This window comes from Erythrolamprus reginae, chromosome 1 (assembly GCF_031021105.1).
Source record: "Erythrolamprus reginae isolate rEryReg1 chromosome 1, rEryReg1.hap1, whole genome shotgun sequence".
NCBI lineage: Eukaryota > Metazoa > Chordata > Lepidosauria > Squamata > Dipsadidae > Erythrolamprus > Erythrolamprus reginae.
In genome coordinates this window covers 262226423-262298511 of record NC_091950.1, presented here as the reverse complement: position 1 = coordinate 262298511, position 72089 = coordinate 262226423, and the positions used below count along the sequence as shown (strand labels likewise).

The window sequence follows — 72089 nt, the reverse complement described above, 5'->3', positions numbered from 1 at the left end:
AGGAGGAGGGAGAGCAGCCTGAGACCCCTGGGGGGGGGGCTCTTCCCAGCTAGTTGCCTGGATTCATTGGATGAAGACGCATAGGCTATAATAGACATGAGGCAGCGACGTGCAGCTCAAAGACGGGGCCAATTAGAAAGGTATTTCCATCCCTGAATTGGCAACAGCTGGGTTTGGGTGTGGTTCTCCTCAGCAGGGTTGAAAAGGCAGGCTCGCCCTTACACTCTTGTGGAGAGTTATCAATTGGGAGTCATGTGACCTTGCTTCGATCCTCGGCGTCTCTGATCTTGGCTTGTGGCCTAGAAGTCTAGAAGACTTGGGGGAGGCGTGGGTTTTATTATCTCCAGCATTGTTTTTGCCAGCAAGAATCCTGTTTTATTGCCTGGCCTTCGTGAAACCTCTGTGAAGCTTCATAGTGTTCCTGTCTGTAAGAACAGTTTTTGTTACCTGTGTTTTGCTTTGAATTATATAAACTGCCTTTGCTTTTTACCAGTGTGTTTGGCTACTCTTTTTGGTTGGTGTTGGCATCTGGGGGGACCCAGACAGAACAGTTTATATACTGCTCAAAAAAATAGAATGATTTGAATGTATATGAATTGGACTGTACTATTTCCTGAAGTAAACCTGCATGCACTCTATGTGATTGAATGTTTATTCCTACCTACTCCAATCCAACGTTTCTATGTGCATATCCTTGCTACTCAAGTGTTACTCTGCACATACCTTAACACAATGTTTGGTCTTGTTTGGCTACTGGAGCTTTGGCAATACACTTCATTTGCAACGGATGCCGGAATAAACACACGGACCATAGAGCTGGGATTTATGGGTCACTTTATTAATTTAAATCTGGACCTGTAGAGGTGAATAAAATGGAGCAGAACGTACGTTCAATCATTCCTGGGCAACTATGGGCAAAGCTCCTTGCTGAGCTAAGGAATGATGACCTTGATCTTGGCCTTGAATTGGGCCTTGACCTTTCTTGCTCTTAGCCATGCCAAAGACATGTGGGAAGGCTCCACCTGGCTTATTGCCTGTAGGCTTGTGGCAGGTGAGCCCCAAGGGCATCTCCTCCCCAATCACCTAAGCGGGGGCAGCCCATCACCTTCCAAAAGGTGCCCTAAAGAAGATCACACAGTTGCTGTTAGCCACTTTTTTCCACCTCCAAACTGCCACAGCAGGGGTCAAATCTCTATTTAGGCTCCCTGCTCCCCCCCAAAAAAACGTGCACTAGCCCATGCAGACACCTGTGCAGGTCCCATTAAGCCTGACAAAGTCATCCCTGTGTGATTCTTATTGATAAGCTTCAATTCCGCTGGCGCCATGACCTGCAGTTCCGCTGCTGCTTCTCCCCATCGAGGTCAAGCCCTCCTCTTGCCTAGTGGGCCAATGACCGTACATATCATCAACAACCCCCCCCCATGAGGGTCTCCCCTTTGGTCTGGGAGGGGGATGACAGCAGCTTGTTTCATTGAGCCAAGCCACACCACAATCATTGGGGCCAAACATTGAGTCTGCCCATTTATACTGTGGCTCACTGCCCCACCCTCAGGAACACATCATGCCCTGCGTTGCACGCTGGGTGTGCCAGGCGATCACACTCGTTAGCGCACTCATTTCTCGTTGGCAGTGGCCGTATTGTCTGGCCCCACCGCAAGTGTCAGCCTGCCCTAAGCAGCCAGCTTTCAATATGTGATGGAAACTACAGGCCATTTGGAATGCATTCAGCTGGGTAAGACTTGGTTACATGCACACCCAACTCATTACATTTTTGAACTGGAATTGATGGTTCAAACTTATACTAGATCCATTTCTAATTAGAGTTTAGGGAAGTGCAGTCTAGAAGTCATTTCAATAGGAAGAATCCTGGAAATGTGCTACAGCGGCTGCTTTTGATAGGATGTTTGAATCAAGTGGGATGACAAATTTTGGCAGCAACTGAATATAATTTGTGAAATGAATAGTAGCAGAAGACATATTCCCTATTATTTCTGCCAACATTTCTAATTAAAAATTGTGAGTCATGTTTGATGTACATGTGCTCCTTAGTACATAATTTTAATGACACTCGAGATGATGAAAAGGGGAAGAAGTCTATTAAATGAAAAAGTTAAATTTATAATTATCCTACCTGCTGTCTAAATTCCAAATGAATTATCATAGCAAATATAAGCCTTCTGAGCCATGAGTTCTCAAAACATCCATAGTGGGGGGGAAAAAAACCTAAGATGAAAATTATTGAATTGGATGGATATTATTTAATAACTTTGCTTCCTGCAGCGGGCAACATCTCATATTTGCATGAATAGCTATTTCATGAAACTAAGGTATCAATAAGACCAAACAATTTGTACAGAAGTTTCATACAGCTATGTTTTACACAGCTTTTATTACCAGTAATTTAGGAAAAGCACCATTTGTTTATTTCAATGGCAATATGCATACCTCATGATATTTTTTTCTGTGGTACAAGCCATGGCAACTCTAATTCCCCTATAGACATATCAACTTAAATATTTAGATAATGAGGTAAAATTTGCAAGAGTTCTGCCAGTTTCCTCCTATAATAGAAGTGATCTCATATTACATAACACATGTAAAATCCTACTCTAGCTATTTCTGAACACAGGTTGTGAAATTGTATCACTAACATGGCTGGGATATTGGTTTGAATGGCTACTCTAGAAAGTTGTCCGGCTCACCATATTCTTAGGTTTTAATACTATGTTTGGATAAAGTATCGACTTTAGTTCAAGCTGCTTAATTTCAGTGAAGCCAAAATAATGTAACATGGAAATACAATTTGCCGCTATTTTTCCTCTTTAGCATTCAGCTTAAGAGAAAATGTTTCTAAACATAAACAACTATTCAGAAATAGTTAGACATGTTGGCAGCAAATTGTTTATATTAGATATTATTAGCTGAAAATTGGAATAGGAAATTCTTTTTGGTGTTTTTTCTTTTTTTGCAGCTGTCACTGAATCATCCTGTTTTTATTTTTACTAGAAAAGATTTATAATTTCAAATTGATGCAAAACACTACCCGCCTATCTGTGCCAAGCCACCAAATTCATGAAAAGTCATACTTCCGTTTATTCTCCAGTGCAACATTCAGTTCATGTCTCCATTTTATCACACATTTGAATGGGTTTTTTTCCAGCTAATTCTCCCACAATCTGCAGCTTGTTTTCTCTTATGAGAAATCAACAACTACAAGGACATTGTTAAAGAGAAGAGAAAAAAAGCAATCTAGCAGAAAGATATGTAAACATAAATAAGGCCAAGGGCTGCAAATCCACCTAGGGTGGCTTTAATAACTTGAGTTCAAATAACATCAACTTCCCATAGAACACCAGATGAGAGAAGTTAAAAAAAAAATTGAATCCCACCACTGGCACATGTGTGACATCACCACACAAGTTAAACAATTTTGGTATTTTGGATAGATGAAGAACTGTATTGCAGGCCACAGCCAGTAGTTTGATCCTGAGTGACTCAAGGCTGACTCAGCCTTTCATCCTTCTCCGGTCAATAAAATGAGGACCCAGATTGTTGGGGAAGTATGTTGACATTGTAAACAGCTCAGGAAGTATTGTAAAATACTACAGATCGGTATCTAAGTGTCCACTTTACCCAGTTAAATGTTATAGGAATGAGAATTTTAGCACACTGGTATATTATCCAAAGAGAGCTTCTCCAAGTCTTTGGAGAGGGGTGGCATACAAATCTAATTAATAATAATAATAATAATAATAATAATAATAATAATAATAATAATAATAATAATTGTTTCTGATGTGCTCTAAAGTTCTCCTTATCTCCTTATCTCTATTCTGGATAAAGCAGGGAACCAGGGCATCTAGTAATAAGGAAGGGAATATTAATTTTGATTCTGACCTTCCTTCCTCATGGTGGATGATAGAAAGTTAGGAATCAGCATCTTCCATTGGATAAGTTGAGAAGGAGAAGACTGTGCCAAACAAGAGATTTCCAATATAATGGGAGGTTCTGCACAGTTGAAATGAACTATGATTCAGCTCCGTTTGCTGAATAGCAACTTTGTTAAGATATTCATGAACGAGGAGAGCCATGTTAATAAGGTTTGCCAATGAATACACATAGCAACTGTCACCCAATGGGAGCTAACCACTTCTGAGTCTGTGCAGAGAATCAAAACTGAAAACTTAAATTTAAGGGTGGGTGTGGCTCAGCCCACTCTCTGCTCTCTGTCCACTCTGCTCCCAATCCACTCTGAACTCTGCTGAAATGAAACTAACTGTTCTCTGCTGCCTGAAACTGCTTGAAGAAGAATCTACGTTGGCTGATGAAGTTCATGAATCCAGCTGAATCAGTTATCTGTGTCTGCTTCTGGTTTTGATGTATGCAACAAACTCTAATAAACTTTACATAATTAGCTTAACCAAACTCCTAGCAGGCAGTGTATCAGAAGATGATTTTTAAAGGTTTGGCTATATTTGAAATGTCATAATTAGCAGCGCAACTTGAATACTGCTTTGTATTCAGTGGAATCTACTTCCATAATATTGCGACAAGAGATTTGAGGTTAAAACTTACATACAATTACATTTATCCAATTTACTAGGGATGGATATTGTGTTAATGCAAAGCTAATTAAAAATGAGGCATCATTTCGGTCTGTCTCTGATACACAGACACACGCAGTCTCATTAAAAGTTCTTCTGAAAAATCTTCTTGACATTTCTGTGATCGGGGATGGTAAGCCAAAGCAACACAATGTCACCACCCATTATTTATTTATTTGTTTGTTTGTTTGTTTATTTGGATTTGTATGGCACCCCTCTCCGAGGACTCATTCATAGACAGCTTCAGATATAAATGTATATATTTGGGTACACACATATTAATATTATTATTATTATTACTACTACTACTACTACTACTATTATTATTATTTAGATTTGTATGCCGCCCTTCTCCGAAAACTCAGGGCGGCTCACAGAATAAATATAGAAACAAAGCGTACAAAACAAATCTAATACATTAAAAAACTATAGCCAAACCCCCTATATATTAATCAATCAGACAATCCAATCACACTATGCATCACATTTATGGGTCAGGGGGGCAGATCTAACAGCCTCAGCCCTGGCGACTCTTGAGGAAGATGAGGAGGGTGGAGGCAGTATGAATCTCTGGGGGGAGCTGATTCCAGAGGGCCGCCCCCCCCACAGAGAAAGCTCTTCCCCTAGGCCTCGCCAGACACCATTGTCTGGTTGATGGGACCTGGAGAAGACCAACTCTGTGGGACCTAACTGGCCGCTGAAATATATGCGGCAGAAGGTGGTCCCATAAGTAATCTGGTCCGATGCTATGTAGGCATATTTTTAATTTTGTATACAAGTAGTGCTTGACTTATAATTCATTTAGTGACTGTTTGAAGTTACAATAGCACTAAAAAAAATGACTTATAACTTACACATTTTTCATGCTTACCATTCTTGAGGCATTCCCACGATCACGTGATCAAAATTTGGATGCTCGGCAACTGGCTCATATTTATGATGATTGCAGCATCCCAGGGTCACGTGATCATCTTTTGACAAGCAAAGTCAATGAGGAAACTGACTTCATTTAACAACCATGTTATAGAAACATAGAAACATAGAAGACTGACGGCAGAAAAAGACCTCATAGTCCATCTAGTCTGCCCTTATACTATTTCCTGTATTTTATCTTAGGATGCATATATGTTTATCCCAGGTATGTTTATATTCAGTTACTGTGGATTTACCAACCATGTCTGCTGGAAGTTTGTTCCAAGGACTACTACTCTTTCAGTAAAATAATATTTTCTCATGTTGCTTTTGATCTTTCCCCCAACTAACTTCAGATTGTGTCCCCTTGTTCTTGTATTCACTTTCCTATTAAAAAAACTTCCCTCCTGAACCTTTAACATATTTAAATGTTTTGATCATGTCCCCCCTTTTTCTTCTGTCCTCCAGACCAGTGTTTCCCAACCTTTTTTGAGCCGCGGCACATTATTTATATTTTCAAAATCCTGGGGAACACTGAACTGGTGGGGGGAGGGGGGGAGGGGCAGCTAAAGAAAAGTTTTGACAAAAAAATCTTCCTCCATTTCGCTCTATTTCTCCCTCACTCTTTCTCTCTCTTCCTTCCTTCCCTTCTTTCTCTCTCCATCCCTCTTTCTTTCTTCCTCTCTTTTTTGCTCTCTTTCTCTCTCCCTCCTTCCCTCCCTATATGTCTTTCTCTCTCCCTTGCTCTCTCTGCCTCTCTTGCTATCTCTCTTTCATTCTCTCTCTTTCATTCTCTCTTTCTTTCTCTCTTTCTCTTTCTTTCTCTGTCTCTCTTGCTATCTCTTTCTCTCTCTGTGTCTCTCTTTCTCTGTCTCTCTTTCTCTCTCTCTTGCTAGCTCTCTTTCTTTCTCTCTCTTTCTCTTTCTCTGTCTCTCTTTCTCTCTCTCTCTCTGTCTCTCTTTCTCTGTCTCTCTTTCTTTCTCTCTCTCTCTCTGCCTCTCTTTCTCTGTCTCTCTTTCTCTCCCTTCCTTTCTTCTCTGCGGAGGCCGGCGAAGGTTTTTCTTATTTTAAAAGTTCCGGGTGGCAGGGGGATGCGGAGCCCGCACGCACACACACACGACATTCCAAATCCTGCCTCAGCTGTGAGAAGAACGCCTGCCCCGCCTGTCCTGTAGCCCTTTCGCTGACAGCCTGGGACAAAAGCGCTCGGTGAAGGGACTGCAAGAGGGGCCGGGCGGGCGTTAGCAGCCGTATGAGGAGGACGAGAAGCCGCTGCAGCCACCCCCAATCCCCCCCTTCCCTGGGTACCTTCCAAAGGCCCCTGGAAAAAGGCAGGAGGTAGCAACGAGGCGCGAGGACAAGCAGGCAGCTTGGCGGAGGGGAAGCGCTGAGGGGCTCTCCTCCTTCCCCACCCCCGTGCTTCTCTCCCGCCCTGGCTTTTGCTTTGCCCGCAGATTTTCCTGCAGTTCAAAAGGAGGCAAGAGGTGGCCTGGATGAAATTGCGGGGAAATCATGGGGCGAAGCGAAAGCCAGGGCGGACTCGCAAAGGCGGGCTCAGGCTGCATGAGGAGAAAGAGGCGGAGGGAAAGAAGGCGACGGCAGCGGGACCTGCAGCTCGGTGGGCGTCTCCTCATGGGATGGAATCCTCTCTTTCTCACGCTACTCCCACCATGGCTGCGCGCAGTCCCGGCGCCCCTGGCTGAAGGTCGTCCTGTGGCTGGTCTTGGGCTTTACGGTTGCTTCCTGGTTCCCTCTCCTCCCACCGCCTGTGTCTACCGCCAGCGCCTCATTCCTTGGGCCGGAGCTGCCGCTTCCTTCCAGGCAGCCCAGCCACGCTGCCGTAGAAAGTGCAGAAGTTATTGCCGCCGCTTCTGCCTCCACTCAGGGAGCCATCGTGGTTGAGCTGAGCGAGAGGAAAAGGCGCGGTGACCACGCTGGCTCCCTGAGTGGAGGCAGAAGCAGTGGCAATAACCTCTGTGCTTTCTACGGCAGCATGGCTGGGCTGGCCGGAGGGAAGCATCAGCTCCCACTCGAGGAACCCATGGCAACGGCCGCCGGCTTGATGGGAGGCGACGGCGGGAGACACAGGCGGTGGGAGGAGAGGGAACCAGGAAGCGACTGTGAAGCCCAAGACCATCCACAGGATGACACTCAGGCAGGGGCGCCAGCAGCGCCCCGCCCAGCTGGAGCTTCCCTAGGAGCTTCGCGGTACACCTGGCCGTGCACACCGGTTGGGAAACGCTGCTCCAGACTATACAGATTGAGTTCATTAAGTCTTTCCTGATACGTTTTATGCTTAAGACCTTCCACCATTCTTGTAGCCCGTGTTTGGACCCGTTCAATTTTGTCAATATCTTTTTGTAGGTGAGGTCTCCAGAACTGAACACAGTATTCCAAACGTGGTCTCACCAGCGCTCTATATATTATTAACTGCAGTGATTCACTTAACCACAATGGCAACGAGGGTTGTGAAATTTGGCAAATTCCCTTAACCACTGTCTCAGTTGGGCTAAATTGTGATCATAAATCAAAGACTACTTTTAAAATCCTTATTTTTCACCTGAAAAAAGGCATATGAATATATTGCACCAAAAGCAGTATTGGGCTGTAGCATGGATGGTCTATTATTATTATTATTATTATTATTATTATTATTATTATTATTATTATTATTTATTAGACTTGTACGCCGACCCTCTCCGAAGACTCGGAGTGGCTCACAACAAGTAATACATGAGATACAAATCCAATATTAAAAACAATTTTAAAAATCCTTTTTAAAAAAGTCATACAATCCAAACAAACTATACATAAAATGGAACAGCTGGGAGAATGTCAGTATGGTATGACATCTCAATAGGAAAAATGGAATACACAAGTATCTCCGTGTCCCCAATGCATGCACATGCATGCCCGTACAAGATTCAACTTCTGCGCATGTGCAGAAAGCGAACTCTCGCATGAGGATGCTCGCACATACACAATTTCACCCATTTTCAGAGTTCTTTTGCTTCTGCGCATCAGATGACTGATTCAGCTGGATTCAATAACTTCTTTATCAACATAAAACAGATGAATTTACAATATCATTAGCAGAATTCTTCTTCAAGTAAACTCAAGCAGGAGTTAGTTTCATTTCAGCAGAGCAGTACAGAAAGGAGAGAGAACAGAGTTGAAGAATGGGCTGAGCCAAACCCAGCCTTAAGCTTAAGTTCCAGTTTCGATTCTCTGCACAGATTCAGAAGTGGCTAGCTCCCATTGGTTGATTTAGTTGCTATGCCTATTCATTGGCTGACCTTGTTAACATGGGTTCTCCCAGTTCATGAATGTCTTAACACCCTCAACTTATAACAATTTATTTAGTGACTGTTCAAAGTTACAGTGGCATTGAAAAAAATGAGTTATGACCATTTTTCACACTTTGCAGCACCCTCATGGACACATTATCAAAATTCAAGTGTTTGGCAAGTGGTTGATATTTTTGATGGTTGCAGTGTCACTCGATCACCTTTTGTGACCTTCTGAGAAGCAAAGTTAATGGGGAATCCAAATTCAGTTAACAACCATGTTACTAAATTAATAAATGCAACGATTCACTTAACAATTTGGCAAGAAAAGTTGTAAAATGGGACAAACCCACTTAACAAATGTTTCACTTAACAACATAAATTTGGAACTCAGTCGTGATTGTAACTCAAGGACTCAAGGATTTTTACTATGGGCATATGTGAGGGATCACTGAAGCACAGCTACTATCTCTCAGAGACAGGAGAATAAAAATGAAAGCAGGTTGCGAGGAATCTGCATTAGCAATTTGGTGGTAGTAACCCCACAAGGCCCGACACAAAAAGCATAATCAGAATCTTGTCAATCCATGTTTTTTAAAAATTTGGAAAAAGAGAGGCTAGGCAAAAAAAATATCCCATTTTTAATCACCTTGGGAATCCACACTCTAGTAATTATTAGAGTGTTTCTAAATGGCACAAACACAGCAGAAAACCTCAAACACAGATGTTCAATCAAATAGGGCTGTCAAGGGCTAGGGAAGAGATGGTCTAAATATACAAGAGGCAATTACAGTATTATTCTGCTTTTTTGTTATGCTGCTGTGAAACGGGTTTACTCAGATGAGGTACTGTTGCTCTCAAAACCAACAGTTTTAAAGGTGAATTTTTGTGAAGTGACTACAGGGAGCCTAATTTTCTGTTTATCCAACAAACCCCAGTTAAAACAAATAAAGGCTCAGGGTGATTTACAAAACCAATAATTAGGCTTGATCCAGGCTTGGGCATCAAATATATAAAGTGATGATGCCTGCAGAGGTGGGTCATTTATGGACTCTTAAGCAAGGTTTACCTGAGGCCAAACATGTCATCATTTGAGATACTTATTTATAATTAGCAAAACACTGTATTTGAAAGCCAGACAATGAAGACAATGCTTAATACAATTTAAGGTGACAGCTATCTGACAGTTTATATTATAGATTAGTCTCCTTTTCACTGTTATCATTATATTGAAACCTCGATGCTAGAACATGAAATTTTATACCAGGTATCTGCAACCCATGGCTGTTGAGCCACATGGGGTTATTTCATCCCTCTGTTGCAGCTCCCTGTCGCTCAAAATATGTGTCACAACTGTCAATGTGTGATACCCAATGGCACACGATTTATTGAAATTTTTGACCCATCCTTTTTTTTTCAAAATTCTAAATTTTTTTGTTGCATGCAGAAATAAAAAAAAATTCTTTGTAACAGTTCACTGATTTTATAAATGCAACACACTATAGTTTTTATACATAGTATAAAGATAAAAAAATAATAATATAAACATTGCTATCTTCATTTTAGATGTCAAAAAGGTTTTGTGGCTCCTGGTATTTTCTTTTCTGTGGGAGACAGGTCCAAATGGCTCTTTGAGTGTTTAAGGTTGCCAATCCCTGATGTATATCCAACCATGACCAAAAGAGATGTCTTTCACTTTTTCACCAACAATCAACACTCAGATAAGCAGAGTTTAATACCAAGATTAACACTAGACCAACAAATAAAGAAGTAAACAATGCCTTAACCAAGGAATTACCAACTCAGAGAAACAAGCTAACAGTAAATAACAGCCTAAGGGATGAACTGTCAACATCCTTCCCACCAACATCGACAGGACAAGTCACTAGTATATAAAAAGAGAGCAAACCCCACTCCTTTCTAGCACTGATGATGTTACCTAGTTAGGTAATGAAATGTCTGCAAGAAAGCAGCCAAGCTCAGAGACCACCAAGGATCTCAAGGATTCAAAGCTGAGCTACTAATATTCTTCTATTGATATCAATTTATATTAGTTATTCAGTAAAGGACTACCAAATTTTTACTAACACGTTGTGGGCGTGGCTTATGCATTTTCTTTCAACATCTTTCAGTGCAAATTGGATGTTCTGAGGTGGAGCTCCATTTTGGCTATCTCACTGTGTCCCCGTCCCCCCGTCCTCCCCCATCTGGGCAGCAGCCCACCCCTGTAGTTACTCTTCAATTTACAATTGATTGGTTAGCAATCATTTGAAGGTACAACAGATCCACTTGGGAATACCTAGAATCCAAATTTGATGCCCATCCCATAGTTACATGATTGCACTTTGGCACTCAGCAATCAATCTACACTCATGGCCATTTGAAGCATCCCATAGTCAAATGGCCACATTTTAAAACAATTTTGAAGAACATGGGCATTAATTTCTCATTTTTGGCAATAACGAACCAAGGATACTTTTAATGATCGCAGTGTTTGCTTATTAACTGCTGCAAAAGGTCATAAAATTGGTTTGGTCAAATGCTTGACTTGCTTTATGACCATCACCACTCTCAACTGTAACGGGCAAGCTCCATTAAATATTGGTAACTCAAAGACTATCTATGTAGCATTACAGTCCACAACATCAAGTATGTATGACTGAAACCAGAGGAGATCCAAGAGAAAATATAATAGCCTATCAGTTTGACTAATTCATTGAATCAGAAAACATAGCAAGACACATAATAAAAGATGGGCCAGTCTGTTCTACAAAATTTGATTTCATGTTCTCACAAAAATGTGCCCTAAGGACTGAAATTTTCTCTTTCGCATACTTCACAAAAGTCAAAAGAATGAACCTTCATTTCCCATGGTTGCCCTCTAGTGGTAAGCCCAAGAAAATTTCACCTTACAATTTATATACTACTGTATTTGCAACCATTCCCACATTTTAAACTTTCACTAAAACAGCAGAAGTATTTTCATGTCATGGGCTCTCTATCATCATTGGAGATTGACAAGTGAAGATGGGATGGTCTACGGAGAGGAGCAGCATACAAATCTAATAGATGATGATGATGATGATGATGATGATGATGATGATAATAATAATAATAACAATAATAATAATAATATGCCTGGAATGGTCTGAGGATTTCTATTTTAGACAAGGGTTAGAAGGGCCCTTCTTGCCCCAATATGCCATGTATACAATACATTCACCAGAAGGAAAGTTCTGAAGGAGACTTCAGATAGAAAGGGCTGTGCCAAGAGAAACCTTCTGAGAGCTGCCATAAAAATCAGACTGATATAAAGGCTGATATATAAGGTAGCAAATTTGGCCAATGGTGCAGAATACGTAACTCCAAAAACAGATGTGGTTTTTTTTTAATTCTTTGGGTGCAATGTTGCCAGAAGTTTCCACCCAACATTATTTTTTTTAAAAAAATAAAAATTATTCCACATTCCATTTTATGGACAATCATCCCACATTCTTTTAGATACATTTCTAGTTTGTTTGTCTCTCTTTTGGTATTCATATCACTAGAACATACTGTTTAGTCTTTACACATATTATACATATTAACACAGAGTACTAAAATTTTAAATTCAATGTTCTGTTGCTATTACTTTGTGATACATTTTCTTGCAAGCTTCTTCTTTTTATACTTATATTTAAGATAGGTCATTCCTAGCATATACTTCTTTTATCAATTGTCTAATCATAATATCTATTGTCCTGACATTAATTTTCATTATGTCAAATACAGGGAGATAAATGAGACAAAACAATTCAACTTAAATCAGATCAACTCTTAACATTTCCCCTGGCCTAAATCACTTCCTTGTTCTAGTCCTACCACATTCTTGAATGGAATCCACACATTTTTCAAAAACCTAGGTCCCCTTCTCACCTCCAGCCTTGCCATGCTTGAACACAGGTGGGTTCCACTCACCTCCCCTGCTGGTTCGCAATGACCCTGTGCACATGCACAGAACTGTTTTGAGGGCTTGGCCAGCTGGCCATCACTGCCGATTTGGTGAGTGGGTGCAAATTTTCACCACTAGTACAGACGAACTGGTCCGAACCGGAAGCAACCCATCCACTGGTTGAACATTCCAAAACTACACTGTCGCTATTTAGATGTTGAATGTGAGAATAATATTTGCATATCTAGAAAATCTATTTGAAGAATGTTCATCTAAATCCATTGAAACAAAAACCAACAGCTTCAACCTGGGAAGTCTTCAACCAGCATCAAGTATATTCGGCCTGAGAAAGCGAGGTTTCTGCAACTTTGGATTGTGAAGATTCCTTCTCTCTTTTTCCAGTTAACTGGTCTCTGAAGCAGCTCAAACTATGGAGCTGCACTGAGAAGGAGGACTTTGTGCAAATCTCATTTTGAAAATATGCATGATTAAAGCCCTTCAGTTTGAAATAAACGATTATGAACTGTATCCATATTTTTAATTGATATTAGGATTTCCCACGCATGTTCCCCACAAAGTAATATCTTCTGGATGTGCAGTGCAACTCAGACTTTTCACCCAGTATAGTCTTTGTAGCTTCAATATAGCGTAGTCCTAATACCATGACCATGAATACCTTCGGAATCGTCTTCTGCTGCACGAATCCCAGCAACCAATTAGGTCCCACAGAGTTGGCCGTCTCTGGGTCCCATCAACTAAACAATGTCGCCTGGAGGGCCCCAGGGGAAGAGCCTTCTCTGTGGCGGCCCCAGCCCTCTGGAATCAACTCCCCCCGGAGATCAAAACCGCCCCCACCCTCCTTGCCTTTCGTAAATTACCGAAGATCCACTTATGCCATCAGGCCTGGGGAAAATGAGCCCCTGTGTTTATATTATTTATGTATGGTATGTGTTGTATGGTTTTATGTATGGTATGTGTTGTATGGCGAGGGGGGCGTTTGCCCAGGTTCGCCTGGTGCACCAGTTGCGGCCCTATTTGGACCGGAAGTCACTGCTCACAGTCACTCATGCCCTCATCACCTCGAGGCTCGACTACTGTAATGCTCTCTACATGGGGCTACCTTTGAAAAGTGTTCGGAAACTTCAGATCGTGCAGAATGCAGCTGCGAGAGCTATCATGGGCTTTCCTAAATTTGCCCATGTCACGCCAACACTCCGCAGTCTGCACTGGTTGCCGATTAGTTTCCGGTCACAATTCAAAGTGTTGGTTATGACCTATAAAGCCCTTCATGGCACTGGACCAGGATATCTCCGGGACCGCCTTCTGCCGCACGAATCCCAGCAACCAGTTAGGTCCCACAGAGTTGGCCTTCTCCGGGTCCCGTCAACTAAACAATGTCCTTTGGCGGGACCCAGGGGAAGAGCCTTCTCTGTAGCGGCCCCGACCCTTTGGAACCAACTCCCCCCAGATATCAGAGTTGCCCCCACCCTCCTAGCCTTTCGTAAGCTCCTTAAAACCCACCTCTGTCGTCAGGCATGGGGGAATTGACATGTTCCTTCCCCCTAGGCTTATAAAATTTATGCATGGTACGCTAGTGTGTATGATTGGTTTTAACTTGTGGGGTTTTTAAAATTAATTTAAATATTGGATTTGTCTTACATTGCATTGCTATTGCTGTGAGCCGCCCCGAGTCTGCGGAGAGGGGCGGCATACAAATCTGATTAAACTTAAAACTTAAACTTAATAATGGGTTTTTAGATGTTTTTTCAATGTATTAATTTGTTTACATTGTTGTTATTGTTTTGAGCTGCTCTGAGTCTCCAGAGAGGGACGGCTTGCAAATCTAATAAATTAAATTAAAATTAATTAAATTAAATGACAACAAATCTATGGCACACGAGCCATCACCCCAGTTCAGCTCTGCCATGTATGTGTGCATGTCTCCCACCAGCCAACTGGTCTTCAGGTCTCTGCACACACATGTGCGTTGGCATGCAGGGGCATGCATGAATGTGGGGGGAGGGTTGTATACAAGGGGCACACATGCATGGGGAAGGGGGCATGCATGCAGGGGGAAGGGGGCATGCATGCAGGGGGAAGGGGGCATGCGCAGGGCCCACACTTACATTGCATTTGTGGGGTTCAGGCTCGGGTGCACATGCATGTACTTTGGGCACTCAGTCTTGAAAAGGTTAGCCATCACTGTCCTAACACATTAAAAGACTATCACTTTGTGTGCTATAGAACCCTTCAGATTTCTCCTAGAATCAATACATTCCAGCACAATTCCAAACAATTGAAACTACGGTATTCCTTTCCACTCCAGGATTAATATCTTTCCCTATTTTAGTGTAGAGTATTTCAGCAGCCACTATTTACAATATGAGGCTGCTCCATGACAAGTGTTGTGATGGCAGGGGAGGAATGAACTGACTATTTTGGTAAACAGAAGCTTGCATACAATTTTCAAGTTAGTCAAAAGCTGGTAGAAGGGTTTGTAATAATTGTTTCCTATGTAAGGAGACATTGTAAACCTTTGCTAATGCAGTTCAGTTTTTCAGTTAACTTTGCCAGCTTGCATGTACATTCCACTCCTTTTAAAGTCATTTCTTTTTCTTTAAGAGGTTGAATTGAATTCAGCCTCTGCAGTTGATAATTTGATCTTACTACTCAGAAATGCCAACACATTGTGGCACGAAAGACCAAGTTTGTAACAGAAAATGACATGTTCAGTTGTCATCAGTCAAATTACCCTTTTCACCTATTGAATTTGACCAGATGACAAACAGAGAGAGCATATTAATTATATAAAAATGTCAACAAAAGAAAATGGAAAAAAAAAACCTTTTCATTCTAGCATTGAAGTACCATTTAGGAAATGCCGCAAATAAATTCTGTATGCATTGCTGTGTGTATAACATGCGTAATCACTCACAAGAATTTCAGAATCTGTGTAGTTTCAAAAGTACTTGTTTTCCTGTTATTAGGAGAGCAACATACAGTAAATAGCCATCTTTCTGCTTTTTGTCACATTTTTAAAAAAGATTTTGAGTTTCCTAACATGGACCATTTCCCCTCTTTTATGGTGAACTCATACTATCTACACTGAAAACATTGTTTGTTTGTTTATTCAATTTATATAGATGCACATTTCACATGTTTGACTCTGGACAGTTCACACAGAATACAAAAAGCAAAACCTAATTCAGAAACTATTGTGAATGACAATTAGTCATGTCATGAGAGAATGCAATCTATAACTTACAAACAATACTACCATTTCACCGGCTCCATATCTTCATGTGATCACAGGTCCAATGTATGAGATGGGGATGTAGACAAAGTTAATGATCAAGTGGAAACATTAACCTGAGTATGGGTAACATCCACAGAAGATAAGGAAGGCAAATAGGGACATGTAAATGATGACAGGTAAGTTCAATAAACTATGGCTTTTCCAATTTTGGTATCAGCAATGTCCAAACAGCCCTACAACAATAACATTTATTAACCAATATAAAACTCATCATTCCCTATCTAAACTCTTAACTGTAAGCAAATCTCCCCCCCCAAAAAAAAATCCGGATGTCATCATGTTGAGAAAGAACTCCCCAAAATAATTTATTCCATTTTAATCTTGACCAAACAAGCAAATGTTATGTTTCTTCCTTTTACATAAAACAATCTTACTCTTTAATCAATTTTGAATAATTGTTATCCCTTGCCTCAAATTTCTTCAGAACTTTAGCAAACTTGTTTGCAGGTCCAGTGGAGGAAAAAATTACTCCAATGAATGTCTTGTATTTCTGAAGGTGGTTAGCAAAGGAAGTGCAAATTGAGTGTCCTTTAACTGCAGCTGGAGGAGCTGCCCCAAGACCTCGGAGAGGGGCAGCATACAAATCTAATAAATAATAATAATAATTAAAGAATAGCAAATTCTCTCATTGCCCAGTTCTCCGATCCTCTGGAAACATCTACTTGCATTCCTCTTGTGAGGACCACAACATGGGCAATCCCACATGCTCTCATTCTCTTCATAGAGGATGAAGGGAGCCAATCTACTCATTGCCTCCTTGTTCTTAGCTGTAATCACTGACTCCACTTTTCATGGAGCTGTCTTCAGACTGCCATTTCTTTCCTGAAGGCCCAGTTGCATAGTTTGGCATGGTTTTCAGATGATGTGAACCCACACAGCCTACTTAGCCTTCCCTGGATGAAGAATCCTGCTCAATGAGCGCAAAGGACCCCAGGACTCAAGGTTGCTTACAGTGAATTCATCCTTACTGGAGGACCAAGGCTTCTCCTTCACCCGATTGCTTCTTTTGTGCTTGGACACAACTGTTCTGTTTAAGCAGAGCTTTGTGGCACTGGCAGACAACAATTTGAAATTATTTTGTTCTGGTCAATAAAAAGAATAGTCAGAAGTCAGGAATAATGTCAGCATGATCTGAGGAATGTGCTGGAATGTGAGCCAAAGTTGCAGGAGGGAGGGGCTCTTTCCAATGAGCAAAAAGACAAAGATATTTAGAATTTTTAGCATGTAGAAAAACAACCGTGAACTTTCCTTTGAACTTCACAGGGTAAATCTGGTAGTTATATAAAGAAATGCATTAGTCTGGCAAGATATCTATCTGTATAATAAACTACTCCGAAGTAACTCATGTCATTCTTGGTTTCTTGGATCTGCAAGAGCTGAAACAGTGAGAAATAGCCTTCTCACTGTAATTCCATATAATTATTTTTATCTCCTGTTTATAAGCATCTAACTTTAGCCAATTCCATCTCTATCTAACTAAAAACATTATGTTAGAGCCTCAACTGATCAAAGACATGATGAGGAAGGGTGAGCAGAGGACAACTTTTAAAGGCCTAACTATTGAACATTATTTTCTTTCCTCTCCAGCTATCTTTTATTTATTTACTTATTAAGCCTTGCTCTTTTTTTACACTTCTCTTAATGTTGCTTAGACTGAAAAGGAACTGCATAATGTTTTGCATGTTTATGTCCATTATTATCAATTGTCCACTTAAGGGGAATATGTGAGGAAATCCATTTTATTAAAGTAATTCTATTTTATTAAACAACTTGTGTTGCTTTTAATGAGTATGGAATCACCTAATAATTCCAAACACTGAATATTACTTTAAGTAAGCTTCCATCTGTGTGTGTGAGAGAGAGATAGAGAGGGGAGAGAGAGAGGGAAAGAAGATACTTCTATTACTGCACCCCTTAAAATAGCCTTGCCCAAGATAACACAAAATTCTCCCATAAAAATGGGGATAAAATATTATTGCCAGATCCAGGCTAGGTCGGTCATTGGGACCAGAGATTTATTCTTCTGAGCTTTCAGATTCGTGCAACATTATCTTGGGACACACATATTTATCTTCATAAAATAATATAATCAAGCAAGCGTATCGCTAAGGATACTTAAGGACAGATGAAATGTCTCATTACTTCTATCACAATCTGCATCTGATTTGGTTTTACTGACTAGCTAGAATGGAAATACTGCATATAATAAACAGCATTAACTTATCTTCCTGGTAAGGGGAAAAAAACCCTCACCACCCAGCTGTCTTGGAAAAAAAGTTTCTCTGATTAAATCAACCCCTTGCGCATTAAAGGATTCCATGCCAATTTCTATTTATATATTTATGTTATAAAAAGTGACAATGTAATTATAATGTAGTTCCAGCTGTTTAGTGCTAAGAACTACCAGCATCCAAAATCCACATACACACACACGTGTGTGTGGGTGTGTGGGTGCGAAAACCACTCACACTAAGAAAGGATTTTTTTCAAATCCTTGAGTATTTCTTGTATTATTAACAAGCTCTGATGCTAAGGAGTTCTACTCCCCCCACCCCACCTGAAAAGAAATCTGATCCAAATGCAAAATAAAAGCAGAGGGGTTTCAGTTTCACTTTTGCTTTCACAGCAGTAAGCAGCTTTACTACAGAACAATTGAGCTAAGCCACGCTAGCAAGATGAATACCAATGGATGCTGGTAGGCAGAGACAGATTTCCCCCCTCTTATTTTCCTCCTCAGTTCAGATGAATCTGTTTCCTCATATCCTGGACATACATTGTTTCAACTCCCACCTTCAAAATGATGCTATAGAGCATTGCACACCAAGACAACAAGACACAAGAACAGTTTTTTCCTGAACACCATCACTCTGCTAAACAAATAATTCCCTCACCACGTCAAACTATTCACTGGCTGCAATACTATTATTATTAATCTTCTCATCATTCCTATCACCCAACTCCTCCCACTTATGACTGTAACCTGTTGCTTCTATCCTTACGATTTATAGTTTCCTGATTGCTTATTTGTACCTGATGATAGTCATTACTTGTTGCACCTCATGGTTCTTGACACATGTATCTTTTATGTACACTGAGAGCATATGCACCAAAGAAAAATTCCTTATATGTCCAATCACACTTGGCCAATGAAGAATTATATTCTATATTCTACACCACCAGTTAAAGGGAAAAGAGGTAAAAAAGCAGGAAAAGATGTACGGATGTGATTAGCAAAATACAAGTAAGTGTAGCTGCCTGTTTCTCCCATGGCTAGTTCTATATCAAACTGTTTCAACTCCTACCCTCAAAACATCGTTACAGAACAGTTTTCCCCCAAACGCCATCACTCTGCAAAGCAAATAAGTCCCTCAACACTGTCAAACTTTTTACTAAGTCTGCACTTCTATTTCTACTAGTTTTTTCTCATCATTCCTATCATCCTTTTCCTCCCACTTAGGACTGTATGACTGTAACTTGTTGCTTGTATCCTAAGATTTTTATTAATATTGTTTCTTCATTGCTTATTTGACCCCTATGACAATCAATAAGTGTTGTACCACATGATTGTTGACAAATCTATATTTTCTTTTATGTACAGTGAGAGCATATGCACCAAGACAAATTCCTTGTGTGTCCAATCACACTTGGCCAATAAAGAATTCTATTCTATTCCATTCTGTATATTCCAGTCAGTTCACCTCCAGCCAGACAGCATAACCAGGAATGTTGTTTATAGGGAGGTCCTGAGCAATTCATCTGAAGGGTGAATTGAAAGTTTATGCTATGCAAATGATGTCTTCAAATGTAACAGAAACTTAGCTTACCATATCTAATGAAATAATACAGTCCCTTTTTAAAATACTCATTAATTTTCAAGCTCTGTCAATTTATCAAGCCCCATCAGTTTCATAGTGAAGCATGGATATCAGCTAGTAATATATATCTCATAATTCTGACTTTGGCAACACTCATCATTATTTAAGTTTGCTTCGTCCAATATTTTTCTCCCCCCCCCCCTTCTCTTTCTACTTCTCTCTCCTGGTGGAATGTATCTAATGTGTCCTAACTGTTGGCCTTATGATCTTCCCTTTTGATTCATTAATGTGCCACCTCCATTTGGGAAAACCTGGGCGCTCAGTTTTTATTATTCAATGCTAACAAAAAACTCAGATGACTGAGGAGCCTTCCTTCCCCTTTTATGAATGAGACTTTTGCTATCCCTATGTTTGCTTCTGTCATTATTCAAAAGCATTCTTGGAATGGTATTTTTATAACGTGACTTCAGCCAGAGCAGAAATATGGTGCCAGGTTCTCCATTGATGGATATATGAATGACTAAAGATTCCTCTTTTGCCCTGATTTTCATCTATCCTCTCTCACCTTAAGAGATTTATAACCAGAGTTGCCACCCAGTTCCTATTTCTGCCAAAGGAATTCACTGCAGTATCCAAAACTTTTTTAAAACTGAGTTTCATCTGTCAATTTGGAAAGAGTGCTAGACTTATGATTAAAAACCAGAACTAGCACTTCCTCGAGTACTTAATGTTATCCCACACAGGAAAAAAAATGAAACTGGGAAGGACAAAAATGGGCATTGCCAGTTCTCCCCATTGGGTGCACTAGAGATTTTTCATGGCTTCTGCTGGAAAGGATTTCACATGGCAGCTGTTTTGTTGTTTGGAGGAGAGAAATTACTCCTTCCCAGCTTAAATGGCGCTAGGTGCTGCCTAATACTGTGAGACCAGATCTGGAATCCTTCCCCATTCACTAGTATCACTGACATTTCCTTTCAAACCATAGTCAAGAATGGAACACATCCATTGTTAGCTGCCATTTTAGACCATTACTCCATTCCTATGGGACTCATCTCTTTCAGAAAATCACTACCATAGTCCCAGAAAGAGTAAAACTGACAGGCGAGAGGCACAGAGGAGGGGTTGTCAGAATAAGAACAGAGAAGACCTTGCCTCCTGCCGCTACTTAGCAAGGCACATCTTGCTGCATTAGCAACCCGTTAAGCAATTTGACATGTTGCTAAAACCTGCTCTCCTAAATTGCCTATTCTTGTTACACTTCACATTGAGGAGAGTGATAGGTGGTAACTTTGCCACCAGCAGGGAGGAAAGGAAATGATCTAATTCTGCAATCTTGTGAGTACAGGTCAGTTCTGATCTACTATTCCTAGCTTCCTATTGAGAAAGGAAAAAAAAATGGAGAGCAAGGGCACTTCTCTCTTGCATTCTTCAGGATGGAAGAGGTCTATCCAAACCCACCTAGGAATGGAATGAGAATGAGAAAATGATGAGTTCTTTTCGCAACTTAGGTAGTGAGCCGTGAAATGAGAAAATGATTGAAGGGAATAAAGACATATAGAGATGCAATGGGTGAAGGTATTGTCACCCTTTTCCCTGTGCTATCAGTCTCCCAAACTCTACTTTGTGCACAAAATCAATGCTTGGAAAGACTTGTAGGTGCTACCATTATGTCTGGCCTGTTCCTTAGCCATCCTGATTCACTGGGGTAAACATATATACAGGATGAACGGTAAAGATATCTATGCATATTTCATTGTTATATTAAAGTAGAAACTTTGGGATAGGGAAATAAGCTCATTTAATTTGTATTATTTCATGAAGGCAACCTTGATTTCTAATTTCAGCTCAAACACAAACTTTCCAGGATACATTTTTTTAAAAAAGAATGTGATGGTCCACATATAATTCTTCCAAAACTAAAATTGAATTTGAAGGGAGAAACTAAGGAGTGATAATGAGTACTTATCATCTGTGGAGTATGCTCCATAAAAAGTGGGAATTTACGTATAAGGCAGAAAGAAAAAAAATTCATTTCATCTCAAGTAAAATGTCTTCTTTCTCAAAGAAATAGCAGTCAATGGAGCATGTATGGCTTTGCAGACACCTTTGCAAGATCAGCCAGAAACATTATGTTGTTTCCAATCAATGTCATAGGAAAAGATACTCTTCTCTTCAAGTCAAGCTATTCTCTAGATCAGAGGTGTCAAACTTGAAGGCCGGATGCATCACACGCTGGCCACGCCAACACCCAGTTTAGCAATGGAAACATAGAAACATAGAAACATAGAAGACTGACGGCAGAAAAAGACCTCATGGTCCATCTAGTCTGCCCTTATACTATTTCCTGTATTTTATCTTACAATGGATATATGTTTATCCCAGGCATGTTTAAATTCAGTTACTATGGATTTATCTACCACGTCTGCTGGAAGTTTGTTCCAAGGATCTACTACTCTTTCAGTAAAATAATATTTTCTCATGTTGCTTTTGATCTTTCCCCCAACTAACTTCAGATTGTGTCCCCTTGTCCTTGTGTTCACTTTCCTATTAAAAACACTTCCCTCCTGGACCTTATTTAACCCTTTAATATATTTAAATGTTTTGATCATGTCCCCCCTTTTCCTTCTGTCCTGCAGACTATACAGATTGAGTTCATTAAGTCTTTCCTGATATGTTTTATGCTTAAGACCTTCCACCATTCTTGTAGCCCGTCTTTGGACCCGTTCAATTTTGTCAATATCTTTTTGTAGGTGAGGTCTCCAGAACTGAACACAGTATTCCAAATGTGGTCTCATCAGCATTCTATAAAGCGGGATCATAATCTCCCTCTTCCTGCTTGTTATACCTCTAGCTATGCAGCCAAGCATCCTACTTGCTTTCCCTACCGCCTGACTGCACTGTTCACCCATTTTGAGACTGTCAGAAATCACTACCCCTAAATCCTTTTCTTCTGAAGTATTTGCTAACACAGAACTGCCGATACAATACTCAGATTGAGGATTCCTTTTCTCCAATGGAAAGGGAAAATCATGATATGTCATGTGATGATGCCATGACAATATGAGTTTGACACTCCTGCTCTAGACTATCAATTCACTAAATGATTTTCTTTGAAAATACAAGTGTACAATAATAAAATAAAAGATCAATTTGCTGCCCTTTTTCAAAGCCCCAAATTATTCAGTTGTCTATAGTGAGTCAAGCCCTATGAGCATCTATCTAGTCTTTTAGGGAAATTGTATGGTTTTAAGTAAACATATTTCGATGTACAGTACTGCTTTAATCAACATGGTTGAAGAGAAGGATATTAAGAATGAAAAGAAATTAACATGGTTTTCCTAAATTAAAAGGTAATGAGGCTTTAAATATTTAACACAATATTTCCAACTTAATCACATCTTTAGTCATTGCAGCTTTAACACAACACTTGATTCTCAAACAGCAGACCTGGAGAAACCATGTTGGAAGAGCATAAGGGAAAGCATGGGACTTGGCCCAGTGTCCCTTCCCAGAATTCCTCCTGTCAACATCATTTCTTTCCCTCCTAGTTGTTAGCTTCAATATGGAATGATTAAAGTTTCTCCATGGAAGAGAGGGGGATCTCTCTCTCTCTCTGATTCCCTCTCTTTCTCTCCATGTGTGTGTGTATAGATATACAGTGATCCCTCGAGTTTAGCGATCTCGATCTTCGTGAAACGCTATATCGCGATTTTAAAAAAAATATTAATTAAAAAAAAACCCCACTTTCGCGTTTGGCTTCAGGACTCAGCTGGGAAGCGGCGCGGCTGTATTAAAAGGTCGCAGCCGGCCTGGGGGGCTTCCCAGCAAGCCCCCCAGGCCGGCTGCGACCTTTTAAAACAGCAGCGCCGCTTCCCAGCTGAGTCCTGAAGCCAAACGCGGAAGTTTGCCTTTGGCGTTTGGCTTCAGGACTCAGCTGGGAAGCGGCGCGGCTGTTTTAAAAGGTCGCAGCCAGCCTGGGGGGCTTCCCAGCACCCCCCCGAACCCCCAACCTGGGTCTTCCCGGCCGCCCACGCAAAGGGGAAACCCCGGCTCCTCGCTGATGCCCGCCGCTCGCCCGCCCGCCAGCAAGAGGGGGAAGACCCAGGGAAGGTTCCTTCGGCCGCGCAGCAGCTGATCTGCTCGGTAGCGCAGCAGCAGCAGCGAGGAGCCGAATCGGGTTTCCCCTTTGCGTGGGCGGCGGGGAACGCAAACTCCACCATCTACGCATGCGCGGCCATAGAAAAAAAAGGGTGCGCATGCGCAGATGGTGTTTTTACTTCCGCAACCCTACATCCCGAAAAATCGATTATCGCGAGGGGTCTTGGAACGGAACCCTCGCGATAATAGAGGGATCACTGTATACATATCAATATACTGTACCTTCCTCCATCTTGAATAGAGATAGAAAGATATAGAAAGATATAGATATAGAGACAGAAATAGAAATGATAAAGACGATAAATATAAAGTAAAATATTTCTTAAACTGTATTCAAATTAAATGTAATCTCAAGTAGAGAAATAGATTAATCTGTCGAAACATTTCAAATAATGAGCTGTATTTTAGGTGGATTCATATATATGAGGCCCAGGACAAATGCCCTCACTCTCAATTGTTTTCTGGGTGCAAAGCTGTAAATTGTTTCAGGTAGAGTATCCAAGAGGCCACCTGTAGCAACTATAGCACAGGTAATCCTCAACTTGCCACCACAATTGAGTCTGAAATTTCTGTTGCTAAGCATGACAATGAGTTTTGCCCCATTTTTTTTTTGCCAGTTGTTAATCACTGCAGTGGATAAATTAGTAACATGGTTAAGTGAATCTAGCTTCCCCATTGACTTTGCTTGTAATTAAAAGTTTACAAGTTGACATCGGGACACTACCACTATCATAAATACATGCCAGTGGCCAAGCATTTGAATTTTTCATCACATGACTATGGAGATGCCGTAGTGTGAAAACTCTCATAAATCACTTTTTTCAGTGCCATTGTAACTTTGAATAGTCACTGAACAAATGGTTGTAAGTCAAGGACTGCTTCTATCAAGAGGTAAAACACTCAGGATCAGACTCATAGAAAAAGATATTTTCCTCCCTTCAGATAATACACCGTTTTGGGAAATACAGTCAACTGCATTTTTTAAAAAAAAATTCCCCAAGGAAATTAAGATTCTTCTCTTCAAGGAAGCCTTTAAAGCTCATGTGAAGGTCAGCAATAATTTTAACAACAAATCTGTTGTTGTAAGGTCTGCCTTTGAGAGCTCCCTAACAACTAAAATGACCTAGATATAACTCATATTTATGTCACGTTTATAATAACTGAGGCCTTTTACCAGAACATGTGAGTTTAATCAGAACATGCCAACAGGGCAGGTACAGGCTTAAGAAATTACACAAGAGAACACAGACTTATATACAGGACGCCTTCTGAGGCAACTACCAATCACATACAAAGGAGGGTTCCCGCTTTAACAGTAACTATGCTTATGCGGCCAATCAGGACCCTGGAGAGGGATACGCGAGCTCGAATCTGACAGCCGGCTTATTGCTATGCAGACACAGCACTCCTGCCCCTTCGGCTGACACAAACATAATCTTTTAAATACCCAGGTCTGCGACAGATTCTCTCGGAGCGCCGGGGCTCTGTGGGATGTTCTGACCTCTCGATCTCGGCCGGATGGATTGGACTGGGAGCCTGGCCCACTTCTTCTTCCCTGTGAAACGCTGAGGGAAAGTTTCCTGAAGTTCCTGCAGCTGTGGGTGGGTCCTGAAGACACACCCCCTGGAACTCATTGGCTTCCCGATCTTCCTGCCGATCCTCCCTATTAAGTCTAATCTGATCCAGGTGTCTTTTCCAAATTCGTCCGTCTCTTAGTTCTACCTCGAACGAACGAGGCCCCAGTTCCCTGCAAACTATACCTTTCTCCCAATTCTTATGTCCTGAAAAGGCACGGGCAAATACCGCGTCTCCTACAGACACCTCACGTCTGGCAGCTTCTGGCCACTGTACTGTTCCCGCATACCCTGGGTGCAACCTGTCAAGTATGATTCGCAATTTGCGACCCATTAAAAGCTCTGCTGGCGTCTTCCCCGTGGTTACACATGGGGTGGTATGTTGAGCCATGAGCACATCAGCCAATCTAGCCTTCCAAGAGTTCTGGGGCAGCCGTTTGAGGGACTCTTTAACTGACCTAACTGCCCGTTCCGCCTGGCCATTACTGGCCGGATGCCAAGGCGAGGTCAAGGCATGTCTAATGCCAGCTGTGGCCAAAAAGGATTCAAAGAGGACTGATGTGAACTGCGGGCCGTTATCCGAGACCAGTAGATCCGGGAACCCATGCGTGGCAAATAGGGTCATTAAGGATTCTATGATGGCCTGTGACTGAGTGGACTGCATCTGGGCCACCTCTACCCACTTGGAGTATGCATCCACGGTGATTAAAAATGTTTGCCCCATGAAGGGACCGGCCAAATCTATGTGCAAGCGTGTCCAGGGGCTAGCTGGTGGTTCCCATGTTAAAGGTTCCGCTCGTGGGGGTAAAGACCTGCTCTCCTGGCAAACAGCACAGTTAGCCACACATTGCTCCACTTCCTTATCTAATGCTGGCCACCACACGTAATCCCTGGCCAGACCCTTCATTCTAACTATTCCAGGGTGCCCCTTGTGCAGCAGGGACAACACCTGGTTCCTCAGCTTGCCAGGTATAACCACTCTGCCCCCCCTTAATAGAACTCCTTTCTCTACGGAGAACTCCGTGCGACAGCGGAAAAACGGAATGAACTGGTCAGCTGGGGGAGAGTGTGGCCACCCCCTCAAAACCCATTGCCTTACCTGGGCCAGAATGCGGTCTTTCCCTGTCTCTCTAGATACCTCGGGGGCAGCCAGTACAACTGGCCCGTCTGTCAAAGCAAAAACGGAGCTGGCCGGTGCAGGGTCTGTTACTTCTTCATGTACTGGGCACCTGCTGAGTGCGTCTGCATGTGCAATGTGACGACCCGGTTTGTATGTTAACGTGTAAGTGTAATTGGCCATAAAGACAATCCAGCGTGTCATACGTGGAGACAAGACAGCTGGGCTCTGGCGGTTACCTGAGAGTAACCCTAGCAAGGGCTGGTGATCCGTCACTAACTCGAACCTTCTGCCATACAAATACTCGTGGAAACGGCGAACTCCCGCCACTAGGGCCAATGCCTCCTTATCTATTTGGCCATAGTTCCTTTCTGCTACGGCCAAAGTCCGGGAAAAAAACGCCAAAGGGGCTTCCGAGCCGTTTGGCAATCTGTGGCTGAGGACAGCACCCACTCCGTACCTGGAAGCGTCACAGGTGAGAACTAATGGCAGACTAGGGGAATACTGAGCCAGGACACTGTTTGAGGTGAGTATTCCTTTGACCCCTCTGAAAGAAGCTTCCTCCCGCTCCCCCCAGTGCCAAACTGACCGCTTGTCCAGAAGCCTATGCAACGGCTCTGCCACCGAAGCCTTGTGCGGGATAAACACCGCATAAAAATTCAAGAGACCCAGGAAAGCCTGCAGCTCCTCCTTCGACTGGGGTCTGGGGGCATCCCAAATGGCCCTAGTCTTTTCAGGGGTGGGATGGATTCCCTTTTCATCCACCCTGAATCCCAGGAAATCAACCTCTGGAACCCCAAAGACACACTTTTTCGATTTGAGCTTCAGTCCCGCTTCTTGGAATTTGAGTAGTACCTTTTTAACCCTGCGAAGAAGTTCGTCCTCGGAACTCCCCGAGACCAGGACGTCGTCAAAGTAGGGCACCGTGCCTTCCAGCCCATACAGCAACCGTTCCATCAACCCCTGGAACAACCCCGGTGCAATAGAGACCCCAAATTGTAGCCTGTGGCACCTGAACACCCCCCTATGCGTTATGATCGCCTGGGCTTCTGCTGTTAAGGGGTCTACGGGGAGCTGTTGGTAAGCCTGGGATAAATCAAGCTTGGCAAAGATCTTACCATTACCCAGAGTGTGAAGTAACTGCTGCACCACTGGGAGCGGGTATGAGTGGTGAGCCAGGGCCTTATTAACAGTGCACTTATAATCCCCGCACAGTCTCAATCCCCCATCCCCTTTGAAAGCGATGACCAGTGGGGTCTCCCAGACAGCCTGGTCAACCGGCTCTAACACCCCTTGTGCAATCAGACGGTCCAATTCGGCATCAACTTTTGGCCGGAGGGGAATGGGCACCCTGCGGGGCTTCAGCCTCACAGCTGGCACTTTGGAATCAAGGCTAAAAGTAATCGGGGTTCCCGTGTAGCAACCCAGCTTGTCATCGAAGACGGAGGGGAATTCCTTAGTAAGCCCTTGAAATACTGATTCCCCTCTCACAGCGTTCACCCCCGCAACAGAAAACCCCAAAGCCTTAAACCAGTCTAACCCCAGGAGGCTGGAGAATGGCCCGTCCACCACCATCAGAGGCAACCTGCCCATGAACGATTTGAACATGACAGGGAATCTCCCTTCCCCCAACACCGGAATGGGCGCCCCTTGGTAGTCCCGTAAAGTCACAGTACATGGCTGCAACCGATTCCTGCTCAATCCGGGCATGCATTTCTTGATGGTGGTCCAGGAAACCAATGAATGCGCGGAGCCCGTGTCCACTTGCATGGAGCAATTCACGCCTCCCAAACGAACTGTCACGGAGATCTTGTCAGAAGAGCCTGAGGTTTTCCTCACGAACGTAGAAGCTGGGCGCGGGTAGCTATAGATGGCATTGCAGTCATCCCTCTTAGTGGAAGAAAATCTCCTCTGCCAACGGGGATTGAAACCTTGGAACTCCCTCTGCTCTCTAGGGGCGGCTGAAGGGGACCTCCGGGAACGGCAGACTCTTGCAATGTGGCCCCTGGCCCCGCAACGCCGGCAAGCCGCTTCTTTAAACGAGCAATTTGACCTATAATGGTTTCCCCCGCAACCCCTGCAAGGGGACAGAGGGGCCCGGGGGCGGCTGGCAGGAGGCTCACGACCCCTAGAAGCACCCAGCCGGCATACCTCCTCCTCCTCAACTTCGCTGCCGCCCTCCTTTTCTGTAGCGGCTTTCGGGTTCTCTGGCACCGCTGGCACTTTAGCTGTTGCGTTCACCGAGCTGTCCATGGCTGCCAGGGATAGCGTGGAAAGCTCAAAAGCACGAGCTTCAGCTAAAGCTGTCTGAAAGGTCAAATCCCGGGTGGCCAACAACCGGCGTTTAAGGCGGCCATCCCGGACTCCGAACACTAGCCTGTCCAGCAAGTAATCATTTAAATCTGTAAACTCGCAATATAATGCAGCCCGGCGGAGAGCGGCCACAAACTCATTAATGGATTCACCCTCTGCCTGGTTCCTCTGATAAAAAACGTAGCGCCGGGCACACCGTGACGGGGCAGGGGCATAGTGATCTTGGAGAGTTGATAGGAAAGTCTCCCAAGGCACATCATGGATAGAGACGGGAGCGAATAAAGCTCTGGCAGTCTCGAACATCTCGGGGCCGCAGAAACCGAGAAAATAAGATCTTTTGCGGTCCCCAGAAATCTCGGTATACCCATTTGAAATTAGAAAGCAGTCGAAGCGGGCAACGTAGGAATCCCAGGTCTCCCCTTGTGGGTTGAAAGGGGGAAAAGTAAGCTGTACAGACATTGTCACTTACTGCAGACACAGATGCTGGATGGAAATGCAGGGCTGAAATCTCGTCGCCAGTATAATAACTGAGGCCTTTTACCAGAACATGTGAGTTTAATCAGAACATGCCAACAGGGCAGGTACAGGCTTAAGAAATTACACAAGAGAACACAGACTTATATACAGGACGCCTTCTGAGGCAACTACCAATCACATACAAAGGAGGGTTCCCGCTTTAACAGTAACTATGCTTATGCGGCCAATCAGGACCCTGGAGAGGGATACGCGAGCTCGAATCTGACAGCCGGCTTATTGCTATGCAGACACAGCAACGTTAATCTGGGAACGCAGCTTTTCAAAACACCTTGCCAAGAAAAAAACTGGGGTAAATCTATCTGACACTTGCCAGCCTTATTTATTTATTTATTTAAAATTTATTTATTTAATAAATAACTTTGAGCGGCTCACAACAGGAACCATCCAAATACTTTGTACCTCCTTTTATAAGATATTGGAATTGGAAAGTTTCTCTCCCTCCCCCCTGCCCCCATTTGCCAAATGGTTCAATTGGTCAAAACTTGACACTGGCCTAAAACCTGCCAACCTATCTGTAAAACTCAAACCTACCTGCTGCCAAACTTCTCCAAACCATTCAAACCGTTTGCTAAGCCTACATTACTCTTATTATTAGTTTTTCCTCGTCGTTCTTAACCCCCATCTCCTCCCACTTATGCCTGTATGACTGTAACTTGTTGCCTGTATCCTTACGATTTATATTATAGTTTCCTGATTGCTTATTTGTCCCCCTAGGACAATCAGTTAAGTGCTGGACCTGATGATTCTTGACAAATGCATATTTTCTTTTTATGTATACTGAGAGCATATGCACCAGACAAATTCCTTGTGTGTCCAATCACACTTTGCCAATAAATAATTCAATTCTATTCTATTCCATGTACAGCAAGATTTCAACCTCGCAGCCCCAGCCTAGGCATGCAGAAAGCCTAGGCATGCAGGAACGCGTGCGGTGTCGACTTTCCGCACAAACACGGTACTTTGCAAACACAACTTTCCACCACACGCAGTTCAACCAATTCAACAGATGAATTCAACAGATCGATAATCCCCCCCCCCTCGCCCCTCATTCCAGCATCATAAAATGGAGCCGAGGTCCAAAGCCCCGCCCACGGGGGAGGTGGGGCTGACCCCTGTCCCACCCTCTTCTCCTCCCTCCTTTCGACCAAAACATTGGCACGTGCTCCGTCGCTGCTTCGGCGCGTGAGGCCGAAACCCTGGGTGGTGGGGGGAAAGCACTACAGCCCGCTAGCCAATAGCCGAGCGGGATCCCGGATGGCAACAAGCGCGGCGCCGGCGGACCAATCATAGAAAAGCAAGGGGGTGGGGATATGGAAGTTTCCGCGTCGCCTCCTTCCATAACAATAACATAACCCTGGTGAGTCGCTCGGGCTGCGCGCTCTTGGCTGGGGTGAGCATGACGGGAGGCTCTCGCTGCTTGTGGGCGAATCGAAGGGGGAGACTGGGGATAGAGAGGACTCTTTTGGCGGAAGAAGGAGCTGCCTCGGCAGAACGAGGCGGTCGGTATGGTGGAGACTCTGCCTCTCGCTTGGGCGGCCAAGGGAGCCCTTTGTGTCCACCATTGCAATACGTCTGGGAAGTGGGGGAGGAATGGCTGCCTTTCCATCTCTTTCCCGTTGCCCCGCCATCCGTCCCGCCCCACCTAATCCCAGCAAAGAGAAGTTGCACAGGTTTGGGGGAGGGGGCTGTTTGCAAGGCGAAAAGCCGCCAGGCAAATCCAATTCATAGCAACCCCCCCCCCCCCCCAATGAATTTTGTGTCCTTCGGCACGTCGTCCCAGCTATTCGAGTCGAACAAATGAAAGCACGCGTTATAATGGCAAAGATAGCCTCTTTGGCCACAGCCGGGGCCCTGCCATGGCTACTCGGAAATGGAGGAGGAACGTGGTTAGAGAAACCCAGAGTTAACAGATTGACAAGAATTGGAAAGGTTCTTGGAGGTCGTCTAGTCCAACCCCCTGCTCAAGCAGGAGACCCTACCATTTTTATAAGATCTCTTCTTGAGAGCTTCCAGTGATGAAGCACCCACAACTTCTGAAGGCAAGCTGTTGCATTGATTCCCACCGTCAGAAAATTTATCTTTATTTCTAGGTTGAATCTCTCCTTCACAAGTTTCCACCCATTGTTCCTTGTCTGGCCTTCAGGTGTTTTGAAAAATAGCATGACCCCTACTTCTTTGTGTCAGACCCCTCTCAAATGTCTTCACTAGACTAGTTCTTGCAACCCTTTCTCATATGTTTGAGCCTCCAGTTCCACCTAATGATCTTGGTTGTTCTTCTCTGCACTCTTTCTAGAGCTGTGGTGGTGAACCTATGGCACACATGCCAGAGATGGCACGCAGAGCCCTCTCTGCTGGCATGCACCCCGTAGCCCTAGGTGAGATCTCCGTGGCATTTCTTTCATGAGCTTCTATTTCCCTGCAAATGACGAAACAAAGTCACGAAAGAAAAAGATCTTACGTCTTGACGCACTGATGGGATGCTCCGCCTCCCGCAGGCCATCTGGTCTTTTGGTCCCTGCTGCGCATTTGCGTAGGTGCATGTGTGCATGTCCATTCATGCGGACACGCTTGTCCGTGCATGCAGTCACACATGTCCGTGCATGCAGTCACATGTCCGTGCATTTGCACATTCGTGCCTGTCTATGCATGTACCTTTCCGTTTGGACATGTGTGCGCGCGCAGTTTGGACATTTGGTGCCTAAAAGGTTCTCCATCACTATTCTAGAGTGTCAACATCTTTTTTATAGTGTGGTAACTAAAACTGGATGCAGTATTGTAGGTGTGATCTTACTTAAGTCTTTATAGAGTGGTATTAGTACTTCACATGATCTTGATTGCATCCCTGTTAATGCAATTTAGGACTGCACTGGCTTTTTTGGCTGCCCAAATATTGGCTACCCAAATGCAACACTTATGAAATATTCTTACATCGCTGTCCTTTCTTTTTCTCCCTTCCTATTAGTACTATGTACATAACTTGTTGGGTTTGGCAATATATAAACAAACTATCAATGTATGTTTAAATGAATTATAACCCTGTTGCTAGTGTTGTGTTAGTCATAAGCGGGAGCCAGCTATTACTGTTATGTCCTCTGTGACTGCTTTGTGCTAAATGCTGGTTTATGTATTTGGAAGCTGAACAAGTAAGATATAGTATTGTATATGTATTGACTGATTTAACTGTTATGACTAGAATTGTTCTTGACTAAGATATTTGCCAAAGTAAATAATATTTATACACTTAATGTATCTGTTTTGTCTTACTGAACCAGTACTCATATCTCTGGGCTATCAGCTGAATATCTGCTAGGCCTCCACGTTTTCTCTGTGCATCCTTGGTAACTCAAGGGTCACTCTGTTCACTCCTTAACACTTCCTTCTCCTATGAAAGCTGTTTTCTTAAGCCCACTTCCTTGTTGCTGCTCTTCCACAGTCACTTTTTGGAGGGTTGCCCTTTGCTTTCCACTTCCTGTAAGATGATCAGTGTCTTGATCTCCTTTATCTTGAAGATGGTGACAGGGGTCATCTACAACAGAGGTGTCAACCTGGCGGCCTGTGGGCTAGATGCCTCACATGCAGAGCACACCCACCACAGCTCTACAAGTGGGAAAATCATCATGGAAAATCATGTGATAGCAAAAATGATGTGGCTTGTTTGACATCTATGACCTACAATGAAAGTTTGATTCCATAACAATATTATTTCATTTTAAACCACCTGCTCACAATATAGTAAATGGTAATTTCCCCCTTTTCAGCCTTAGTTCATTAATCCTTACCTTGTGTTCGCAAGAACATGTGCTGGAAAATGTGATGTATCCCCAGCATTTTGAGGTTGCCACCCCGTTGGCTTGCAGTTGAAAGTTCAACAGCACCATAAGCAAAAGGAGAGGGGTCCTATCAAGATTGATTGATTACTATTAAGGTTTTCAGCTTCCATGCCTCTTGTACTAAATTCCTTGCAAGAAATTCTAAAGCCTCACCCATGACTAAGAGCAAAATGGTTAATTAGCACGATTTCTTGTTTCCTGAAGGAAAGCATGCCTTTTCTGGGCCAGGATTGGCGATCTCCAGGATGGAGATGGATTAAAACAGAAGACGGTTGGAAGCGAAGTGACCCTTGCAGCTCAGAATTTGAGGATGAAGGCAATCCGCTTAATGACATCAACCATGCTATGTAAGTTTTCTGGGTGACATCATAGACAAGTAAAGATGGGGTTCTTCATAAGCTGAATCCTATAATAATTGTTTATTTTATTTTATTTAGTTAGTTAGTTAGTTAGTTAGTTAGTTAGTTAGTTAGTTAGTCCAATACATAATACACATTGAAGAGAATAGATATGTAGTAATATAACTAAAGAAATGAATAGAAGAAAAGATATAAAAGTATAGGTGAACAAATTTGAAAGGAAGAAACTGCTATATATACACATATATATTAAATGCCATATTATCAATCTTATTTAGTCCACAGGGGAAGCCATTTTGAGCCATCAGTTCCATCTAGATGTGGATGGTTCCTCATGTCACTCAGTATACAGTCCTCAACTTGCAACCATAATTGAACCCAAATTTTCTGTTGTCAAGTGAGATCTTTGTTAAATGAATTTTGCCCCATTTTACACCCTTTCTTGCATCAATGGTTAAGTGAATCACTGTGGTTGATAAATCAGTAATCTGTTTAAGTGAATTTGGCTTCCCCAATTGACTGTCAGAAGGTTGCAAAAAGTGATCATGGGGATGCTGGGAAGATTGTAACTGTGAAAAATGGTCATAAGTCACTTTTTTTAGGTGCTGTTGTAAAAATGGTCACTAAATGAATTGTTGCAAGTTCAGGACTACCTGTAAGTTTGCTCTTCTGGAATTTAGCTTGTATGTATGTGTTTTCAATGGGTGGATATATCACTCCAGTAATGAAGCCTATATGTAATGTGGGAATAAATGCCATTTTGTTGGAGGAAAGGATATCCAGGCCTGAATATAATTGTAAGCAAGACATTTGGGGCAGGGGGAGCGTGCCTCACTCCTGGAACCATGCTGCATTGCACTGCATCTCTGTAAAAAGGTTTAGAAAAATGGACCACTTTGAACCTGCCTTGAATCTTTATTGAGGCAATCTGATTGCCAATAGTGCAGAGACAGCACAGTTGCCGAGCAGAAGCAGCATTCTGCTGAGTAGGATTTGGGTGTTCCTTGTGTTCAGGGCACATTGAAGAATTATTTGCTCAGATATCTGATGCAGTGATATTCCCCTTGGATATAGTACTTGAATTAACCCATCAAACACTGCTACTGCTGGTGTGTTACCTTCATCTTCCATTCTTGGGTTACTATAGCCTACCTAAAGGACAGGCCTATGTTTGTGTGCGTGTTTCTATATTTTTTGATGTAATGTCATGATCCTCTAGTACAGGGGTCTCCAATCTTGGCAATTTTAAGCTGGGAGGGCTTCAACTCCCAGAATTCTGGGAGTTGAAGTCCTCCAGTCTTAAAGTTGCCAAGGTTGGAGACCTCTAGTAAGATACCCAGGAAATAGGCTTTATAAACTTTACTCAAAGCCAGGCGGGAGGAAGAGACGGCTCCTAGGACAAACCCTGATATTTGTTAAGCCCAGAGAGATGGATGATGAGTTTTGAGTGATGTTGGTAAACTCAGGCTGTTGGTTTTTGGGTTTTACACTTAAAGAAAAATGTCTTTCCTTCCTTCCTTCCTTCCTTCCTTCCTTCCTTCCTTCCTTCCTTCCTTCCTTCCTTCCTTCCTTCCTTCCTTCCTTTCTTTGATTTTTATGCCGCCCTTCTCCTTAGACTCAGGGCGGCTTACAACATGTTAGCAATAGCACTTTTTAACAGAGCTAGGCTATTGCCCCCACAATCCGGGTCCTCATTTTACCCACCTCAGAAGGATGGAAGGCTGAGTCAACCTTGAGCCGGTGATGAGATTTGAACCGCTGACCTTCAGATCTACAGTCAGCTTCAGTGGCCTGCAGTACAGTACAGCACTCTACCTGCTACACCACCTCGGCTCATATATCCACCATTCTTGGAATAAAATGGTGTAAAACTCATGTGATGTATCAGATGTCTCTCCCCCCCTTCACTAAATCAGGGTAGAACGTGATGCATCTGGCTCATAGGCCACAAATTTGACAGCCCGGGGATAAAACACTTGCAAGTTTCAGTAGAACGTTTTACAGCCAGCAACAATTAATTGAAAAAGATCTTATCACTTATTTGAAACACACAGATTAAAATCTTACATAATTGGAGTGTAAACCAACTGTGATCATGTAAATGTAAAAAAGAAAATACCTTCCTACTGTTTCTAAACATTTAAATCAATTATGAGAGTAATTGCACAAGCAGTGTACCCTTCATGGTGAGATATCCATTTTGGATAAGATAAGGGGAGCTGAAAGCTGCTTGTATTTGTTTAAAATATCATGGTGTTCATCTGTAATGTAACAACCTAATTATCTGATGCAGTGTTGCCATGGGGACTTCAGTATTTAAAATACAAGGCGGGCTGTTGAACCCATGTTGCTAAAACTAGGTTTGAGCTGGGGGGGAAAATGAAATTGCAGACTTGAGGAGGAATGGTATTTTCACCCGAAAGATATCCAAGAAATAGCAGCTTGAAGAGGGGCGGCATACAAATCTAAATAATAAATAAATAAATAAAATATTCCAATTCAGTAATCCCTCATTTTTCGCGGGGGATGCGTTCCAAGACCACCCGTGAAAAATGAATTTCCGTGAAGTAAGGGAAAGATATTTTTTTATGTATTTAACAAGTATTTGGACTTTTAAAACCCACCCTTTGCATTAAACAACCATTCTATAATATTTCAGCTGTAACTCCATGTGATATCCTACCAGTTTCTTTAATAGAGTACAGTAGTCCTGTAGAAGAATTTTATGAATTTTTAATGGATTTAAAATTTTCAATGGATTTAATGGATTTAAGCCTCCTTTAAAAACCCGCGAAGTAGCAAATCCGTAAAAGATGAACCGCGAAGTAGCGAGGGATTACTGTACTAGCAAAAAAGCTATGAGAGTACTTTTGCAAGAAAGAAGTCAGTGATTTTATATATTTGTTCATACAAGGACAGAAGTCATTGGATGCAGTTGCATTCTAATAGAACAAGAAGATCCTTTTTTTACGTGGGACTGTTTTTCCGCCTTGTTTAATGGTGCCCGCTTTTCCCAGTGAGCATTCTCTGTATTGGAGGATGCTGGCCTTCTCAGAATTGCTACCCGTTAGAATTGCAGTCTGTCGGAAGGATCTTGGTTGGGGAAGACTGAGTTGTAAGGTATCTCCAAATTGGCTATAATTGATTGAAAATCACTGATAGTTAAAGGAAGGCAATGGTGAACTTTGCTGTTAAATGAAAGATAAAATTGAAAACCAGAGGGTTATACTGCAAAAATACAAGTGACTGCTAGATGAAGGAAAGCAATATTAGGAAAAACTTCCTTTGCTGCCATTTAGCAATCATCTAGATATTTGTAACCCTTTCAAAGAATCTGGAGATTAGTATAGTACAGGGGTGTCAAACTGGATCTCTTCCTGGGCCAGATTAGCATTGTAGTTCTCATTGTAGACTAGCAGGGAGCAAGGGGGGGGGGAAGAGGATGGATGCATCCTGCAGCACCCTGCTGAGCAAAATAGGGCAGGGGGGGGCACCATGACCTCTGTGCTGCCAGTTCTTAGCCTCCCCACCTCCAGCAGCACTCTGCCAGCCAAAAATGGGCCATGCGGAGACCTCCCCTCCAAATGTATTGCTATTATTATTATTATTATTATTATTATTATTATTATTATTATTATTGTTTGGATTTGTATGCCGCCCCTCTCCGCAGACTCGGGGCGGCTAACAACAGCAGTAAAACAGTACAACAAAATCCAATACTAAAAAAACAGTTAAAAACCCATTATATAAAAACCAATCATACATACAAACATACCATACATAAAATTGTGAAGGCCTAGGGGGAAAGTGTATCTTAGTTCCCCCATGCCTGGTGGCAGAGATGGGTTTTAAGCAGCTTACGAAAGGCAAGGAGGGTGGGGGCAATTCTAATCTGAGCTATGTTAGCATGCAGCAATACATAGATTGGGATTGAATGGGGTATTCCTGGTGTTGTCTCTTATTTCAGTTAAATCAAGTACTTTGGTTCTTTGATAGTAGATAAAGCTCTTTCAGAACTGAATTACTCTTCTTTCTGGCTAATAGGTTCTACTGTTTTCTGTGGTATTTTGAAGGATTTTTCTTTATGTAAATGGAAGTGTACTTAAGGTCCCAGTTGAGTGCAAGTTAACAATGTCAGGTTTCATTTCTTTCTTTGAAATAAATCTAAGGTCTTTGACCTTGTGCTTCATGGCACTTGGGCTGAATCTATTTTCCTATTGAGATATTCTTCATTAAAATTTGCTATTGGAAGAATCTACCTCTGATTTAGATTTAGATTTAGATTTAGATTGAGCAGATAATTGCTATGCCACAGATGGCTGGCTGTATTTGTATTGTTGAAAAAAAAAATCCAAAGAGATTTTTCTTTTCTCTTCAAAAACTCAGCTGCATTTCAACGTTGAATTTGTGATGCACTCTTTGCTTTCATAGTTATTGTTTTATCCCTAGAGAAGTAGGTGGAAGGGTTTTTTTCCCTGCATCCTCTGTTTTTTTCTCTTTGATATTTACTGTGTTCACTTTGTACGGTATTGAGTTTCTTAAATATGAATTGACAGTGATAAATACTTTTCATTTGAACCTGAGCTCAGTGAATGGAGAAAATTCCTGTACACAATTTTCCCATCAAAGAATAAAAATAGCAAAGTAACGTCTTTCTTTTCACATTGTTGCATTCATCATGTTTATAGTTCCAGTTTTTGTGAAATGAGCAAAGCAAACCATATTGAATTGGGTTCTGGAAAAATAAAGTTTGCTATATCTTTCTATCAACCTACTTCTTAAAAAAATCTTTATGAAAATTATAAGTGTAATTATAGAATTTACATAGATCAACCACTTGGTACTTTTTACATTGAACTCATATTTAAAGGAAGCTTAAAAGCATCTTGAATATCACAAAATACCGACTCTAAATATTGTATGACCCTTGGGTACAATTTTTATTGGAACACTCTTTTTCTCCTGTGGGCCTGAGCTATAATTAATTTAGCTACTTTGCTTGTAAAGAATTGTGTGAATTACTACTTTATATCAATAATAATTCATATATCCATATCTTCCAATTAGCAAGACCTGCCTGTCTAAAATTACCATGTGGCATCTTTTAAGTCAAAGTGGAAGAACAGAATCTGAGCCATTCTCTGTGTGAAACATGTCTCCACACATTTATACCTGGAGGTCAGGAATTTTTATGTAAATAGAACTCTTCTGTTTTTCAGAAGCATCACTCTGCGAGTGACTTCATCCAAGTTCTTTCCCCTGGTGCTTGTTTAAATTTTGCTTGAACATTGCCTGCTTGGCTCTTTCCTATGTCAAACACATTTCATGCATTACCTCTGTGGTTTGCTTTCAGCCTCTTGAACAGCGATGAAGAAATATGCAGTACTGAATGTGAGTTTGCAAGCAAGAAAAGGAAAAAGGATCACTTTAGGAACACTCCAAAATCTCAGTGTAAGCAAGAGTTGATTTTCAGTTTTTAACGTCTTTTGCAATTGACATTAACTTTTGCGCCTCAGCAGAACTGTTAAAAGAGTGCCCACAAAATACTTGTGTATGTGAGAAGCACAGACTAGGTAAGGATTCCTCTGTATGGGTATATGTGCATAAAAAGCTGTATATGGTTAAGATTTTGCACCAAAGTTTTTTTTAAAAAAAACTTTTTCTTGTTTTTTTTTTTAAAGAAAAAGCAAGGGATTTATCTGACTCACACAGTTGCCCTTCAAAGCTATTGTGCTGTCTACAGCAGGGGTGTCAAACTCACATTGTCATGGCAGCATCATATGACTTTCCCCCCCCCCTTTGCTAAACCGGGGCATGAGCATGGCAAGTGCATGACGCATCTGGCCCTTGGGCTGGGAGTTTTGAAATTCCTGCTCAACAGGATAAGCATTAAAACAGCTTTTCAATGTTTGTTTTAAATGACGCTTTTATTAAAACAACTGTACATGTATATATGCAAATTTATGTTTTAAGAAATTTCCCTTTCAGCAAGGGTGGGTTCCTACCAGTGGCCCTCTTTGTACAATTTGCGCACAACAGCTCGGTGCTGTCTCTCCCGGTCCGTTTGTGTCACCATTTTTAAAAACTAATTTTGGGGGTTTTTTTGCTTTGTGCACGTGTGGAAGTAACGCTTGCATGTGATTTTTGGCAATTTTTTGCATCTGCGCATGCGCAGAAGCAAAATTGCACGAGGGGACGCGCAGGCATGCACAAAGGGACACGTGCCCTGCGAAACGTCACCATGTGCTGATATGGAGGTAGGAAGAACCTGCTTCTGCCTTTCGGAAATTCCTAATAGGATTGGTTATGTCGTGAAAAATATTTACGAGAAACACCAAATGTCAACATACCCCCCCATCCCACCCCGCACACACCTTTTATTAAAAGAGGCCTATTTTTTCAGGCTACCCACTTTCCTGGATCTGAAAAGAAAGTGCTTTGCTCTTTAAGAGTTCAACATGGTAATGTTAATGCAGAGACACTTGGAAAAAAATCAGGCGTGAAAAATGGTGAAGCCCTCTGCTTGAGGTCTGGATGAAGTATTTTGAAGCATCCACAGCCCTGGTTGAAAGTTTGAAGTTTCTGAGATAGAATCAAAATTGAATGAGTGGATGTGGCTAAATACCTAACTGTGATGTTGAAAGTGGGAGATTGGCATTTTTACTATGAAACTTTTATTTGCAACCCTAGGTCTTAGCAAAATTCATATAAAATTATAGCAATCCAGATCTGTCCAGGAAGTCATATACTGAATATAAATTAGTTAGAATATTAATCTGAAGTATTGGCTGGACTGATTCCACTTTAAAAAGGGGAGCCTGAATTGACCCAGAGAAAGCAGGCCTTTCCCTTTTATAAAGGTGGCTCCAAAAGCTTTTAAATTGTACAGAATCTCATGTGATCATTAACTAGAGCAGGGGTCTGCAACATTAAATACTCAAAGAGCCATTTGGACCCATTCTGCACAGGAAAAAAAACCCCACTGGGAGCCACAAAACGTGGGTGGTCTTGGCCAACTCGATGTCACTGACTCCAACCCATTTACATGACACCTCCAGTCGTGCCTATCCAGCTATAAAACTATTCTATGTCTCTCTCTCTCCCCCCCCTCTCTGTATTTCTGCTCTTCCCCCCTCTCTCTCCATCTTTCTCTCTCCCCCACTCTTTCTATATCTCTCTCCCTATCGTCTCATTCTCCCCCTCTTTCTGTATCTATATCTTTCCCTGTGTATCTCTCTCTCTGTCCCTCTTCCTTTCTTCCCTTCTCCCCCTCTCTTTATTGCTTTCCCCCTCTACTCTTTTTCCCTTCTGTCTGTCTGTCTCTCTCCCTCTGTACCTCTCTCTCTCCCGTCTCCCTATCTTCCCCTCTTTCTCCTCCTCTCAATATATCACTCTGTGTATCTCACTATGTCTCTCCCCCCCACTCTCTATTTCTGTGTGGGTGTGGGTGTCTATGTCTATCTGTCCGTCTCTCTCTCTTTGTATGAAAGCCACAGCTGGACCACACCAGCAAGCTCTCCTTGAGGTTCTTAACTACTGCTCTTATTTCGTCTGCTGTGATTAGTGAGAGACAGTTTTTGCTGGTCATTTTGTTGAATCACATTCTTTCCCAAAGTCTACAACAATCTAGTTTTGTTTTGTTTTTTAATTAAAAAGCTAGTGAGCACATTCAACTAAACAGAAAGAGAAATAGCTCACCTTACTTCCTCCTCCTTCCAGTTTGATATGACATGCATTGAGTCAATATTATCTTCCCCCGCTCCACTGATTGAGATGTCATCCCCTTACCAGAACTGTAAATATTGTCCTCTTTGTTCCCTTTTCCCTCTTCTGAGCTCTTACACTTGGTAGCTTGTGAATTAACTGGATGTGTGTAATATTGGTGAGGACACCATCTAAACACTGAATTTTGGGGGCCCCCAAAGAGATTGTTCAATCCCTTTCTCTAGATTTGAATGAGGGAAGTCTGTCGAAGAGCTGTCCTGTCTGTCTAATCATCTTTATTGAATAATTGTTGAATAATCTAGTTGATAGGATAGCAAACACATGGTCAGTTATATGGATTCAATAGAACAGCCTTATGACAAAACGTTCTGCGACATTCCTTGATTGATCAATTTTAAATCTCAAGTGATAATAATAATAATAATAATAGTAGTAATAATAATAATAATTATTATTATTATTTATTAGATTTGAATGCCGCCCCTCTCCGAAGACTCGGGGCGGCTCACAACAACAATAATAACAATGTTACAATGGAAAACAAATCTAATATTAAAATACAGTTAAAAACCCCATCATTTAAAAAACCATGCAACACACACATACCATACATAAAATGTAAAAGCCTGGGGGAGGTGTCTCAGTTCCCCCATGCCTGGCGATACAGGTAGGTTTTAAGTAATTTGCGAAAGACAAGGAGGGTGGGGGCAGTTCTAATCTCTGGGGGGAGTTGATTCCAGAGAGCTGGGGCCGCCACAGAGAAGGCTCTTCCCCTGGGGCCCGCCAAACGGCATTGTTTAGTCGACGGGACCCGGAGAAGGCCAATTCTCTGGGACCTTATCGGCCGCTGGGATTCGTGCGGTAGAACGTAGTTCCGGAGGTATTCTGGTCCGATGCCATGTAGGGCTATTTACATTAGCACCACATTTTGACCAACACCAGAAGTTTGCTTGAAATAGCTACTGTCCTACTAGGACATGCTTTGGGGGGAGTCACTTTAAATTCAGCCAGGAAATTCCATGAGTGCCATAGAAAAGAAATGTTGGCAAAGGCGAATATTATCCATCCTAAACTTGAAGTTATTCAATCATTTTGTGCTTGGTTCTGTTTTCAGGTTTTTATCGTGAAAACTGGATATATGTTCACAAAGAAAGTACCCGTGAAGTAAGTACAGTGATTGTTTCCAAAAGGCTCTGATCATTCCTCATTTAACGAATCTTCTCTTGCAACTGCAGAAAGGGGTATACAGTGATCCCTCGAGTTTCGCGATCTCGATCTTCGCGAAACGCTATATCGCGATTTTTCCCACCCGATGACGTCACTCTCTTCCTTCCTTTCTCATCTTTCTTTCTCTCTCTCTTTCTCTATCTTGCTTCTTCCTCTCTCACACTCTCTTCCTCCCTCTCTCATCTCTTTCTTTCCTTCTCTCTCTCTATCTCTCCCCCTCTTGCTGGCGGGCGGCGGGCAGGCGGGCGAGCGGAGGCATCAGCGAGGAGCCGGGGTTTCCCCTTTGCGTGGGTGGCGGGGAAACCCCGATCTTCGTCTGCTCGCTGCTGCAGCAGCAGCAGCGAGCAGACGAAGATCCGGGTTTCCCCGCCGCCCACGCAAAGGGGAAAGCCCGATTCGGCTCCTCGCTGCTGCCGCCGAGCAGATCAGCTGCTGGGCGGCTGCAGCAGCAGCGAGCAGACGAAGATCCGGGTTTCCCCACCGCCCACGCAAACTCCACCATCTGCGCATGCGCGGCCATGGAAAAAAGGGCGCGCATGCGCAGATGGTGTTTTTACTTCCGCAACCCTACATCGTGAAAAATCGATTATCGCGAGGGGTCTTGGAACGGAACCCTCGCGATAATCGAGGGATCACTGTACTGCATATTAACTCTTTTTCAGGATAGGAACAGTTTATAAAAACATGTTGATCAATTTATTCATGTGTAAAAAAAAATCTAATGAGACTTGAGGAGCCTCAGTCAGTATCAATATTTTTTTAATCTTTTTTCTTCCCATACCTTTATTTCTTATCCTGATTGTTTTAAAGTGCAACATTACATGTTTGCCTTCCCTCTTGAGAAATAAAAGAAAGCATTCTAGGCATTGAAGACTTGCCACGGGTGAATGTTGAAACAGAATGAGCCCTGTTATGTTTACGTAGAAACTTCCTCTTGCCTTCCGTCCTTTGTACTCCTTTGGTAAAGATGTTAAGAAATTAGGCAGCTTGGAAACAGGAGCATCAGCTGCTGTGTGAATCACTCTTTGTGTAGCCTGTGTACTTCTTATTCCTGCTTCATCATCTCTTTTCAGTACAGGTCCTTCTGCATATCTAACATCTGTTTTCTTTCTTTCTTTTTTGTTTCAAGAGGCATGGCTATTGCACTTTGGGAGAAGCGTTCAATCGTTTAGATTTTTCGAGTGCAATTCAGGACATCCGGAGGTTCAATTACGTAGTTAAAGTAAGTTGATTCTGGCCTGTGTAGTTCGATGATTGAATTAATTCTTATAGTTAATAAACGTGCCTTATGCCGTTGACCTTGAGGGGGTTCAGAACAAGTTTTAACTAGCTACCTGCATGTTGATTAGTGTAATATATTCAGATGGATTGGCTCTAAATCTTGCATTGATTTTGCTACCTACCTACTTGCATCCCAACTCAATATTATTATCAGAATAGTTACGAAGAAATTTCTTCATTCCCAGAAGTTTCTCACACCTAGAGATCCCTTTGACTAACAGCATTTATTATTGTCTAATGCTTTGATGGCCTTCTCTGCCGTCATGCAAGCTGTCCCCCCAGCTCAGCTCCGCCAGATATGCGTGCACGCCTCCCACCATCAAATGGTTTTCGGGTCTCTGCCACGCATACGCGGGAGGCAGGGCACATGCGGGAAGGACTTGGGGGGAATGAACACATGCATGGGGGTTGCACATGCATGTGCAGGGGTTTGCACCCACCGATATCACCAGGCATGGGGAAATTGACATACTCCTCGTCTGTTTCGCTTTATGCTTGATTTGTTTGGATTGTATGATTGTTTCTTAATAAGGGTTTTAAATATTGTTTTTAATATTGGATTTGTATTTTGTATTGTCTGTTGTGAGCCGCTCCGAGTTCCCGGAGAGGGGCGGCATACAAATCTAATAAATTATTATTATTATGTCAGTACAACACAGCAAACAAGATCACTATGCTGGATTTCGTATTTCATCACCAGTCGGGCGCTTCCCAAACACATAGGACTGCGTGATGTAGCGGTGAATTATGTTTGCCGATCCCAGTAAAGCGGCCTTTTGCAATTGACAGATGGAGATTTTGTCAATTCCGATGGTTTTCAAATGTCCGCTGAGATCCTTTTGTACTGCGCCCAGCGTGCCAAGTACCACTGGGACCACTTTCACTGGCTTATGCCAGAGTCGTTGCAGCTCGATTTTTAGATCTTTGTATTTCACTAATTTCTCTAGCTACTTCTCCTCAATTCTGCTGTCTCCTGGGATTGTGATGTCGATGATCCATACTTTCTTTTTCTCCACGATCACAATGTCTGGTGTGTTATGCTTCAGAATTCGGTCAGTCTGAAGTCGGAAGTCCCACAGTAGTTTTGCTTGCTTATTTTCGACCACTTTTTCGGGCTTATGATCCCACCAGTTCTTTGCCACTGGTAAATGGTAGTTCCGGCAAAAGTTCCAGTGGATCATCTGTGCCACAGCAACATGTCTATGCTTGTAGTAGTTATTATTATTATTATTATTATTATTATTATTATTATTATTATTATTATTATTATGTGCAGGAGAGGGGGAATGCAGGGGGGCCCACGCACACATTGCATTATGAGTGCATGTGCTTTTGGCACACGGAGACAAAAAGGTTAGCCATCACTGGTCTAACATTACTGTTTTGTGCTTTAGCTGAGCCACAGGGTTGGATTCATTCAATATATTTACTTCATTAAACATGCTTAGGATTATTTTGACATTAACTTAAGTATCTTTAAATTAAATATTCAGGTATATTGAGCATCTGAACATACCTCCTTTCCGGGTGACTTTTGTTGATTTTCTTAATCCTATTGAAATCAGCGGGAAGTGCTATGGTTGGAATGTGCTTAACATGGCTCAAGCATAGTAATAATATTTGCATCTCCCTCATAGATGTTTGATGAAGTAGAGCAAAAACATTTTCTAGGCTTCAAAAATATTTTCAAGAGAACAGCTTCGCAGGAGTTCTCACCCCCCCTCCCCATCTGCTATGCAGGAACTCGAAAACTACCTTTTAATTTGGCATTTTATGTGACAAAAGTATCGCTCAGGAAGTGCCTTTGGTTTGAAGTTGACAGGAAAATAATTGCAGGGGAATTGTGTGTCACTCTTAAAGTAACTCCTGATGTTAAGAGCAGCTGTAGACAGGTGGATGTACAAGTGACTTGTGCTCCTGCTGCGACCCTCAAAAGGGAATTTGCACACATGCAGAGAAGAGCAAGCCCCAGATTCAAAGGCCAGCTGCTTTTGATGGCATCAGAAGAGTCGTTCACTTGCACTCCGCTTGATTAGCCCTGCTGTAGCTTCTTGTGATTAATATGTATCATTTGACTTTACGTACGTTAAGGGCGGCTGTTTTCTTTTAGCTTTTGCAGTTAATAGCCAAATCCCAGTTGACATCCTTGAGTGGTGCAGCTCAAAAGAACTACTTCAACATTTTGGATAAAATTGTTCAAAAAGGTAAAGCTTTCCTCATGTTCTCAGAATTTCATGTTTGTTCAAGCACCAAAAAAAAGATTGCCTATCAGGGTCTGTGATAATTCTTTGCTCACCATAGCTAACTCATTGCAGGGACAACTCACTGCAGGGCAAGAGTTACCCTAATATCAAAGAAATGGTGGAATGGAATCATTCTTAAAAAGTATGCAAAAGGAAGGTGAGAGGGAAATGTTTAAGGAAAATAATTAAAACGTTTTCTTAATTTATTTTAAATAATTAAATAGAATTGTTCAACAATTCTGTAGAACAAGAACAAGGGGACACAATCTGAAGTTAGTTGGGGGAAAGATCAAAAGCAACATGAGAAAATATTGTTTCACTGAAAGAGTAGTAGATCCTTGGAACAAACTTCCAGAAGATGTGGTTGGTAAATCCACAGTAACTGAATTTAAACATGCCTGGGATAAACATATATCCATCCTAAGATAAAATACAGAAAATAGTATAAGGGCAGACTAGATGGACCATGAGCTCTTTTTCTGCCGTCAGTCTTCTATGTTTCTATGTTTCTATGTTTCTAAATTGTCCTGCATCAAGTTGGCCCATGGCAAGTTGTCTGTGATGAGTTGTCCAGCAGCAAGTTGGCCATGGCGAGTTGGCCACAGTGAATTGTGGCAAGTCATCCCATTTCGTGCCTGCTGATAGATTATTTATGTTATTTGCAGTTCATTATGATTGATACTACTGTGTTTCCCTGAAAATAATATATGTCCCCATAATAAGACTGATTGTGTCAAGTAGTCCCATTTTGTGCCTACTAGTAGATTATTTATATTATTTGTAGTTTTTTCTGATTGATGCTATTGTGTTTCCCTGAAAATAATATATGTCCCCATAAGACCAATCAGGCTTTTCAGTACATGAAATAAGTGCCCCCCCCCCAAAAAATACCCCCCCAAACTACTTTCCAGGAAAAGAGGGGGACATAGAGGGGAGAATATTCTAGATTTAGTTTTTACGAATGGGAATTGGGTTTCAGATGTCAAGGTGGGAGAAAATTTAGGTTGCAGTGACCATCTATGTTTGTGGTTTGATGTAAAAACTCATTGTGAGCAATCCTATAATGCAACCAAAGTATTGGATTTCAGAAAAACAAATTTTAATGCAATGGGAGAATATTTAGATAATGAATTAAAGGGGAGGGATAAAATGGCAGGAGCGAGCATCCAGTGGACTGTATTAAAAAAGGCCATCTTAAAAGCCACTGGACTGTATGTAAGACAAATAACTAAAGGTAAAAGGAAGAAGAAACCGCTATGGTTTAGCAATGATGTAAGGGCTATAGTCAATGAAAAAAAGGCTGCCTATAGGAGGTATAAAGAGTCTGGAAGTATAGCTGATAGGGAGGTGTATAAAATGAGACAGAAGGAGGCGAAACAGATAATATATGCTGCTAAAGCCTCAAAAGAGGAAGAAATTGCCAAATCTGTAAAGAAGGGGGATAAAACCTTCTTCAGATATATTAATGATAAGAAGAAGAAAAACTGCGGCATCACGAAGCTTAGTACCCGGAATAATACATGCATTAATGGGAATAAGGAGATCGCTGACCATTTCAATAGCTACTTCTGTTCAGTTTTCTCAAAAGACACCTTACAAAATAATACTATAGAGGGATATAGCATTGCTTCCAGCTGTACGGATTCAGCTCCAGTGATCTTAGAAGCCGATGTCTTAGAAGAACTTGAACAATTAAAGATAAATAAGGCAATGGGTCCAGATGGCATCCACCCCAGAGTTCTTAAAGAACTCAGATCTGTCATTGCTACCCCCCTGACTGATTTGTTTAACCAATCCTTGTTAACAGGAGAAGTTCCTGAGGATTGAAGAATGGCCAGTGTTGTGCCTATTCACAAGAAGGGCAGTAGAGAAGAAGCTGGTAACTACAGGCCAGTTAGCTTGACATCAGTTGTAGTTAAAATGATGGAGACTCTACTCAAAAAGAGGATAAATCAGCACATAAAAAACAATAACTTATTAGACCCAAATCAGCATGGCTTTACTGAAGGCAAATCATGTCAGACTAATCTCATTGATTTCTTTGACTATGTCACAAAGGTGTTGGATGAAGGTGGTGCCGTGGATATTGCCTACCTGGACTTCAGCAAAGCCTTTGATACGGTTCCACATAAAGAGCTGATAGATAAATTAGTGAAGATTGGACTTAATCCCTGGATAGTTCAATGGATTTGCAGCTGGCTGAAGCGTAGACATCAGAGAGTTATTGTTAATGGCGAGTATTCTGAGCAGAGTCAGGTTACAAGCGGTGTGCCACAAGGATCTGTTCTGGGTCCTATTCTTTTTAATATATTTGTGAGTGACATAGGGGAAGGTTTGGTAGGGAAGGTTTGCCTATTTGCCGATGACTCTAAAGTGTGCAATAGGGTTGATATTCCTGGAGGCGTCTGTAATATGGTAAATGATTTAGCTTTACTAGATAAATGGTCTAAGCAATGGAAACTGCAGTTTAATGTTTCCAAATGTAAAATAATGCACTTGGGGAAAAGGAATCCTCAATCTGAGTATTGTATTGGCAGTTCAGTGTTGGCAAATACTGAAAAAGAAAAGGATTTAGGGGTAGTGATTTCTGACAGTCTCAAAATGGGTGAACAGTGCAGTCAGGCGGTAGGGAAAGCAAGTAGGATGGTTGGCTGCATAGCTAGAGGTATAACAAGCAGGAAGAGGGAGATTATGATCCCACTATATAGAATGCTGGTGAGACCACATTTGGAATACTGTGTTCAGTTCTGGAGACCTCACCTACAAAAAGATATTGACAAAATTGAACGGGTCCAAAGACGGGCTACAAGAATGGTGGAAGGTCTTAAGCATAAAACGTATCAGGAAAGACTTAATGAACTCAATCTGTATAGTCTGGAGGACAGAAGGAAAAGGGGGGACATGATCGAAACATTTAAATATATTAAAGGGTTAAATAAGGTCCAGGAGGGAAGTGTTTTTAATAGGAAAGTGAACACAAGAACAAGGGGACACAATCTGAAGTTAGTTGGGGGAAAGATCAAAAGCAACATGAGAAAATATTATTTTACTGAAAGAGTAGTAGATCCTTGGAACAAACTTCCAGCAGATGTGGTAGATAAATCCACAGTAACTGAATTTAAACATGCCTGGGATAAACATATATCCATCCTAAGATAAAATACAGAAAATAGTATAAGGGCAGACTAGATGGACCATGAGGTCTTTTCCTGCCGTCAGACTTCTATGTTTCTATGTTTCTATGACATGCTGGGAGCTGTTCTTTTTGCAGTGTGCACTCTTTTGACTGGGAAAGGGAGAGAGAGCGAGCAAGCAAGACGCAGGTGTGTGCACATCTCACTGGACTGGCTTGGTTCCTCTGGCTTCTGCCTCTGGCATTGTTTTAAAACATGCTCCTGCCTGCAAGGAGGCAGCAAGGCATGGATCAAGATTTGCCTCCTCTTCTTCGCAGGCAGGAGCATTTATCCTGAAAGGAGACCAGTCAGGTACAGCAATCCCACAAGTGTAGGATTTGAGCAACAGATGGGCGCATCCTTGTCATTGCGCATGCAGCAACCAAGGCTTTCTGCTGCGAGCCAGGGAGGCATCTACTGGCCTGGAGCTGCTGGTGCAGTTCCCCGCAGTGGAGGCGCTGGTGCGTCATGACTTTCGGGCATTTGCTGATTGTACCTCTGTGACTACTGGCCTTGTAGAGTCCTGCAGTCAGCTATAGAGTGCTAGGCCATGGTCAGCCTCGCTGCCCCTTTGGCTTTGCCTCCCCCCCCTCCTTCGCTTGCTCATTGGCTTGGGCCACTCATCTTCCACCTGCCCTTCCTGCATCCTTCTGATGGAGGATGCAGGTGAGGGCGGTGCATGGAAATCCCCCACAGGAACAGTCAACTGGTGTGCCTGCCTCTTGCTTGCTCTCTGCCTCTCTCCGAGGAATGCAACACAGCTGCAACTTTCAGGTAGGAAGCACATCCACCCAACCGGCCTCACCTGCCACCCCCAAATTGCACCCTACATGTCCTACCTGGGATTTGCTGCTCAATCACATTCTTCAGTGTTCTGTCCACTGGCCCTCCCCCCCCCTCCGGCTCTTGAGCAAAGTGGGAGGGGGAAGAAACACTCACGGACTGCCTGGGGCAAACCACTTGGCTTTTCTCCTTCCTCCCCCCCCCCCTTGGCAGGGGGTGAAGGAAGAATGTAGATAAGACACAATTTCTTGCCTCTCCTGCTTTGCTTGAGAGCCGGAGGCACAGGAGGGTCAGTGTTCACAACACCGAGGAACGCGACCAAGCTACAAGTCCCAGGTAGGACTCACGGCCCACCCCATCCCACCACCCTCAGTTGCGGGTTCAAGAAGTTTGATTGAACTCACAAGAAGTTTTCTTTTACAATGGCCTTCTTTGGACATAGTGCCAAGGAATGTGACAGAGCTACAAGTGTCATGTAGGACGTGTGTCTCGCGGCCCAACACATCCCACTTGCAAGAAATAACTCCCTGTGAGACTCGTCATGCCACTGCTGCTCCTTCGTGGAGCAGGATTCTGCAAGGCTTCATTGTATGCACGAACGGCAACAGGACCCCAGCTGTGCCAATACGATGAAGCTTGTGGCAGTCCTGCAGTTTGTGCATGCAAGGGCACAACAAGCCTTGCAGAGTATTGCTCCATGAGGCGGTGGCGGCAGGCCAGTTGCTCAGCTGGCACCATGGACAGGGAGGGACATCCAGTCCCATCTCGCTGTCTGCTGCACCCCCAAAATAATACCCTCTCTCCCTTGATAATAAGGCCAAAGCTATATTATATTTTTTTCTTATTTTATATTGTATTACTTTTTTTTCTTCTTATTTTTGGGGAAATACAGTAGCTAAGGATTACATAGCCGGATCAAATTACCTGTTCATTTGAAGCATGTTATGGGACAGGTTCTACTTTATCTAGGAGAATGAAAAGTCTGTAGACTATATTTAAAAGCGGGTTTACTAATCCACCTGTATATATCTTTCAATTCCCATTCTAAGTTTTGGAAGACCAGTATAATCCTCGCCTGATTAAAGATCTTCTTCAGGACCTGAGTTCCACCCTCTGCATGTTAATCAGGTGTGTAGGGAAATCGGTGCTGGTAGGAAACATCAATATTTGGATTTGCCGATTGGAAACTATCCTTATGTGGCAGCAGCAGCTCAGTAATCTTCAGATGACCAAGGTACATCCAGCTTTTTTTGACTGGTTATATACATCTGAAATAGTCATTTGGAAATGCTGGGAGACAAACTGGGGCATCTTTTTTGTGAGAATCTGATTAAGGATTATCTCCCCTCATTTTGCTCTTTAGGAGAAAAATTAAAAAAAATCTTAAATCTAAAATAGATGATCTTTGAAGAATCAGGAACCTAGCTAAAATATGAAAAAATGGGCAAGATTTTGTTTTCAGCACTGGATTTTTAAAAAACAAATTCTATTCTAATAACTTAATATTTTGAGTACCTGGAAATGTTATTGCAACATTTAGTTTTGGCTTTAGAATATCATAGCAATAGCACTTAGACTTACATACCACTTCGTAGTGCTTTGCAGCCCTCTTAAAGTGGTTTACATAGTCGGCATATTGTCCCCAGCAGTCTGGGTCCTCATTTTACAGACCTTGGAAGGATGGAAGTCTGAGTCAACCTTGAGCCTGGTGAGATTCTGCAGTACTGCAGCCTGCAGTACTGCACTCTAACCACTTCGCCACTGTGGCTCTTGCTTCGTTTAAATGAATAAATAAATCATGCTTATTTGTTAAGCTTTGCTTTTGATATAAATGTTTGAATTTCTAAATCCTGTTTATGCTTGGCATTTAAATTAATGGACAACTAAGTGTAATGATTTTGATTTTCAGCACATCAACAATGGACTTACACTTAGCGATCTTCCTTTGCATATGCTGAACAACATCTTACATAGATTTTCAGATGGATGGGATATCATTACTTTAGGACAAGTGACTCCAACATTATATATGCTCAGTGAAGACAGGCAGTTATGGAAAAAGCTGTGTCAATACCATTTTGCTGAAAAACAAGTAAGAATTTTTTTTTGTTGGGCATGTACTTTTGTTGAGTGAGGTTCTGAAACTTTGCTTCTATGTAAAAAATCAGGAAAAAATGGAGAAAGAAAAAGGAACAGACTTTCTTGCCGTTCCAGAAGGAAGTATGAACAACCATTAGCAGTACTCTTTTGTTCTCTTATGTACATAGTAAACATAGTGGCTTAGAAAGAAATCTCTGGTTTCAGCATTTAAGTATAAGTTTAATGGTATAAAAGCGTGTACTCACGCTGGCTGGAGAATGCTGGAGGTTGAAGTTCACACATCTTAAAATTACCAGGTTTGAAAAACACTGCTCTAGACCCACATTTTGCTTAGCCTTTAATAAGAGTCTATAATAATTGAAAACATTTGCCTAATTCAATTCAATTCAATTTATTGGATTTATATGCCGCCCCTCTCCGAAAACTCGGGGTGGCGAACAACAGTCATGAACAATATACATGAACAATATACAGTAAAAAATCCAATACTAAAAACTAACTTAAAACCCCTAAATGTATAAAACCAACATACGTACAAACATACCATACATACAGTTGTATCAGCCTAGAGGGGGGGAAGAAGTCTTAATTCCCCCAAGCCTGGCGGCAGAGGTGGGTTTTGAGTAGCTTACGAAAGGCAAGGAGGGTAGGGGCAGTTCTAATCTCTGGGGGGAGTTGGTTCCAGAGGGCCGGGGCCGCCACAGAGAAGGCTCTTCTCCTGGGCCCCGCCAAGTGGCATTGTTTCGTTGACGGGACCCGGAGAAGACCCACTCTGTGGGACCTAACTGGCCGCTGGGATTCGTGCGGCAGAAGGCGGTCCCGGAGATATTCTGGTCCGGTGCCATGAAGGGCTTTATAGGTCATAACCAACACTTTGAATTGTGACCGGAAACTGATCGGCAACCAATCAGACTGCAGAGTTTTGGTGTGACATGGGCATATTTGGGAAAGCCCATGATTGCTCTCGCAGCTGCATTCTGCACGATCTGAAGTTTCCGAACACTTTTCAAGGGTAGCCCCATGTAGAGAGCGTTACGGTAGTCGAACCTCGAGGTGATGAGGGCATGAGTGACTGAGCAGTGACTCCCGGTCCAAATAGGGTCGCAACTGATGCACCAGGCGAACCTGGGCGAACGCCCCCCTCGCCACAGCTGAAAGATGTTTCTCTAATGTGAGCTGTGGATCGAGGAGGACGCCCAAGTTGCAAACCCTCTCTGAGGGGATCAATGTTTCTCCCCCCAGGGTAATGGACGGACAGATGGAATTGTCCTTGGGAGGCAAGACCCACAGCCACTCCGTCTTGTCTGGATTGAGTTTGAGTTTGTTGACACCCATCCAGGCCCCAACAGCCTCCAGGCACCGGCACATCACTTCCACTGCTTCGCTGACTGGACATGGGGTGGAGATGTATAACTGGGTATCATCGGCATATTGATGATACCTCACCCCATGCCCTTGGATGATCTCACCCAGGGGTTTCATGTAGATGTTAAATAGTAGGGGGGAGAGGACCGACCCCTGAGGCACCCCAAAAGGGAGAAACCTGGAGGTTTCCATGCGATAACCAGTGCTTCTCAAATAGTGGGGCATGCCTCCCTGGGAGTCGCGGAGAGATGTGACCCCCGGGAACATGCATGGTCCCTCTCAATCGATTCCCCTGGGAGTCTTTTCCTAGTTGCATGCTGCTCTGAGCCCGGAAGAGAAGGTGGCCAGGCAGGGTGGGGCGGCTGCATTGGTTCCTCTTGTTCTTGGTGGGCACCGCAGTAGCCATGAACGGTGTGGTGAACCTGCTAATGGGCAAGGAGGAGCATCCTCTGCAGCCAGGCAAAAGCTTTGAATAGCACCCTAAAGCCTCCTTTCACACCATTCACTGTGAGTGCCCGGCAGAGGCAGTGTTTATGGCCCCAAAACATGGGCTTGATTAAGCTGGCCCCATGTCAAAAGAGGCCCTAACAATGGTAGCCTATGCCTACCTAACCGAAAACAGGCTCCACTGAGTTCAGTGTGACTTACTCCCAGCTAAATGGGTAGAGCAGCCTTCCCCAGCCAATAGTTTGCTTGCAGCTTATAATAAGTAAAACAATAAATGTTAACACTAAAATTCCATTTTGGCCCAGATTGGAGTGTTGTGTGTGTGTGTGTGTGAAATGTTTACTTCCTGGGGTGGCGGGAGGGGGGCATAACAGAACATAATTGGGAAGTATTGCCATAACCTAAAAATTATTTGATGGACAGGGACAAAAAAACCTCCTTAGTGAGTCAGTAACTCCCCAACTTATTTCACAAATTATTTTCTAAAACATTTATTCTGATGTCTACAAGTTCTCTTATCTGACTGCTGGATGAAACATGATTGCCTTCAAATAGTGTTAAGGTGTGTGCAGAACCCTTGAATTATTAAGGACATGCACAGAGGAAAATGTGGGATTCCAGCAGATATCCAAGAGTCTTCGGAGAGGGGCGGCATACAAATCTAAATAATAAATAAATAAATAAATAAATAAATAAATAAATAAATAAATAAATAAATAAATAAATAAATAAATAAATAAATAAATAAAATATGAGTAATAATTCAGTCATATAAAACGGATCCATTAAAGTGTATAAAATAGTGTTTACTTTAGAAATAGCACAGTCAAGATAAACAGTCCGGTCATTCACATTCAAACCAGTCAATATCTCTCAGTATAATAATAATATTACAAGCCTGTCTTTGTTTTACGTATCAGACATACATTACTGTTCTGTCTGGGTTCCCCCAGACATCAACACCAACTAAAAAGAGTAGCCAGACACGCTGGTAAAAAGCAAAGTCATTTTATATCTTTGAAAACAAACACAGATAACAAAAACTGTTCTTACAAACTGGAATGCTATGAAGCTTCACAGAAGAGTCACGACGGCAAGACAATACAACAGGCTTCTTGCTGGCACACACACCACTGTAGATAATAAAACCCACGCCTCCCCCAAGTTTTCAGCCTTCGAGGCCACAAGCCAGAATCAGAGACGCCAAGGATCGAAGCAAGGTCACAGGACTCCCAAAAGATAACTCTCCACAATACAGGAAGGGCGGGCCTGCCTTTTCAACCTTTCTGAGGAGAACCACACCCAAACCCAGCTGTTGCCTATTAGGGATGGAAGTACCTGGCTAATTGTCCCCTTCTTTGTGCTGCCCTTCTCTGCCTCATATCTATGATGGCTTGTGCGTTCTCATCTAATGACTCCAGGCTACTCGCTGGGGAGAGCTCCCCCCCGGGGAGCTCTCAGGCTGTTCCCCCTCCTCTTCGTCCTGACATTCCTCTTCCCCGTCTGCCTGGTCCTCCTCCTCCTCCTGTTCCTCGTCCTCCCCCTCTGAGCATGGAGCCGGCAGAGTTCCAGCCGTTCCCTGAGGAGCCTCAGACTGAATCACAACACATTACAGCTTACAAATACATTAAACCATCATCAAACTCACAGAGCTTACTACATCAGTCACAGTGAATCAGCAGAAAGAATAGAGAGAGCAGAGAGAGAATCATGCTTCTGGCATGCTGCAGTTTGCAACACTACCTCTTAAACCAGTGGTTCTCAACCTTTCTAATGTCGTGACCCCTTAATACAGTTCCTCATGTTGTGGTGACCCCCAACCATAAGTCTAGCGCCAATTCTCCCAACAGAGCTTTAAACTGATTGGCAGGAAGGTCAGAGCGACACCCCCAATATAAACGCCTGATTGGTCACATTGTAAAAATATGTTTCAAGGCACCAGAATAGAAGCTTTATTTCCTAACACCGTGGGAAATTTGTCTTTTTCCATGGTCTTAGGCAACCCCTGTGAAATTGTTGTTCGACCCCCAATGGGGTCCCAACCCCCAGGTTGAGAACCACTGTCTTAAACAGTGAAGGGCTACCAAAATTTTTACTACCACACTGTGGGTGTGGCTTATGCAGGACACCCTGGATTTTCTTTCAACATCTTTCAGGGCAAATTGGGTGCTCTGGGGTGGAGCTCTTCCCCCCCCCCCATCCTCCCCGCCCCCCGATCTGGGCAGTAGCCCATCCCTGTTCTTAAAGCTATAGTACTTCAATACATACATACATTCATTGTTGGCTTGTTTATATATTGCCAACCCAACTGTTTTGTACATAGTACTAATAAATGTCACTTTTTATGTTCAGTTTTGTAGGCATCTTATTTTGTCAGAAAAAGGTCATATTGACTGGAAGCTGATGTATTTTGCACTTCAGAAATGTTATCCCATAAAGGAACAGTATGGAGACACCCTGCAATTTTGTCGTCACTGCAGTATTCTATTCTGGAAGGTAAGAACTATGTAATACTTCGGAGCAAAGAAAAAATTATTAGTTGTGTGTTAATATCTACTTCACAGACTCCCCGAGTGATCATTGTTCCAGTATATAAATAGCTTTCCAAATAGGATATGTGATTGAAGAATTCAGGTTTGTGCTGTGAGAAATAATGATATGCCTGCAGAAATCACTTTATGAATATACTGTGTATATTTCATTATGAATATGACAAAGTTGGAGTTTTAAGCAGTTTTGATGTTGCTAGATAGATTAGCAAACATCGTTTTACTTTTCTTTTTTTCCTTTCAGACACCTCCTTACTTTCAAGGCAGTAATGGTTTGCAAACAAGTCCATTAAATAAATGCAACCCTTAGCAAATAATTTGTATTTGGAAGCCAACCAGGGCGCCTGGTTCACTCGTGCCTGTCAGTCATTGGAGAGCCAGTCGCAAAGGCAGCGTGGTGCTCCGCCTACCTGCCCAGACACCGCCATTTGAGTTCTTTTCCCTTCTGCACATACACAGAATGCTTTGCACATGTGCAGAGGGTAAAAGAACCCAAATGGCGGCAGGTGAGCAGAGCCTGGTGCTGACTTCGCAACCTGCTTTCCGACAACCAACAGGCACGAGTGAACTGGGAGCATTTCATCCCTGAAGCCAAGGCATCCAGAAGAAGTGCGGTGAGTTTTACCGCTGTGGCCTTCTGTAGCATGAAACATTTATTGGCCACTTGAAGTTTATAGGAAATATATAGGAATTCCTTTGCCATTGTTGGGATGATCCCTATCCATCTTTGCAGCTACAAATCTTGAGGGAGAGTGTATCTTTCCCACTTCCTGACATGTGTGAGTAGATCTATTAAAGCTCATTCATAAAAATATACTGTACTTTGAAGTCCTGTCTAGTACCTTGCTTCCTCCTGGACATAGCTTTCTTTGCTTCTACAGTATTCCCCAGTGGCTGTCTGATTCTGGAGGGGCAATATAGATCAGGGGTGTCCAACTGGATTTGTCCTAGGGCCGAAACAGCATTCTCCTCCGTGGGCCACACGGAGGGAGGGAGACGGGACCGACAGCACCTGCAGCAGCCTACCGGCCAAAATGGCAAGTCCTGCCGCAGGAGACTGTCCAGGCTAAAAATGGGGTGTGCAGCATGTGCCCCCCACCCACAGTCCTGCACCCCATTTTGGCTGCCAGAGGGACCACAAGCTGGTCCTTTGCTATTTGTAGGCCAGCCCCGCAGGCCAGATTTAACCATCCCCCTGGGCCAGATGTGGCCCATTGGTCTAAATTTTGACATTTCTGATATAGATGCTCAGGTATTTCATTCGTTTACACTCCTTGTGATATCCAGCATAAATCAGCTAGGTGACTTCAGTCTAGTTACTCTCTTTCTTCGCCCAATCTATCTCACAAGAGTTATTGTAGTAGGAAATATAGGAGGAGGAAGGAAGATTAAGTTTGTTGGCTGCCTTGTATTGTTTATAAGGTTACAAGCATGAAATGCTGAAAATGGGGATAAAGAATGGGTAATAATAGCTCTAGTCAATAATTGTCATCTTAAAAGCTTTCTCTCTTTATTGTTTTATGTCTAACAGTTTGCTTTATTGATAAGGAGAACGGATCCCTTATTTCAGCTCATTTGCTTCCCAGAAATATATTGCTAATTTGCTATTTTTATTTTCCAAAAGAGGGGAAATTTTCCCTTCAATCTTCGTTTGATAATAGTGCCCACAGAACACTTTTATAACCGTGATTGGTGTATTGGTTCTGTCCAATAAAATCTTCCTCTCTTTTGTTTCACTGCCCTCCTTCCTGTTTCTTCCTCCATGACCTCAAAAGGACTACCAACTTGCTTTGTTATTCAAGGTATTTTTCATTGTACGTTTGACTTGGCTTTCTTCTGTGTCCATGCTGTTGTAACTGAAGTGAAAAGACGTGTCCTTTATAAGTGGAATGTTACAACCCTGAACATGCTGTTCTCATAACTGTTGGCATTGTAGACTTGAGGCCCTTAACTTGCGAATACAGATGTGTGCAGAGTTATCTCTTTATAGGGGAAAGAGCACTTCAGATTACAACATTTTGCCCGCTTCCACTTGGAAGAAATAGCATGTTTGGTCATATGTTTTCCTCTTAAAGAGATGTTTCAGATCACTTATGGAGGTTTTAGCTAATGCCTTGGGGAATTAAGAGCACACTAAGCACACAGTGGCTTTTGACTATGACTACCTCAATTATTCGTCAACCCAGTCTTGGACACAGGGGGGTGTAAGTGGGCACCAAAATGCAGAAAGCCACGCGAGGAGCATATTTGATCTTTTATTGCATTTGTAAAGTGCCTGTCCTCTACGGACTTTAAATGGCATGCATTCCTCCTTTCAGTTTTATATGGCAGCACTATGAAGTAAACTAAGTTGAGAGAATGACTAATCCAGCATGCTGAATAGCTGTGCCTGTGTGTGCATGTGTGTATTTCTCTCTCCTTCCTGGTTTGACTTTGGGTTATTCATGCCAAGAAAAGTGAAGCACATAATAAAATCAATGAGGAAATCTGTGTGCAGGAAGGTCAGTCTGAGTTAGATACAGTTAATCATAACATAAGGCAGTGATGGCGAATCTTTTTCCCCCTCTGGTGCCAAAAGTGTGTATGCGCGTGCTATTGCATGCGTGTGAGTGCCCACACCTATAATTTAATGCCCCCTGCTCTCCTGCACATGTACACATGACCCCCTCCTACTGTCCTACCCCCCTGCGCATGCGCGGACAACCCCCTTTCCTGCTTCCCTGTTTCCCGACTTCCAGTGGGCCTGGTAGGCTCATTTTTTTGCTCTCCCAGCTCCAGAGGGTTTCTTTTGGCTCCCCCGGAGGGTGTTTGAAGGCTAAAAATGCCCTTCCGAACAAGCTGAAAATCAGTTGCAGGTAGCACATGTGCGCTGGAGCTCAGTTAGGGCAACAGCTCACATGACAGCAGATATAGCTCCACGTGGCACAGGTTCACCATCACTGATATAAGGCCTTTATAAGCCATGTTCTCTATATCTGGGAAGGAGGGTTTCCTACCCCCCCCAAAAAATTAGCATTTCAGACAACCTTTTAGGAACATCTGTATTGCTTTGCTTCAAGGTGGACTGTTTCCCTTTTCTTTCTGGGATTTTGGCTTTTTAAAAAAAAATTCAGCTCTCTGCTCTCTTATTATTGTAAATTGCCCCACAAGCAGAATTGGTTGGAATGAGAATTGTTGAAATGCCTACTTAGGCACAACTGTGGCTTCTCATGCTTCTGAGGTTCTCCTAACTTAATAATAATAATAATAATAATAATAATAATAATAATAATAATAATAATAATAGTATTAGTAGTAGTAGTAGTAGTAGTAGTAGTAGTAATAATAATAATAAACTATTATTATTTTCTAGCTGTTTCTCTTCAATTTGTGATTATTATTATATCCATGTTTAATGAATAAAAGAGATAATAATAACAATCACAAATTGAAGAAAAACAGCTAGAAAAATAACAAAATATAATGATTTACAAATTGAATTTGAGCTACTACAGAGGAAGAAATCAATGGTTGTGCCAATAGTAATAGGAACCCTTGGAGCAGTACCCAAAGAGCTGCCTAGATATATGGAAATTTTGAACTTAATATCCTGAAATATTTAGAAGTTATCTTAACAGCTCTTAGGACATTGGTTAGGAATTTAACTGTTAAGTTTTTACCAATCCCAGACTGTGAATCGAATTGAAGATTAAAGTGCAGAGATTTATATAAAGGAGCACTTTTCCACTGGGGGAAGGAAAATGAAAAGTCACCAGAGATGTTAGAAAACATCCTGCAGGGATGGGAGGGCTTGGCGAGAACTATCTCAGCAGTTTACCTTTTGGAAAATGGTTATTTTATAACAAGCGGCACCAAACTAGAGCGGCCATTTTATTAACTGAGGTAACAAGAGCGGAAGTGAGGCGTCAAACTGGCAAACTAAATAGCAGCTCTTAAAGAAGTTAAATACAAAATTGCCGATCTTTTCACAAAAAATAAGTACCTTAACATTGGCTATTTTCAAAGTCTGAAGAACAAACACAATATATATAACCCTAGTTTTTCCCTGTATGCATAGAAATTAAAAAAAACGAATTAGTGATTTATGGCTTGATTAGGCAGGATAAATTGCAGAAAGAAGAGACTCTTCAAATAACTTTAGAGCATTGATGGCGAACCTTTTTTGGCTCGGGTGCCAAAAGGGTGCATGTGCATGCAATAGCGTGCATGTGCATGCCCACACCCATAATGGAATGCCCTCCCCCCATGCACAAAACACCTGCATTGCCCCCGTGCATGCGCACAGTCCCCTGTGCTTCTCCCCTCCCTCCCATACGTATGCACAGGCCTCATTGAAGCCTCCAGACTTCCGGTAGGCCCATTGGCTATTTTTCGCTCACCTCAGGGTTCAGGAAAGCCTCCTGAAGCCTGGAGATGGCAAAAGAAAACAGCCCAACAGGCCAACTGGAAGCTGTTGGGCCGTTTTTTGCCTTTCCCAGGCTTCAGAAGGCTTTCCTGAAGCCTGGAGAGAGCGAAAATGGCCAAAAAGAAGGCTGAAAATCAGCTGGCCAGTGTGGACATGCGCCTTGCGTACTCTCAGATATGGTCGCTACTTTAGAGGAAGGAACTAAAATACATTTTCACTGCTGTGAAGAATATTGGAACTCACTACTTTGTATCTTTTTTCTTTCCTATTCTTTTTCTTTTCTTGCACTTTTAGCTTTCTCTTTAACTTTTTCTTTTTTTCTTTCTTCAAAATAGATTGAAAGTAATTTCAGTTAGTTTAACATATCTTCCAGGGAAAGGTTATATAAGAGGGATATTTCTGTATTCAAAAAATTAACTTTGTAAAAAAGAATGTACCTTCAGATATGGATGGATGGATGGATGGATGGATGGTTGGATGGTAGATAATAATAATAATAATAATAATAATAATAATAATAATAATAATAATAATTAATAATAATAATAATAATAACAACAACAACAACAACAACAACAACAACAGAGTTGGAAGGGATCTTGGAGGTCTTCTAGTCCTGCTTAGGCAGGAATCCCTACACTACTTCAAACAGATGGGTATCCAACATCTGCTTAAAAACTTCCAGTGTTGGGGCATTCACAATTTCTGGAGGCAAGTTGTTCCACTGGTAGAGGTAGAGTAAATTGGTTGATTGGTTAGTTTGTCAGGGTCTTTAAGGATGTTGCCTGTAGACCTGGGTGATCTAATAGATATTCTATATTTGTATTTGAAAAAAGTTCTTGGCAAATGCCGTCTCCAAAGATTTCAAAGCAAAGTCAGTTGTCCCATAAGAGGACAAGTACTTTTATGGACTGGCAACCGGTTAAAATAAGCAGAGTAGGAATAAATGGAAAATCCTCCCATCAACAGGATTTCCAAGGTTGTGTCCACCAGGTATTATATGTGAAACTAATGTACACATATGATTTAGGGTTAGGTCTGAGTAATGACATACCCATGTTTGTTGTTCACGACGGTGAAATCAAGAAAAGATTATGAAGAATTCCCGAAGGATCTCTCTAACCTGGGCAGCCTCAGAATGGCAAAAGCTATTCTGCACAACCAAGCAAAATAATACAAGCTGGCCCAGAAAAAATTGCCACTGTTACTGTCTTGGCAGTGACTGATTGATTAGGAATGGAATCTTGGAATCCTAGTGAACAATTTGATTAAAGTGTCAATCCACTGGCAATCCACCGCTGATATTGAAATGCCTAAAACATGTCTCAGGTGAGGGGGGATTGCATAAAGCGTTTGGACACTGAAAAATAAAACTATAAAACTGGAAATGGCATGGGAAGGTCACCAAAGGGATTCTATGGCTGGAGTACAGTGATCCCCCGTTTATTGCGTCCCCAACCATTGCGAACAGGGTACTTCGCTATTTTTCAACCCGGAAGTCAAAAATACCATCTACGCATGCGTGCCGGGCACGCATGCGTAGATGGCAGCGGCTTCCCTGGGTCTTCCCCCTCTTGCTGGCGTCAGCGAGGAGTTTCCCCACCGCCCACGCAAACTCCTCGCTGCCGCCCGCCCTTCGCCCGCCCACACCGTTCATTCTCGCCGCTTTTGAGCTGAGTCCGGGAGCGAATTCGCTCCCAGACTCAGCTCAAAAGCGCCGATAGCAAGCGGCAAGGAACGGCTTGTCTCGGCGCTTTCGAGCTGAGTCCGGTCAGCTCGAAAGCGCCGAGACAAGCCGTTCCTTGCCGCTTGCTTTCGGCGGTTTTGAGCTGAGTCCGGAAGCGAATTCGCTTCCGGACTCAGCTCAAAACCGCCGATAGCAAGCGGCAAGGAACGGCTTGTCTCGGCGCTTTCGAGCTGAGTCCGGTCAGCTCGAAAGCGCCGAGACAAGCCGTTCCTTGCCGCTTGCTATCGGCGGTTTTGAGCTGAGTCCGGAAGCGAATTCGCTCCCGGACTCAGCTCGAAAGCGCCGAGAGCCAGCGCCCCCCGGACCCCCAACCCGGGTTTGGGGGGCTGCTAGGAAGCCCTCCATGCCGGCGGCAAACAGCCGCCCCGCCCCCAATCTTCGGCTCCTCGCTAGCGCTGTGGGAGTAAAAACGCCATCTGCACATGCGCAGATGGTGTTTTTACTTCCGCAGCGCTACTTCGCGAAAACCCGCTCGTTGCGGGGGGTCCTGGAACGGAACCCTCGCAACGAGCGGGGGTCTACTGTATTTCCTTTACCAGATAAAAATCAGACCTTTTTAGTGTAGAACAAGGGATAACTGAGTAGAAATGTATAACTTTAAATTGCAGGGATAATATAACAAAAGGCTTTCTCTCATTGTATTAAATAAAGTGATATGTACTGGAATTAAATGCCTAGGAAGAGAGAAGAAAATATTTTTGATAAAGCACATAATTAAGCTATGAAACTTCCTGAAGCCAGTTTTTTTCATAAATAAATAATATTTCATAAAAGTAGACTAAACAAGTCAGTGATGGCGAACCTTTTTTTCCTCGGTTGCCAAAAGAGTGTGGGCACATACTATCGTACATCCGTGAGTGCCCACACCCATTATTCAATTCCTGGAGAGGGCAAAAACAGCTTCCCTCACCCCCTGGAGGTCCTCTGGTCACTGGAAATGGCCTGTTCCCCAACTTCTGGTGGACCCAGTAGGCTCGTGTTTAACCCTCCCCAGGTTCCAAAGGCTTCCCTGGAGCCTGGGGAGGGTAAATATGCCCTCCCCCATCCCCCTGGAGGCTCTCTGGAAGCCAAAAACACCCTCCCAGAGCCTCTGTGCAAGCCAAAGGTCAGCTGGCCAACAAACACATGGACATTGGAGTGAGGCTACTAACGCTCTCTACATGGGGGCTACCTTTGAAAAATGTTCGGAAACTTCAAATCATGCAGAATGCAGCTGCGAGAGCAATCATGGGTTTCCCAGATATGCCCATGTTACACCAACACTCCGCAGTCTGCATTGGTTGCCGATCAGTTTCTGGTCACAATTCAAAGTGTTGGTTATGACCTATAAAGCCCTTCATGGCAGCGGACCAGAATATCTCCGGGACCGCCTTCTGCTGCACGAATCCCAGCGACCAGTTAGGTCCCACAGACTTGGCCTTCTCTGGGTCCTGTCGACTAAACAATGTTGTCTGGTGGGACCCAGGGAAAGAGCCTTCTCTGTGGCGGCCCTGACCCTCTGGAACCAGCTCCCCCCAGAGATTAGAATTGCCCCCACCCGCCTCGCCTTTTGTAAGCTCCTTAAAACCCACCTCTGTCGTCAGGCATCGGGGAATTGAGATATTCCTCTCCCTCCAGGCCTATACAATTTATGCATGGTATGTTTGTGTGTATGTTTGATTTTTAATAAGTGTTTTTAGTTATTTTAAATATTAGATTTGTCATATGCTGTTTTATTATTGTTGTCAGCCGCCCCGAGTCTACAGAGAGGGGCGGCATACAAATCTAATGAAAGAAAGAAAGAAAGAAAGAAAGAAAGAAAGAAAGAAAGAAAGAAAGAAAGAAAGAAAGAATAAAAGTGTTCCAGATTGAATGAGAAATATATTCTATGCTAGTGTACAAAATGTAGCCTTTTAACAATTATTGTGACAGCCTGAGTCGCAAAAGTCAATCTTTTTTTCCTAAACATTTTGGTAAATGTTTTTGTTTACCTTTTTAGCTAATGAGCTTAGGGTATTTTTTTATTTTTTTTAAACTTCATGGGTAGAAGTGGGAGACTTCCTATTCCTGACAATTTGGTAAAAAAGAAGGAAAGAAAAACAAAATGGTTCTCTCTCTGTGTGTGTGTAACTGACATCTGGATTATGAAGCCAGCATGCCTTCAACTGAAAACATAGAACATGTAGAATAATTAAAGAGTTAAAGTTTTCAAGTCCAACCCCTTCTTGCTTCAGCAGGAGACCCTATACTAATGAACTGGAATCCAGGAGTAATTGCAGAAATGCATATGCCCTTGATTTTTATTCTCCTTGCAAAGTTGCATTACTTGCTAGAATTGACTATTGCAGAATAATAGCAGGGTTGTAGAAAATTAAAGAGGCAAGGAGGGCAAGAGTTAAAAAGGATTCTTAAACCGCCATCAACCTCAGTCATTTATCAAAACAGATCTGTGCAGAGATGCACATCACAAGATGACTGGTTTTTTTTAATGACCTGGTAGCTATATGCATTTGTTCTGAATGAATAAAAGGGCTTTGGAACTCTAAGCACTGTGGGAAATATATTGCTCTGTGGTAGCTAAGGAAATGAAAAGCAACAATCTCTCAGTGTGAGACTTTAAAAAATATTTTTTTTTAAGTGCTTCAATTGAAGGGGCATTGCAAGTAGTAATTCTGATTTTCCTGTGTAGCATGGACTTTTTGAAAGCTCTTAAGCCAAGTGACAATGCCTTGGCTTTATTCTTCAACTTGGAGGCCTTTGGACGATAGTGGCTTTGAGCCTGATTAATTCCAAGCTAGCCTCGCCAGGAGTTTGGAATTTGGAATACTGTGTTCAGTTCTGGAGACCTCACCTACAAAAAGATATTGACAAAAAGATATTGACAAAATTGAACGGGCCCAAAGACGGGCTACAAGAATGGTGGAAGGTCTTAAGCATAAAATGTATCAGGAAAGACTTAATGAACTCAATCTGTATAGTCTGGAGGACAGAAGGAAAAGGGGGGACATGATCAAAACATTTAAATATATTAAAGGGTTAAATAAGGTTCAGGAGGGAAGTGTTTTTAATAGGAAAGTGAACACAACAACAAGGGGACACAATCTGAAGTTAGTTGGGGGAAAGATCAAAAGCAACAGACCTATTTGTAGCTGTCTTCCTGATGTGGTACACTCCAAGGATATTGAGACTGAGTGTTCCAGAATCTTTTATCATTGTGGACATATTTGTAAATTTTAAAATCTCCACTGTCATTTGAGAGTACCAGATTGAATAAAAGCTAAAGTACAGGTAGTCCTTGATTTACTATCATAATTGGGATTGGAATTTCGGTTGCTACGTGATGTAATCATTAAGCGAGTAATTGAGTGACTGGACTTATTTTGTGAACATTTTTACTACAATTGTTAAGCAAGTCACAAATCTGAGTTTGGCCTAGTGGTTAGAACACCGGTTTAGAAAGCAGGAGGCCATGAGTTAAACTCCTGCTTTAGGCATGAGTGACCTTGGGCCAATCACTCACTCTCAACCCATCCCACCTCACAGGGTTATTGTTGTGGGGAAAAGGAGGAAAAGGGACATTAAAAATGTTCACTGCCTTGAATTGTTTATAAAAAAAATAAAGGTAGGATAGAAAAAACAAATACAGTGGTACCTCGTGATACAAACCCCTCGTGATATGAACCCCTCATGATACGAACCCCAGGGTTTGGAAATTTTTTGCCTCTTCTTACGAACTTTTTTTGGCTTACGAACTCACCGCAGATCGCAAAATGGCGCTCCTCTGGGCGCCGCCGCCCGGCTGTCACCTTTTAAAACAGCCGAGGGACTTCTTGGCGTTCTCCCGAACCCGAACTTTTCGGGTTCGGGTTCGGGAGGCCAACGAGAAGCGCCGCTGCCCAGCTGTCACCTTCTGAAACAGCCGGGGGGCTTCTCGCCGTTCTCCCAAACGCCGAACCCAGAAGTTCGGGTTCCAGAGGCCGCCGAGAAGCGCCAGGCTGTTTCAGAAGGTTACAGCCTGGCGGCGGCGCTCAGCAGAACACCATTTTTGCGATCGGCAGCAGCGTTTTCGGCCGATCTGGAGGCTGGAAAGGAGGTGGGGAATCCCAATAGGGAATTCCATGGGCGGATCTTTGACGTCCCTGTTGGAAGGACGCTTTGCTTGCAACCAGTGGTAAATGAAAACACATGACCATAGGAGTAGGCGATTGTTGTAACTTCAAGAACAGGTTGTGAGTCCATTGTAATTTTTTTAAGGCCTTTGTAATTTCTGCCTTTAAACAAATGGTTGTAGAATGGAATTCTTTATTGACCAAGTGTGATTGGACACTCAAGGAATTTATCTTTGGTCCATATGCTCTCAGTGTACATAAAAGGAAAGATACATTTGTCAAGAATCATGAGGAACAACACTTAATGATTGTCATAGGATACAAATAATACAGTCATACAGTCATAAGTGGAGATGAGTGATAGGAACGATGAAAAGACTAATAGTAATAATAATGCAGCCTTAGTGAATAGTTTGACAGTGGTGAGGGAATTATTTGTTTAGCAGAGTAATGGCATTCGGGGGGAAAGTGTTCTTGTACAGTGCTCTATAGCATCATTTTGAAGGCAGGAGTTGAAACAATTTATGTCCAGGATGTGAGGTGTATGTAAATAATTTCACGGCCCTCTTTTTGACTTGTGCAGTATACAGGTCCTCAATGGGATGCAGGTTGGCAGTAATTGTTTTCTGCGGTTCTGATTGTAAATTGAAGACTACCTGTATTTTCCAAAATCTTTCTAGGAGAGATGAAATCAATTTTTCCCCAGCCAAGAATAATGCTTGACCTTTGAATAGTATGTTGGAAGCTGCAGTTTCAGAGTGAGAGGGACCCATGTGACTTTACTTGAGTACATGCAAAATAACTATTCCCATATATTTCAAGTAAATATTTACTGTAGCCGACAGGCTAGGAATAAATACCAATGCATTAACAATCTCTCCCTCTTGTTTCCTACTGAAAGAAAAAATCTTTGGGAAGTGTGTTAAGAGAGTAAGTTGTGGCTTGGGTTACAAGCTTGTTTGTGAGGCCTTACAGCTCAAGAGATGTTTTGATGTACCCTTAGTTCGGATTTAAAAATAGAAGTAGGAGACTTTGACCCAGATGTTCCTTTGTCTCAGTACTTCTTCCTGTACAAAGTCCCATTTGGTGGCCAACAATTTTCTAGTCCATAACAAAAATAACAGTGTTTTTCTTTTCCTTAGGACACAGGTCATCCTTGTACAGCCAATGATCCCACCGAGTGCTTCACACCAGTGTCACCTCAGCACTTCATAGACCTCTTCAAATTTTAACTCCAACCCATGGCAGAGGCTCAGATGATTTTTTTGTAAAAGTTTTGCATTACCATCCATGCAGTATGTGAATGGGGATTTTGTGTGTGTGTGCGTGTGTGCAATATTTCTTGATATGTTTTGAGTTAAAACCTGGGCGTAATCGGGTCAAATAGAACATTGCTGGAACTTCCATTAAAACCTTCAATTTCTAAGGAGAAGGAAGAGAGAAAGACAATTCACTTAGGAAAGGAAGAATACCAGAAATAGATAGGTTTCTGTGCAAAGTAATAATTGGAATCGGGCTATCTGGCTGATAGCCAGTAACCCATTAATGTTTTTCTGTGAGTTTCAGTGAGATCTTTGGCCTTCACTTGTTACTGAAGTAAAGAAACTGATGAGTTTCTTCTTACTTGTCCAATTCTAAATATACCCAGTTGGTACATCCTGTAAATATTCCAAAGATATTCTTAGGGTTTCTATGTATATATCATGTTGTGAGCATTACACATGGGCAAAATGTCCCGTATACCAGTTGTGCAGGAAAGCCAGCAATTCCATATTGTAAATAACATTCAGCACAGTATTTATTTTCTTAAAATACGTTCTATTCATTCCGTCCCTTCTCTCTGTCTCCTAAATAATTTGAGCTGTTGGAATCTTGGCTTCTGGAGCCAAGATACTGTTTTCTAGATGCAATCCAATGAATTGTGTTTAGTGAGAGATGTATGTGTTTTTCCAGTCTTCTCATTGATGTCTCCTCATTAAAAGTCTTAACCGCTTTGAGCAAAATAGTTGTGACTGGGCTTTGATAGAATGGGATTTTGTTTGAAGCAATGCTATTGAAGCTTTGCTATGAACATCTTGGCTAGCTTCTCAGAAGTGGAAGATAATCAGAACGCTCTCAAGGTTACTCTGAGAATGGGATTGGTAGAAGAAGTGAAGGGCAAGTTGGCAAGAACTTCCAATGTTCAAAAACTCTTGAAACACCATTTCCATGTAAGACAATGCATAGACGTACAAGGATTTATGTTATGTATCACCATATGTATTGAATCCAAGTTTCTACTTGAATAAAGCATCTTTTAACTAGAGTGTGGAGTTCCTTATGTTAACGTATTACATACTCCTGGTATTAGCATTCCCTACTTATGAACATGGATTCTAGTCACTGGTGGGTGGACATGGCTTGGGTGTGGCATATCTTGGTAGGCATGGCAGGGGAAGGATTCTGCAAAATCTCCATTGCCTCCTGATCAGCTGTGACTCGGGAGGCATAGAATAGATGGGGGCAGGGCCACTCAGAGGTGGTATTTACTGGTTCTCTGAACTACTCGATATTTGTGCTACCAGTTCTCCAGAACTGGTCAGAACCTGCTGAAACCTACTTCTGATTCTAATGCTGTACCTATATTTATGTTGATATAAGCTACGGGGAAAGCCTACTTCAGGTTTTTATGATCAGGTGTAATTTACGTTTTCAGTATTTTCATAGCATATAGCCCTATGGGGTAGCAGCCGACACCATGCTTGTATTAAATTTCAAGAAAAAAATGGTTTCCCAAAGATTTAATAAATGTTGCTCTTCTTTCTACTAAGAAAGAATTTTGATACTTGGTGGGACAGCATTGTCAGAAGGAACCAGTAATCACCCAAATGGTCTATCTTCTCTTTTCTCATCATCTCCAATAGCTCACCTAAAGTTGGATTGAAGCTGGAGAGATTAGAAATGGAGCTTCTCAATCACTTCTGCTATGATTTACATACACATCCATGCCCCAAGCCCTCTCCCCCAAAATTACATACTTGGGAATTTAAATAAATCCAGAAGAGTAAGTTTGTTAAGGTAAACTATCCTTAGGGTACACTATAATTTGCTCTTTACTTAGATTATCCCTATCAGATGTCTTTTAAAGCATCGGGAGGCTTATAGACATCTGCGTGCAGCATTTATAATATCTTTATATAATTTTGCACAAAATTCACATTTCGTCATGAAATATTTTTTTAAAAAAATGTAAGACTATATTTGAGGTAGGACCAAATTGTAATAAACTTTCCCAAGAGACAGTGAAAAAAACCCAACCAAATCTACCTCTCAGAATAAATGAAATAACGATAGAACAGCTTCTTTTTTCTCTTGAAGCTATATGTAGGCCCTTCCTCAGGGTTGAGGTGAGGATGCTCTGAAGGAGGTTTAAACTGCAATACAAAAACTTGCATTCTGTAGGCAAAAGTTCTCACACACCATTGTTGATTTTCATCTGATGAAGATTTTTGCTGGAATATCAATGGTTACCAATTTGTAATCCAGTGAAAAACATGGACTATAGTCTTCACCACTTCATCCTTAGATCTCTACATTACATCATTACATGGGGTACAATGAGACTACCAATTTGTTAAGATAAAATTTGAGAGTCTGTTTTTCAGCAAAACCCTTCAAAGTTGTCTCAAAAACCCAGGATCGACCCAGCATAGATGGTGTGGTATGTCAACTCGTTTCTCCTTTTTGTAAGTGTATAGTAAATTGTGCACATGAAGACGAATCCATTTGATGCAATACGGCTATGATCTGAACGGTCCTAGGAGCCTTTACTATTATGGAATGTCTCCCCAATTCCTCCTACAGCTGAGTACGTTCAAATACGACCACCTATTTGTATTTGATCCAGATTGTTCAAACGTGGGGCTTCAATTGTACAATCTATAGTTGCTTGAAAGAAGAGAAGAAGCAACTTCCTTTTTCTAATCCTGTTCCTTATAGCCAGTTACAAATGGTTGCCAGGCTTAAGAGATGGGTTATTTCTGTAAGTTTTTAAAATCTGCTTTTAAAATCTGCTTTGTTTTTTTCATATGTTTGGGTAGTTTGTTTATTTGTATGTATGCATTACATTGATGTCTGTGAGGTGGCAGCTATATTAAATATATAGACACATACATAGGCAGGCAGACATACACACACACACACATACTTTGACCGTAGAAGGAAAGGAAAACCAAACTTGGTCAAGAACCAAAACTTGACAGTTCCAACCATCCAGCTACATCAAGGCTTATCTTATATAAATTGTAAGGCATTCTCAGCTTGGCAGCTTAACAAAAACCAAAACCCACTATATTTGCTTGAATTGAGTGCCTTGCATGTATATACTTTAAAGTGACAAGTCTAGTTCCACGGCATGAGTTATGAGAACTGCTAGAGATGCCCTTGAAGAAAAGGGTGGAAATACTGTGCTAATGGCATGAAATCACTATTGGAGAGGGCTTCAACAAAAAAAACCCTCACGTTTTTATAGCTTTCCTCAAAGCACAAATTTATATATTGTCATGAAAATGTCTCCGTGGGTCAACTTCAGCAAAGATAAGTGGTTTAAGTACTGTTTCCCAGGTCAAGTGGTTTCTAAAACTTCAGGGGCTTATTTGGTAAAGAAAAAAAACCCCTTCCCTTCCCTGCAATTCTGCATCCTGGGAAATGACTTTTTGTCTAAAAAAACCTTCCCAGCCTCTTGAGCTTTCCCATTTTAGGTCAGTCTTGGCTTGTCTGACTGTTGGCATCACATTGCTGTTTATTCCTGCCTGAAATTAATTCCTTGCAATATAGCAACTTGGTTGAGTACAGTTTAAAATCGAGATACTACACCATTATCCCTTAACTGAGGAGAGCCAGAGGAGCTAAGGTTTTTCGTTTGTTTGAAAATCAGCTCCAAGAGCTGCAATGAACATTAGAGAAATAATGTCAGAAAGACAAGCAGAGTGCTTTTGTATTTTTAAAAATTATTTTAATGAAATAACCTGGAGAAAATGCATCACAGATCTACCAATTTCCCCCTATTTTGTGGGTTTATCAGAACTTCCAAAAATGGACCTGGAGAGAGCACACCAATTGATAATCCATATTCTATCGCTGTTGTGGTAGACAGAGATTAAACCTGCAGCCTCTTCTACGCTGTGGATAGTGAACAGTTTTGTGCTCCTAATTTGTGAAGGGG

The 72089-nt window shown here is 42.3% G+C and overlaps 1 protein-coding gene across 8 annotated transcripts; it reads left to right on the top strand.

The window, feature by feature from the left end:
• Positions 1-30654: 30654 nt before the first annotated feature.
• FBXO25 (F-box protein 25) lies at positions 30655-69191 on the top strand. Of its 8 annotated transcripts, none has more exons than XM_070732910.1 (11): positions 30841-30921; positions 33599-33741; positions 39107-39204; positions 42593-42642; positions 43835-43927; positions 46097-46190; positions 51235-51419; positions 52095-52277; positions 56450-56593; positions 58422-58448; positions 68029-69191. In XM_070732910.1, the coding sequence occupies exons 2-11, from the start codon at positions 33605-33607 to the stop codon at positions 68116-68118; spliced, it is 1101 nt and encodes a 366-aa protein (XP_070589011.1). In that variant the 5' UTR covers positions 30841-30921; positions 33599-33604; the 3' UTR covers positions 68119-69191. The 8 variants fall into 8 exon arrangements, with proteins under 8 accessions (XP_070589013.1, XP_070589011.1, XP_070589017.1 ...); XM_070732916.1 differs by having other exon boundaries at positions 30879-30954; XM_070732917.1 differs by lacking the exon at positions 30841-30921 and adding an exon at positions 30976-31067.
• Positions 69192-72089: the final 2898 nt, after the last annotated feature.

Coding starts and splice junctions, on each gene's coding strand:
- FBXO25 (XM_070732910.1), top strand. CDS start 33,605: ATGCCTTTTCTGGGCCAGGATTGGCGATCTCCAGGATGGAGATGGATT. Junction 42,643..43,834: donor ACAAAGAAAGTACCCGTGAA/GTAAGTACAGTG, acceptor TTTTGTTTCAAG/AGGCATGGCTATTGCACTTT. Junction 43,928..46,096: donor GGTTCAATTACGTAGTTAAA/GTAAGTTGATTC, acceptor GTTTTCTTTTAG/CTTTTGCAGTTAATAGCCAA.